Source organism: Perna viridis, chromosome 5 (genome assembly GCF_037379345.1).
Source record: "Perna viridis isolate PV_CMFRI_1.1 ecotype Kerala chromosome 5, ASM3737934v1, whole genome shotgun sequence".
NCBI lineage: Eukaryota > Metazoa > Mollusca > Bivalvia > Mytilida > Mytilidae > Perna > Perna viridis.
Genome location: NC_142449.1, coordinates 42,363,104 through 42,435,192, shown reverse-complemented (window position 1 = coordinate 42,435,192; position 72,089 = coordinate 42,363,104). Strand labels below are relative to the sequence as shown.

Here is a 72,089-nt window from a genome sequence, read left to right as displayed (position 1 = left end):
TTCGTTCTACACATTGAATTACTTCCACCATAGACAGCGTCTGAAGATTTTATGGATTTGTTCAGTGAAATCTGTCTAAACCCTACGCTCAGTAAATCGAAAATCTATCTAAACCATGCTACCTTAACAGTTTTAAGTTTATATGAATTGCATAAACATAAGGTCGTTAGGCGAACAGATCATAATTTAAAACTGTTAAGAATGTTTGGGATTTTTCGCGAAGGTTGTGATGTCGTTAAAACTTAATTTACAAGTTTTTAGCATGTTATCACTCAAACTTGCTAGAGAAATAAAAAAAGTTCACTACCGTATTTACAAATTTTCGGTTTAAAGTTTTCAATTGACAATATTTATTGCTTAAAAGGGTAAAAACATGTTATTTTTTTTATAACAAGAGCTTCAAAATTAGGTTAAGAAGTTTTACCGGAGATCTTTGATTTTCCAACGTTTTCTGTCCTGTGTGGGTCCGAGCGTCAAAAGAATAGGCCCCAGCATCGATAGGCCTGTCGTAAAAGGCGACGAAATAGTGCTCAACACCCTGCTGAGATATTCTATCGGAGAAGGAATCTTTTGGCTCCACCACATAGGGCTAAATTTACCATTTCACCACCTGGGACACGGACCCCAATTGCTCTGTGGGTAGAATACCCTAGCCCCCGTTCGGATTTAGACAAAACACATACCTGTCTAATCCCGTTTAACACTGTGCCTATGGGTATTTATCTACATGTACTATAATAATGCTTTGCATTCAGTGTCAATGCGTCCAGGCTGTGCCTATGGGTATTTATCTACATGTACTGTAACAATGCTTTACATTCAGTGTCAATGCGTCCAGGCTGTGACTATGGGTATTTATCTACTGTAACAATGCTTTGCATTCAGTGTCAATGCGTCCAGGCTGTGCCTATGGGTATTTATCTACTGTAACAATGCTTTGCATTCAGTGTCAATGCATCCAGGCTGTGCCTATGGGTATTTATCTGCTGTAATAATGCTTTGCATTCAGTGTCAATGCGTCCAGGCTGTGCCTATGGGTATTATCTACTGTAATAATGCTTTGCATTCAGTGTCAATGCGTCCAGGCTTACTCCCATTAACCAGCTTTAGATCAAGACCTAACAATGAATTACTTTTTCTCGTAAATTCAATCTGGAGAAATTGATAGTAATATTTTTATCCACAAGCTTTCCCGACACTCTTTGACTTTTTGACCACTTGTTATTATGATCTATGATCGTAACAAAGTTCTGGTCTAAAGCTGGTATAGCACTGTGCTATACATCAATACGCTGTACTACTATAATTCAACTTGACTTTCCTTAACAGTTTTCCACATTTAAATCATTTCTAGTTTTTGATGAAAAACAAACCACCCAGTTCTCGTTCTCATTCAGATTCCTAATAATTTATTCATGTGTGCCTTTTGATAAAGGTAAAATCATTAACTGCGTGATTCAGCTTCAGAATCTATGCTTTGATCTTGAACTTTGTCAGTTTTGGAGTTATTGCCCGTTTTCAACGGTTTTTGCTATTTTTAATGTTATTTCTTTCAATTTTGTTTTCCTCTGACACTACTCTACCAATTGAAATCAAACTTGGTACGAATGTTCCTAGGGATATCCCACATAGAACAGATGTGGGGATTTTTGATTCGTGGAAAAACATGGTCGCCGTTCCTAAACACAGAACATAGAGGTCAGACAGTATATATCTCCAAAACCGTTAGGTTTAGCCAAATTCTTTTAATAGTTGACATGATCCTTATTTTTAGGACTACAAAAGTCTTCAGGCATAAAAGTTGTCAGATGACTCCTTATAAGAGCTATTGAGTTTTTTTTTTTTTTTTTTTTTTTTTTTTTTAGAAAACTATGATAGATAAAAAGGAACTTTCAATTGCTGAAATGATCCTAATGATAAGCATAGTCTTCTTGAGTCAAAATTGTTGGACAACTTCTTGTTAAATTAATTGTCCTTGAAAGGCAGATTTTAACCAGGTGAGCGATTCAGGCTACTGGGAGCCTCTTGTTTTTATTAAAGTTCAAAACTTTATGCGAATATTAAGTTTTTTCCTAATCATCATTCACCGTTTTCATTATCAAAATATTTGGTAAAATTAATTGTTAGTTATTGTTTTGTCATATTAAACATTACTATTGTTATCAATATTAATAACTTAAATTCTGCTAACTATTGAAGACACAAGATGACAATGATATATGACGTCAATTATTCGTCACTAAATGTCATCAACTGAACAAATTTTGTTGTTTTATGAATATTGACATTTCAATCTTTCAAAAATGTTACATTTTTAACTCGGCGGGTGATTCTACAAAAAAGCAGAGGACGTTTACCCTACCGGTGCACCTGGTCCATGCTCCTAGTTTTTGGTGGAGTCCGAGTTGCTCATTTGCTTTTGTTTCTTTGTATGTATGAATTTAGTTACTTTATGTTCTTTGTTGTGTATGTCTGTTCTCCATGTCTGGTTTTTGTCCTTGGATTCCATTCTTTTGATTACCGCTATAACCTTGGTTCCCTTGATTACTCTTAATTATTGGTGCGTTTTGCAACAAATCGTTCTTTCTTCTTGATAGTAACCATGGTAACAGCTGTTTATTATATATGTATCGCTACATATTCCAGAGGACAAACAATAAATTGAAGAACTATAAACAGGTTAGTCTTCACTACTAGTTTCATTTAGCTCACTTGGTCCAAAGGGCCACGTGAGCTATTGCGATCATTTGGCGTCCGTTATCGTTAGTAGTCATTAATAATTCTTTAATTTTCCTCTGACACTACTTTTAAGTAGTAGTCTTTGTAAGAATCATGTAAATTTGTAATTTGTTATACACCCTTAAAAAGACTACACATTTTTTATTTTGGTTAGTAATTTGCTCTATAGGTCTATATTATGAAATGTATATTTATTCACTCCAATCTGTCTGCTCTTAGGAGATAATAAACATTGAAAATCAAGCAGTTTCTATAGTATTTTAGCATCATTTACAGTTATTACCATTACTTTTGAATTATACAGTCCATTCTATATAATCTTTATCTCCTATGGACAAGGGTTCCACGAAAAGCCACATAATATTTTCTGTTTACTTAAGCATTTTAAACAAAATATCAAAAATAAAAATATGTAGGCTTTCTGGCCATGAATCACATTTTGCATGATTCTAAGCTGGAGTGCTTCTTAGCTAATTAAAACCAAACTTGGTATGAATGTTCCTTAAGGCGTTCTGCATGGAACTGATTTGGAGATTTTTTATCCATTGAAAAAAAAATATGGCCATCGTTACAAAGAGTATTCAAGGGAACCAAGATTCGAGCGGAATCTGTCAAATAATAAGATAAAGGGAACAGACAGAATGTTTTCGCATATGTTTTCTAAAACTGTCAGGTTTAGCTTAATTCTGACTGTATTAAAATATTTAGCATGATGAAATCTATCAGTGGTCAAATTGTCGTGTAAATCTATTAAGTCATGTTGGAGTTGTTGCCCTTTTCGACGATTATTTGGCTATTTTTAATGTTATTTCTTTCAAAAATATGTTCGTCTGACACAACCAGATCAATTAAAACAAAATTTCGTATGCATGTTATGCATAAAACTGATGTGAGAAATTTTGAAGAATAAAAAAATATAGCATCCGTTACTAAAAATAGAACATATGGGCAAAACAGAAGTTTTTCGCATATATCTCGATAACTGTTGACCAATGTTTGAGGTATTTCCCTTCTTCGACTTTTTTTCACTATTTTTAACTTTTAACTTTTAGAAAATTTCTCCTCAGAAACTACTTGACAGAATTTAATGAAAATTGATATGATTGTTCCTTAGGTATAAGTGTTAGGATTTTTATCCAAGAAAACCCGTGGCCGCTTTAATAAAAATGTTGCTTACCGAGCCAGATAAATGTTCAGGGTCTTTAGCGTCTATAGCCTTGTTTTTGCTTATCTAAACATGTATTGTCACATTACCATTAGAAATAGTTTGAGGAAGTTCACGTATCATGGCTCAGACAAAATGTCCATTGATATTGAGCAAACTTCCAAATAGGAGAGAAAAAATAAAATTCAAAACATATAACGATATGATTGATTTGATGATAAAGAATAGATTACGCTTGTTTGGAGGATATTTATAGGTTTCATGATAAGTAAAAATTGATAAAGTTGCAAAATATCAAATCAAGTTATTTAATTTCGATATCATAACCAACGAGACTCGGCAAGTTGATATTTTCGATATTTTCACTAGTTAAAAAACCTTTTTTCTCTAGGATTCCTTTGGAATATTTTGGCTGCTTGACATTCGGTATCTTATCGTGGCGGAAATTCTTGCAATCGTCTGTCTATGAAGTCACCAATGGAATCCGGAGAACAACGTTAGAAAAGGCACACCGTCGCTTTCGACCAATCAAGAAAACGTAGAAAGTGATATATAATCACACAACAATCAATCGCAATGGCGAATTTTTCATATCACTAGTATGTATCACATCGTCCAGTGTGTGTGCTATATCGCAACAATCTAGCCGTCCAAGAAGTAGATAAAATGACCAAATCAGAGTTTGTCATTTGCTCTTTTTTATTTATTCGTGTAATTTTGGTTAGTTTACGTTTTTGTAGTATTTGAGTGTATTCCCCTGTCTGGTCTTTATGGTTGGATTTCTGCTCGAATTTTACGTTCCCTCGATAATTCTTTGAACAAATAAAAGGTGGCTTGCGATACTTGGGCCACTGTGGCCCTTTTCACAAAAAATCGTGAGAGTAAAATTAGTCGTAAGTTATGACGTCACAATAATTTGATTTACTATGACATCATAACTTACGACTTATTTTACACTTACGATTTTTTGTGAAAAGGGCCACTGAATTGGACTAATGTTCTTTTCTATGGTTATGAATTGTAAGTATAGCTGAGACATTGGAACTCTAGCGGCACCCCCTATCAAAGAAGTATTGGAGTCAAACACCACCCCCCCCCCCGAGCATTGTCATAAAAATTCCGAGTATATACCTAGTATATTTGACGATTTGGAACAGAAAAAAGCTTATTTTTTTTAAGTTGAAGGTTTTGTGAGGTTTGTAAGATCTTAAGTTTGTCCAGAGTTAAAGATAACATTCCCACAACCCGCCTTTTCTAGACAATCCCCCTATTTTCAAAGTATCTCGATCTGCATCTGCTGAGTATTTACAAATGTATAAACATGTATGAAATACGTCAATGATTGGATGACTGTTGGTGTTTAATGCCCATGCAGCAATATTTAAGGTATATACAAGCAATGAACATGAAATGGATGATAAAATGAACACGAAATGCTGATGAAATGAAATATGGGACGGGACACAAGGATAATAGGGTCGACAAATTTTGATTGCCACTGAAAAAAGGTATAGGGTCGGGCAATTTAGCCTCCTGTGGCGGAGCGCAAAGGTTCCTACGCTGCATGGTTCTTTAACGTTCGAGGAATGTGGCATCTTTCCTAACACGGTGCAACACTATGGTTTGCGATTCGGTTTTCCTTATTATGGCCTGACGACCCCAGCATGTAACATGCCAGGGGTACCCTATTCTACCGCCTGGGACACACAACCCAGTGGCTCTGTGGGCAGAGCGCCCTAGTCCCCGGCCAGGTTACGATAAGCTTAGTGCTGCTGCAGGTCTATTCTTTGACACCCGTACCCGGGTCGAAGGTGTCTCGATTAATTAATTTGTCATGTGTATTTCAACACTACCTGAATACTATACATGTATTTGAAAATAGACTAATTACCGCTGAAAATAAATGAAACTTTGGACGAAATCCATATAATGTAATGAACAAGAACCTGACAGTCGTCAAATTTTCAAAACACGATCCATCCTGAAGAGAATGACATTGTCTGGATCAAGTTCCACCCATTCTTTTAATACAAAAATGCCAATGATTCAAGTATTGCGAATTTTTGTATGCTGTGCAAGTGTTTCAATGAGTAGCGGGAATGCATGTGGATGGAGGGTTACATTATCTTAACTGCACAGGAAGGGTGTTTAAAACATTTCATTATAACCGTTAAGTTGATAAAAAGTAACATTCTTTTTGTTGCCGTTTTATATTTTGGTACGATTCTCCTATGAGATAATTTAATCTTCTCACTCTTCTTCTTCCTCACTCATCCCTCATTGTCCTATGCATATTTCGTATTTATGTTTGTTCTATACACCTAAATTACACAATATATAGTTACAGAATGGGTTGATCAACAGTCTTTATTTCATATGGAAAGCCTCAGTGATTTAATTGAAAATTACTAAACATGAGTGTTGGATACCTTGGATTCGATTCCCAGTCGAGTCCCATCAAATACTTTGTTGACTTAGTCAGAGAAAAAAGGGTTCGAATGGGATGATAAGCATATCTGAAGTCTTCTGGATATCCCAAAAAATGTAACGGATCATTGTCTCGTTCTGGAATCCATGAAATATCTACTGTTGGAAGTAAACCTAGTAAAATCGAACAACCATTAAGTGGAGTCGGGTTACTCTTTTTTTTCTTTGTACATGTTATTTTGGTTATTTCATGTTCTTTGTTGTGTGTGTCAATTTTCCTTGTCTGGTCTTTATCCTTTGAATATTGTATTCTTTAGCTTACCGCTCCACTGTTGGTTCCTTTAATTACTCTTTTGTATTCACTCGCTCTAAATGTATTTCGTATTGTACGTGGGGAAAGAGAGAAATACTCGTTAGAAAAAAAACAACAAAACTCAACATAAAGCAAAAATGAATAAACTTAAAACTTATATGAATAAAATGTCACCAATGCATTACTATTGTGTACATGTACTTTTTAAAATAAAATCGCAAATATTATACACACTTTGAAAAGGAGGGGGTGCAAGCCGGGGTTCCAGAGAAAAAGGGGGTGCTAGGACATTGTCATTTTTTGTCAATTTTACACATGAAAATGACAAATTTTCCAATAAGAAAGGGGTGCCAACCTCCTGCACCCCAACCCCTCTTGATCCGCTTTTGTCCACTCATAGTTAACACCTCTCGCACTGAACATATCGCCTGCTAAAAAATATGTTTAAGAAAAGTAATTTTGTCATGCTGTCTTTAGCGCCAAATATTTACTAAGAAAAAGAAAAATCCTGACATACATGTTTTTTTATTTATTTGTAGAAGTCTTATAAAATTTACGATGATTTTTTTTAGTCTTAAATAAGAAGTTTAATTCACAAAGTTCACAATTAAAAATGAAAATATGAAATAAAAAAAAACCAAACATGTAAAATCGTCAAAATCTGTCAATATAAAGTGATCCAGGATATTTATTAACTTTAAATCAAGTAACAAAAACATTTTAACCCAACAAAGCTGCACTACGAAGAGGGATGATCCAGACACTTTGAAAAAGAGGGGTGCTGGCCGGGTTTTTTCGAAAAAAAGGGGTTGCTAGGACTTTATTTGCTTTTTTTGGTCAATTTTACACATGGAAATGTGCAAACCCCTACATCCCCCCTCCGCCAGTCGACGAGAGAAAACTGCTCCTATTGGTGGATATATATTTATATATTGTTTTTTTTTAACTTTTTTTGAACCTCTTTTGTTTTTGTTTTTGTTTTGTTTTGTTTTTTGTTGTTGTTGTTGTTGTTGTTGTTGTTGTTGTTAGCAAAATGAAGGTAAAGCCTTGCCACTCAAATTCAAAATGTCTTTATTACTCGTTAACTATAAGTAGTGATAAAATATAAATCTAAGTGTTCACGATACTTACAATTAGGGTGCGCTATAGAGTTACATAAAGGCGCACTGTTTCGTACACCAAATTGACCCGGTCTTGTTTCGTAAATATGAAAATTTTCAAAAAAAAATAAAATTTGATGAATATATTGATTAAATGTAGTTGAGCATGTCTATATAGACAGATGTAATATTTGTGAAATTTATATGAAGAAAGGTATCTGGAATATTTCAGTTCCTGTCGTATTAGATTCTCTTCTCAGCATCAGCTGGATGGTTTTCATAATACCTGATTTCGCACGAATTTTAGGAACTGAAATTGCGAGAAACTATCGAAAAGGGTATTATTATTTTTTACCTATTTTCAACCGCCTTCACGCATGCTTTCATCCTGTGTTTGTTTCTAAGTGCCGGCTCTTTTATTTAACTGAGTGTTTGGCTTTTAGTTTTGATTTGTACTAAAACTCAGTAATATAATTTTCAATATGTTACCATGGCTACTGATTTTTATGACAATAATTTCTAATGAACTTACAGATTTTTTAACATCATCACACAAATAAGTATAATAATGTTATTTTTCATATACAAACAATTGAAATTTCTGTTTTCACTAACTCAAAATGAGACCAATTTTTTTTTTTTAATTGACCTAACCATAAAGTATACCTAATCTTTAACGTAACGAAAATATTGCTATTCTTAAAAAAGAAAAAAACAAATTAACACCCTCTTTATTTATAATTCTCAAGACAAAAGTGCTTTCGAAAGAGTAATCAAGGGTACCAAGGTTATGGCGGTAATCAAAAGAAAGTAATCTAGGGACAAAATCCAAATATTGCTTACAAGTATGTACCTTGTCAGATTCGTCTTGTTAATGAATTGTGGCACGTTTAATTCTCTGGATGAATTAGAACAATGGGGTTTGTAAGTGTCGTTCTAGTTCCAGTTTCCCTTCCGGAATTTCCGGTGTAGAACGTATTGAAATCCGAAGACCGATATGCATTTTAGTGTGTACTTCCGGGAAATTCAAACGCTGCTTCACAATGCAAAATCTTCTGTTTTATGCTATTCTAAACATTTTTATCTCTTAGAACTTGATAACTGTCATTTTTAATCAGTATTTTTACCCCAAAATGATACTTTGCTTTTAATATTGAACTCAATGCTATGTTAATGACGAATCTCCATACATTGTGATTTACCGTCTATGTACTGGATTCCTAAACTCCACAAGAATCCATACAAACAACGTTTCATAGCTAGATCTGCAAAATGTACCATCAAACCTCTTTCAAAACTTTTAACTTCTATACTCACAACTGTCAAAGAGGGTCTGCAGTCCTACAACAACGCTTGTTACTCCCGTAGTGGTATCAATTCAATGTGAATCCTGAAAAATTCGAAAGATCTTTTGGAGACTATCAGTTCAAGACTATTATCAGAATATAATAACATTAAAACCTATGATTTTTCAACACTGTATACTTCTATTCCCCATATTCAGTTATAATTCCGACTTAAAAACATTATACATTGTTGTTTTTTTTTTTCAAAAAAGATGGTACACCTAGATACAAATATATAGTTCTTGGTAGTGATTCCTCATACTTTGTAAGAAATAATTCAAGAAAACATATTTGTCCAGTGTGGTGGACGTGTTTTTCAACAAACGGTCGGCATTCCAATTGGAACAAATTGTGCTCCTTTACTTGCTGACCTATTCCTTCACTCTTATGAGGCTGACTTTATAGCTGATCTGATCAGAAAGAAAGAATATCGTTTGGCTAGATCCTTTAATCTCAGTTTCCGCTATATAGATGACGTATTATCTTTAAACAATCCTAATTTCGGGGTTTGATACATCGCATCTACCCAAAAGAACTTGAGATAAAGGATACTACAGATACTGTGAAGCCAGCCTCATATCTTGACCTACACTTAGAAATCGATGCTAAAGGAAAACTATTGACCAAACTTTACGACAAACGTGATGACTTTTCATTCAGAATTGTCAACTTTCCTTTCATCTGTGGCAACATCCCTTCGGCACCAGCGTATGGAGTGTTCATATCACAACTCATACGTTATGCCAGAGCTTGCCGAAACTACGCAGACTTTTTGTATCGCGCTAAAACTCTAACAAATAGGCTTCTGGAACAGGGTTATGTTGCTACAAGATTGAAGTCATCACTACAGAAGTTTTATGGTCGTCATCATGAACTCGTGGATCGTTATGGTGTATCCATCTGCACCATGAAAACTGATTTATTCAACGGGTCATTGTTTTCCTTTCCTCGTTTGTCTTTTAGTCCGAGTTGCGCATTTGCTTTTGTTACTTTGTATGTATGATTTTAGTTACTTTATGTTCTTTGTTGTGTATGTCTATTTTCCATGTCTGGTCTTTGTCCCTGGATTACATTCTTTTGATTACCGCTATAACCTTGGTTCCCTTGATTACTCTTTGTATGGTAGCTTAGGACCCATTCTTACGAAACCATGGAGCCACGTGACGAGACTTACATATCCTATGCTTTAGTACTTTGGAAACAATTATTGAATCTCATACTTTTCTCTTCACAATAAAATTGCAGCATATGTTTTTCATACGTTTTGAAAACCTTCGAAGAAACGAATTTCTCATGTGGTTGTCGCATGTTTAGGACTAAAAAATTAATTCCCCCAAAGGAATTAAAATCATATGGTTATTATATGCCTTCCGTAGAACTAAATATATGAAAAGAGGATAACTATCATATAATTTTGGAACTAATTTTTATTTATATGGTTATATGGGCACAAAAATAAATATTTTCATATCGGTCTTAAACATATGTTTCCATATGTTTTAAAATATATAAAACATATGTTGCCATTTTCCCTGTGTAAGTTTATTATGTTGAACTCAGAAAATATTAATAAGATGATTAATGGAAAGGGTGACTAACAGACATATGATCATGAGTGCTGAAGAACATCGATATTTACCTAGTGTACAGAAATTGTTCCGTAAACGAGTTAAATCTTCAAGCGTTCTCGACACGAGTGATTATATTTTGGTTACTTGCGACAACTTATTGATTAACCTATTTACTTTACATGCCTAAGTCTTCCCAATAATTAACTGTTTTTTTTTTTTTCAAATAATTTAATTAGATGTGTAACCAGCTTTCTAACGTCGATTGGTCCGAACTCGGCGTTGTTTTACGCATCAATTATTAATATTTTGACTAATTCATTAGAAATTAAATTGTAAGAAATGTTTCTTATCTTTGAACAGGTTAAACTCAATAAGTGTTAACTGCCGGGTAATTTCGTATTTATAAACTGATAAAAAAATAACAAACTTTCCTAAAATAATTTAATTTTATTTGTAACACGCTTTCTTATTGGTTTGTTCTCTTTCAGCAAACCAGATTATTTTGTAAAACTTGGATTAGTGCCATGACGTCATTAACGTCGATTGTTCCGCTTTCCGCGACTCAAATAATCTCACTAAAAATAAAAACGTTTGTATTACGAATCACTTATTGATATTTGGACGATCACCCACCAGAAATGAAATTATAAAAAGATTTTTTTTCTAATTTTTAACCGGTCATTCTGAATAACCTTGTTTTTGCTAGACAGGTTTACATTTTTTATAAAGCGCTTCAAACCAGGTTACAACATGTTCAGAAATTAAGGTTGGCACAAGAATGTACGGCAAACGGATCGAGCGGCAATTTTTTTCTAGTGCATGTGCATTGTGCAATTCGTTAAGTATGAGATCCCCTTAAGGAGGTAGTCCTGTGGTAAGATAAATAGCTATTGAAATCAGTGATATGCTTGTATCATATACAATTTCAACACAGCCTTTCAAGTTTTCCTTTGAAACAGAATGAAATCCGTCTGAATTACTTTGATGCTTACATTAGACTGATGTCAAATGCTGAATACAAACTTTCCAATGATTTGTAAGAGTTATGTCCCTTACCATAGATTTACCTCCTTAAGTTGCTATTTCAATGCATTTCGTTTCTTATACATGTGTAAGTGCATTTTATAATGTTTAAATATAGTTGTTTTCTTTTAAATTTGTGTAAACTGTTAAGTGTTGACAGTTTTAAACTTCTTCAATAGAATTTACGATAAAATATCTCTTGTAATATAAAATTAGTTTTTACTCTTTAAAATATACTGTGTAATTGCTATACGATCAACTCTAGTAGAGTAGGACCAATTTTTGTTATTTCATATGTTTGTAGTTGATATAGAGCATAGAACTTTTTTTTTTCATTTTTCTTGATATCATAAATTTGAATCTATCTATACAAAACATTTGTCTTTTTTGACAGGACCCATTCCCGTGAAATCACGTGGTCACATGACGAGACTTACATACCCTATAGTTATCACGAACTGAACAAGCCATGTACTTAGCCCAAAAAAAAATAATTTAACAGAATACACCTGATTCGTAACACCTACATTGTAAAAAAATACACCTTCGGGTACAAATATAAAAGGAAAATGCTTTCAGAAGACTTGATAAAATTTAGGTATTAATATCTGCAAGCAAAAGCTATTTACTTAATAATATTACTGTATTTTCAAGAAGAAAATGTGTAGGAAAATGTGCCCCTAGCTTTCATTCTATTATTCATAAATATTGAAATTAGATACTACAGACGTACGCATATGGCATTTGGTTAAATAATTGTTTTTCGTTGTATTTGCATTTATTTAACAGTAAATTGTTTCATTATCTTCTCCGTATATTTATTTATAAGTTATGATAGATCATGCATGAGACATTTTTAGAACCAATGAAGCTTGGGTGTGAAGCCAATATATCAGTACAAACTGACCGACATTTTAGCATATGTACTTTTACTGTTTAAGTGACGAGTTTCACTGTTAACGAGTAAGAGTAGTTTCGAGCGGAAATCAAAAACAGGTAATCCAGGAAGACCATGCATAGAAAACAGACACTAACAACAAAGAACATGAAATGACCAAAATAATACAAAAAGTAAATGAGACACTAAAAACCCGTGTGCATCGATAGGATAGGCATCAACGAATACAATGTATCTAAACTCATATTTATTGGTTGTGGTTGTTTGGTTCTTTTTTTATTTGCATATTTTTTGTGTTGTTTCTGTTGTTTTTTTTTTATTATTTGTTGTTGTTTATATGTACTGTTTTTTTTTTCTTTAAGTAAAAATTTCACAGACGGTGTATTTTGAAAAAAAATTAATAAATTAATCGAAAGATTATTAACTAAATTTAATGTTAGTAAAGCCTTCTAATTTGTTGGGTTTTTTTTATATTTTGTATAAAACAAATTGGTGACATCATTCTAATAACCTGCAATCTGAGGTTTAAATCATCGTAAACTGAAATTTTATATCATTAAGGATTTTGCTTGAAATGGAACCGATTAGAAATTAAAACAATGGTTTTATAATTGTTATAGTAATCAATGCTTTTTTATAGCTAACACTGTATCAACGCAGTGAACATTAATCCATAAAACGATTCGCGGTTCATTAAGCACAAACTGCCCCAAAAATGGTATAAGTGTATCGCGTGGTCACAACATACTTAAATCACAATATTTAAATGGAGGTTTGTTATAACAAATTGTTAAAATGTTCTTTCAAACTTTTAAATCAAGTTGTTAAATTGTTTTAATTAATTCACCTTAAGATCCTTTCTATTAAACAATATGACGATAAATCAACTAATTCAACTTATCGCAGAAAAAGCAATTCAAATGTTTACCGGAATGCTATACTTTTTGACTACTTTTCAGTCCTTATTTCAAAAATGGTTGGGACCATAATCAAAGACAATCTTTCTTTTGTAGTTTGGGACCTTGTTATAACGAGCGCCGCGAAGCGGTGTGAGCTCTATCGTTATTACGTGTACTATCTAAATTTCCCTTAAGGTTTCCCAATATATATACTAACGAAAAAAAAATCATGTCCCGGAAGTAACAAAAAGTGACTGTCCTTACGGAGAAAATTCATCATTTCCTTCAGTCAAACAAATAAAAAAATATAGGTTAAAATAAATTCATCTTTACTGATAGTTTTCAAGTCTTTTTTTAATTTGTTTTACTTATTTAAAGAAGTGAATGTTATGTTTATAAAAACGGGAAACACGTGGATGCACGTACGTGTATCTCCGCTGTTCCACTACTGCTGTTGTCAAAAACCTAACCCGCCTCGGAAAAAAAACATAACTTCAATTATAATATCAAAATCGAAGCATAGTTTTTCTAAGATAGGACATTTTCTAGTTTGGAATTTGCTTGACATTTTCTAGTTTGGAATTTGCAGCTGTCGTGTGAATTTTGTTTACGTCACATGATATGTGAAAAATATTCCCACTATCCTTGAAGAACTGTAATATTTCCGGTATCCGTAGATTGATCTGTCAGGCCAAAACTGAAATGGATGTTGCTAGAAATGCCTTAAGGATTAAAATGCTAAGTATTGCATAGTGCTATAAATTAATTGACTATTTTGAGAACGAGGAGAAAGTGGGGTATGGGGTTGGGATTTTGGAGGAAAAATGTTCCAAGTTATTAATTTATTGAAAAAAAACTCACCCATTAATTAACAAGACAGATTTTCAAATGGAAATACTGATCTTGCTTGCTGGTTAAATATAAATAAAAATATTGCACTTCGAAGCAAACAATTTTCATCCGGGTCGACCCCCTCTTTGTAATGTCCATTATTATTTTTACGAGTCTCGCACAGATGGTACACGGTGCTCCTGTTTTAGGCAATGCCTACCCCATATTAAAATTCAATTTGATAAAAAGCAACCAACCAGTATTGATGTTATCGCACGAAAACCAAGTTTATACAGAAATGCTAGTTTTTTTTTGCATTTAATTCTAAAACGGTCGGGACCATAACCAACAAAATCGATACCAACTTCTTTTTGTAGGTTTGGAATTTTGTTATAAAATTCTGTACAGATCAATCAAATAATATTCAAGATAGCGCATGATAGTCTACGGACGATCACGACGACCACGGCTCCATACAAATATACAACACATTTTTTTTTTGCGATCGTGTAATGATTCAAATATTACATTTGGCTTATGTTTGCCATTGGGAAATAAGAGTTCAATTTGTTAAGGCGGATTTTAAAAAAGGTCAGTTGATCAATATTAAAATGATTGCCCCTGGTTTTTCGGCATGTTTTGTGTGTCTCAGTTTTGTCGCTGAAACCACTTGGTAGAATTAAAAGAAAGTTGAATATTGCAAAATATAAACTTTTTTTATTTAGAGGCTAGTTTGTTATGATATTGAAATCAAATAACAAATTGCAATATTCAACTTCCCCTCATTACGAAAACTATAATTATTAATTCGAAATAACAAATAATTTGATATTTATTTTGAAAAAAGAAAAATATGTCCCTTGTACGCTTCCGTAGTAGAGCTACAGACAACAAAAATAGACTTAGTATGTATTTCGGTTGTTGCAATTAGAGATAAAAAAATATCAACATAAACTGTATATGACATTTGCACCTTGTGAGACTTCTGACGATTTTGTTGATTCCAGGGGAGATCAATGTATAGTTTCTCAATAAAAAAAAAAAACAAAAAAAAACAAAAAAAAACAGGAAGGACTGTAGTTTTGAAATACAGAATGTTAATTGAAAACGTTTAGTTGGAAGGTTAGATTTCTAGAAAATGGTTATGTTGCTACGTAAGATTGAAGTCATCACTATGGAAGTTGTATAGTCGTCATCATGAACTCGTGGATTATTACGGTGTGTCCATATGCACAATTAAAAAACCGACTTGTTCAACGTCTCATTGTTGTCATTTTCTCTTTTGTCAAACCTGGACTTGATTTTCAAGAATAACTCGGCGGGTGTTTCTAGAAAAAGCAGAGGACGCCTACCCTACCAATGCACCTGATCCATGATCCCAGGTTCTGGTGAATTCCAAGTTACTCGTTTGCTTTTCTTTCTTTGTAAGTATTTATTACGGTTATTTTATGTTCTTTGTTGTGTGTATCTGTTTTCCATGTCTGGTCTTTGTCCAGGTACTGCTTTCTTTTGATTTCCGCTAGAACCCTGGTTCCCTTGATTACCCTTTATCTGCACCTTAAATCTAAAATATCAGAAATATATAAGGATTCGTACTTAAATACATGTTAAGTTTACATGTCAAAATCGTTTCAAACTTTGTGCAAAGTATTAGAAAGTAACTGACTACAGTTTAGAGTATCATGAAATGCTTTGCTTCTATGAACGATAGCTATGAACACATGTAGAAAAATTAATTAACGCAAACACCTGTTGTTTATCCTAGAGTGTTTTCAAAAGATTTGTCAAAACTTCATGATTGAAATCATGACAATCAAAATTCAAAATCACTGATCGCTTCGTTGGTCAAAACAGCAATTTCAAACATCACAGAGTTCGTTGAGTATAAAAATTTAAAACGATCTGATGATGCGCAGCGAGTTATAAACATCATTACTGCTTGAAGCAGTAATGAAAATTTAGAAGAAAAGTAAAACTATACCGTTAACCAAATATATCGGAACAAAACCGTCAAGACTAAGAGTTGGACAAAGAATACGAACTGCTATTTCAAAATAATAAACATCCTGTTGTAATCATGCATGTGAAGTGACAGACTGAAGAAAACGAAAGAACCGTTCTTTTGTCTACTTCTGGCTGTCACCTGATATTACTTGAGTTACTAGAAACACAAATAATTTATAAAGGCAACGAACAGGCCAACATTTTGTTAGCCATTCAAATCTTAAAAAATCGGCGAAAGTTATGTCAATTGGGAAAGATACAAGTACGTCTCTATAAATTCAAAAGGCGGTAAAACTAGATGAAAGTTACAATTGGTGGAAAAAAACCTCAACAGGGTGTCATATTTTCCTAATCTTGTCGAACAATTTCCATCTCACCTTCGAACAATTTTCATCTCACCAGTTCAGAGCAAAATGGCAGAATAGACAAAATGAAAATATATTTTACAGAGTACGCTTGTTAACGGAAAACTTCAATCGTCATACTTCTGAAGCCTTGAAATTTCAATTTTTGTTAGAATACCAGTACTTCACCCTGCTCTTTTAGAATATGACCAATGACAGGAGTCTGGTACTATAACCGAACAATTTATTGTTATCTATGATGTAAAATATGTACAACACTTTTGGCACATGTTTGTAACCTTAAAATTGGAATACTTTAATTCAATATCGCTATAAGTTGACACCATTTGAATTTATTTACGGATGGCTGTAGTTGTCAATATAGGAGTAAAAACTGTATGGGGAAGTTAAGTTCGCTTTGTCAGAAATGAAAATATAAAACTCTTTCAAGAAATTATTATAAACTCAAACAAGCAAATACAACATTTTTTCCTGTAAAAAGTATACATTTGTCAAATCCTAACATTATGGAGATCCATGAAAATATTTGATACTCTCTTATATTTTGTCATAAAAATCTGTAGCTATAGTAGCATACTGGGAAAAACTTGTGTGTCAACAAAAATATTTGGGTACCTTCTCAAAATTAACTGTTAAAAGACAGGTTTTCTAAATTATCATTGCACTTTAAAACTGCAAGGAAAAATATGTGTACCTTTTACTGCTCATTTGTTCATGAACTTGATTCTTAAGGGAAAACGGTAGTATTTATTTCCTATAGCCGCCAGTTCTAACCTTTTCAAGTTTTTCAGTAATTTCTAATTAAAACTAGGACTCAAAGACCATTTTTTTGTTGTAATACTTTCATCTAGAGATTAAAAAATCACCGTGGGAATAGAGGTTGACCATCTTTTTTTTCAACCACCATCAAAAGTTTGAAGGTACCGGAAGTTTTGCATTTTTTGGGTTCCGCACTCATCTGTAATATGCAGTCTTTTTAAAATTTCATAAACTATGCATTTTGAAGGATAAAAAGATAAACTTAATTTTTTTTTTTTAACTTTTAATCCTTTAAGAATCTGAGAGAGAAAAATCATCATTACAAACTTTGTCAGTACTTCAATCTGTTCTATCAAAGTTCTACTTCCTTTCATCTGAATAGGGTACACGATTAGCCACTACTCTTTCCCTTAAAGTTCATGCGAGATTTCGCATTTTTGAAAAACAGTAAGCACAGAGAAGAGAACCCACTGCGGCAAGGGTCTGAATATTTCCGGATAGCTTTAAACATGCATTTTACAACTCGTTATGTTCACAAGTACTGCATTCAATAATGTACGAATGCTCTACTATCCACAATCAATATTTCCACAGAGTTTCACCTTTTATTTTTAAGTTTTGCTAAATTAGACTGGGATAGTTTTGTGTACGAAACAGTGCAACTCGATCGCAACTGTATAGTGTAACCTTAAGATGTCGTGGTCAAGTAAGAATGTTTATAATCAAACGGCAATCAAAGTATACAGTGGAAAATGAGAGCGAGTCCGAAAATAAATGTAGCTAATTTGATTTTGATTGAAAATGTGGTTATCCGATTATTTTACAACGTTTTATTTGAAAAGTGTCCGAGAATTTTGAAAGGCCTATCTGCAGCGATTAGTAAGAGACGGAACAAAGGTCTGCCGCTGCGTGGATTCGTTGTCAAGGGTGAATATTATGAGCAAAAAGGAAGGTCTCCCTTCAAAATATCAATTAAATTGACAAGAAATAAAATTGCTATAGTTTATTTTGTTGATGTAAGGTATATTTGTGATTAAGAGGAAATGTGCAAATATACTTAATAGAAAATTTACATGAGGATTTTATAGAAAGTCTTAATTGTTTAAATTTTGAGATATTGTATTACTTCTATTCATGACAAGATTACCATCGCTCAGCTTTCAACAATGCACCCTCTCTTTTTAAAGTATGCTTTAACATATACAAAAGGAAAACCTGTGCGTCCACCAGTGAGCACTTTGCTGGGTTTAAACATGTTTAAAACCATTATATGAAATTAATCTATTATTCAACAGTTTAACTTGATGAACTGAATAATGCCTCATTGAGAATATTTAAAGTGCATGTACTAAAAACAAATGCGTCTAATTCTTGATCGAGTAAATTACCAAACCAGCTACATGAATGTAAAACGGTGTAAATGGATTAGTGCCCGACTATTTACTGTTGCATTTATAATCTATGATGTCATATTTCTACCTACACCTAACACAAATTTCATAAAAGATCTTTCCATTTCTCTGTTTTCAAAATTTGGGATAAACTACCAGCAGCCATAAAATATTGCTAATCATTACATTTTTTAAGAAAATTTGTTTTCAACATTTTTTTTTATTGGCGCAATATGTTAAAGAGAACACTGTCCAATCATATAAATGTATACAACCTATACTATTGTATTATTTACGATAACGTAGCCCTTATCGTAACCCTCCATCCAGACGTTATCATCAACTACCATTGTATTAATATGATGTATCGTAGACTGGTTCCCGATCGCAATATTCAGTATTTTACACATATACAAATATATATGCGAGAGTGTATTGCTAGTAGCTAATATCTGGAACGTAGTCCCGGGAACAAGGATAGATGTATCGTTGTACATATATTAATTGTGTTTATGAGAGTCACAAATGAAAATTAAAGTTATCCTAATCGGGTTACCCTTTTTAAAATAATGAAAAAACTTACTATATACGAAAAATCACTTTAGTTTATTTTCATGTGCGGTAGTGTATGCAAAAACGTACATAGCGTCTTAGTATGTGCAGAGCTAGCTAGGTCCAAAGACTCAGACTGCAAAGCTTCCAATTTATTGCAAGGTCAAACTACATGTACCATCATGTATGGGTGTAGTCCGAAATTGCTCTTAAGCCAAACGGCGAGGGCCGTGGGACGTCAGAGCTCGTTTCCCATAAAAAACACGGGATTTGGCTAGAAAGTCGAAATTCTATAAATTCAAGAAAGGGCAGTTTTTTTGTTACATGTTCATTAGACAACACTATCGGCATGTTATTCACCCTGTACGATAGTTTCACAGTGCTTACTTTTCGAAAATTTCACAATATTAGACTCCGTGAACTTCAGAAGTTCAAGATCACAATATTTGTTAATTGTATTAAATGTCTATTATCATAACAGGAACTACAGCAGTAAAGCATATACATAGTATTTTCTAACATTATAAACTTTCAAAATATACCAAGTTTGACTGTTCAAGAGCAAATAAAGTCGTGAATTTAGTCTCGAAGCGCCCATCAAAGTTGGCGCGTCAAATCCGGTGTTTTTGATATGGAACGAGCTCTGACGTCCCACGGCCCCGCTTGTCTGGAAAATGAGCTGTTGGACATCGGAGCAATATCGGACTAGTAATGGCGTTAAAATTAGACAAATGTACATTCATTTCTTTTTAAAATCTAGATGTTGAGTCAGTTAATTTCCGTATGTTATATTAACAAATACAAATATTTCTATTTGCCAGTTCGGCGTCCTTCTGGGTAGTGTAGATCGGAAGACACGAAAATATAATTCGCAATTAACATGTAATTATCAAGTTCAAGATCAGCCATACAGCGGTCAAAGTTTGATTTATTCTAATTAAGGTCAGGGGCGTATATAAGGATGTGCATGCTGGGCGAATCCCTCCTTAAATTGGAGATGTGGTATGATTGTAAATGTGACAGTCATCCACCAAAAGCCAAGCAACGAACAATTCAATTTCTACAGGTAACCACAATAAAAGACGAAAATCGACCTTATCCACGGAAAACAACGTACAACAAATAAAAATGAGCATAAAAACAACGAAATCGACTTTGGGAGGGTTTTCATGGTAGGATAATTTAGAAAATGTACTACTAGTTAATAAATTGATTGATTGATTGATTGTTGGGGTTTAACGTCCGAGCAGCAATATTTCAGCTATATTCAGACCGTGAACATGAAATGGATGATAAAATGAACATGAAATGATGATGAAATGAAGAAAAAAGATGGGACACAAGGATAATAAGGTCGACAAACAGGAGGGATGGGTAAGATCGGGCAATTTAGTCTCCTGTGGCGGAGTGCAATGGTTCCTACTCCCATCGAATACCACAGCAGGGTTCTTTGACGTGCGAGGAACGTGGCATCTTTTCCAACACGGTAGACCACTATGGTTTGCGGTCAGGTTTTCCGTATTATAGCCTGACAACCCCAACATGTAACACGCCAGGGGTATCCTATCCACCACCTGGGGCACACATTCCAGTTGCTCAGTGGGTAGAGCGCCTAGCCTCCGGCTAGGTTTCTGAGCACTATTTAGTCACCTTTTACGACAAGCTTAGCGCTGCTGCAGGTCTACTCTTTTAACACCCGGACCAGACTAGTTAGGTAAAACCCCATGGGTACTCTCAAGTAGAAAATAATACAGGTTGTTTCATATAATTACAAATTTTGATTGGTTTGTACAGTGAAAAACAATACTTACAATAATTCCACGCAAAGATGATTTCTCTATTTGAAAAGACCATTATGGGATCTCTACATCACTGGATTTTGTCAGAAATTCAGGAAAATGAGATATTTGACAGAGTTGTTTCCACTTGAAATGTTTATTTTTAAGTGCATTTCACTCAGTTTATCTAAATGATGACAAACTTGTCCTTTTTCCTTGATTCTGAGAGTACTAATAGTCAAGTTACACTTTCAAAATGGTGTTTTTTTTTTCATTGCTATACTTTAAAACCTTGTGTTCGACCTGCTAACCAAGGGTAACGGAGTACTATTTTTTTCGGCGGTTTTAGATAGAAGTCAAATGTATTTGCTGAGTTGATTTATTTGAAGCACACACACAATTTAATATAATTATTAAATATTTGAAAACACATCTAATTTTCTTGTCCTCTTTTTACGTATGATGTGCCCGGTTAGTTGTACGTGTACATCGCATGTAAATCCCGGTAAGTGTCTCCTGTGCAAGCATTACAATTAAACGACCGTAAAAACTGTGGATGTGATATAGGGTATTAATTTAATTGTCGAATGCCAGTTTTTAGTCTATCAATTTGACTCCTTTAGAGTTGTAACTGATACTTTTCAAAAAGAATATGTGTGAATGGGCATAATTATCTGGACCGAAGTTTCCCATCCCCTGGAGGGTGTTGCTATCTCAACAGTCAATTTCACGAATGGACAGTTTCGTATTACATCCGACCACCCGAATATGGGTTAACTGGTTCGGGTCATGAATGATTCCAACTTAATAACAAAACGAAACAGATAAGTGGGTTAATTTATTGGTTTTTAAACCTATTTATCTTTTTAATCGATAAGAAGCTATTACAAGTTATCATTGCATCGAGATAGTTCGCATTTCTTGTGTGTAATAATTAACATATTACAAACCATTTTGGCGGTTATATGAATGCGACATGTCAACGCCTTTAGTCGTGAGAATATTTATCTCTTTAGAGAAGAGTTAGACAATGGTTTAATGTAAACCAATCCACTCCGGGATGCATTTAGACACGCGACAAGAACTGATATGAATGAAACGTATAATTTCTGCAGATAATTGAACAAGTCAACACTTTGTAGATTTTAAATATGGTTTAGTTAAAACATTGTAACTGCCCAAGCGACCGGATAATACGAGTTTTGACACAATTCTGGCATTAACTTTTTTAACGTCATTTCATTTTCAAAACTACCACGTAGCTTTCCTTCGCAGCGGTTAATCTTGACAAAAAAATGACATACCCAACATTGAACATTAACATTTTTAAGAATTAACAGATTACTATATTTTCTCAATGGTGTTCCAATGGGAGTTATGTGGATGTGAAATCTTGCTAGTTTTGTTCAAAATTGAGGCAAACAATGAGTAAATGATAGCCTGAGGACCGTTTTTTGGGCCCGATTTTCTAAATTACTGGATCCGCGTGTCTCTTATCTCCGTAGAGGGAGGTATATTAACTTATAACTGTCTTCTTTAAAAACAATTTAAAATGATCCAGCTCAATCACCTTTTATATAAATGTTAATATTATTGTTCTCCATGATTTATCAATAATGCCAACAACATTTGTGTGTGTGTGTCCTGTCTTTAAAAATGAAGCAAAAACAAGACCAAAAACATGCCTGGGCCTACGTCACTATCATTTGTCAGCATATGTCTTCTATATGTACTGTATATAAATACAACAGCGTGGGGTACATTTTACCTAAGTATGTACTTTCATATTTGGTAGAAAGATATATTGCTTTAATAGTTAATATGAGAAAGGTGGAACTTTAAACGCTCCCGAAGAAACATATTAATTAAAACACACAAGTCCTGTCATGATTTTTGTAATTGATAAAATGTGTAATTATATTCGGTTTTTATTGTCCGTATGCATTCTCCTATAGTAGTGGTCTGAAATATATATGGGCCAAAATGTCCAGATTTGATTATGAACTGTGGGTTGTCATGGTCCGAAAAGTATATGGGTCGCATTGTCCGGTATTGATTACGTAATTTTTGCAAACATTCTGGTGCCATGTTTTGACCATCCCTGTCTTTAAAAAAGCTAAGATTCGATTTGTATTTAATCATCGGAGTTAGTTTATGTTTCCTAGACTGGTGTGGTCTTCCATCGCATTTACCAAGTATACGAAAATGAAGCTACCATTATACAGTTTTTAAGCTCCCTAATTTACATGCACAAAATTAAACCTGATATTGATGCTTTTTCTCCCATAAGTATGGAGACCCCAATTAATGATACAGCCATTTATGCTCCCTTTGAGAGCGTATGAAGTCACAGATTACAGATGACTTATGTAAGGTTGACGAACATACAGGCGGACGGACGGACGAACGGAGTCATGCGGCTACTAGACCTGATTTCACCGTTGGTACCGCAGGTCAAAAAGAAAATATACAGATGTGATAATGTTAAGTATCCAGTACTTTGTATAAATCCTATCAACAACAAACTCGACATTTCCGGTTTTTTTAAAGTTTAAAACTTTTAAAGTTAAAAGTTTAAACTACAAAGGAAACATACAAAAGCTTTTTATATGTCTTTCATGCAGATGCGATCACTTCTAACCTCTCTTCGATCCTGTCAGTGTTTGCTGTCATAGAACAGTTCTAATCTCTCAGGAACTATCCAGACCCATGACACACCTTGTCAGACTGTCAGGACTTGCGACAGTCTCTGTCATAAACTGTCCTGGGTCCTGACACCGCTCTGTCAGGAACAGTTCTACGTAGAACAGTTTCTATTACTGAAGAGTTTCTAACGAGAACAGATCCTGACAGATTATAATTCTACTCTTCTAAATTACTTTATTTAGAACTGTTTTGGTTCACAAGAAGACATGTATCGTAATGCCAGTCCTAAAGGTTCACCGAATTTCAGTTTATCTTAGACAGAGGTTCGATAATTTACGAGAAGGTGGAACATTATATGTGGAAATTGCCAAGATTTTAGTAGATTCTGAGAGAGTATCTATTTCAAGAGAGGCTATTGGGCAATTTTATCACCCAATACGTTCTCATGTCCATGGCCATTCCAGATTCGTTACTTCGAAAATTGCGAGGTACTTGTTCGTGTGATGGTGTGACGATTTTTTGCTACTTCGTCGAGCGCTCTCTTTCCTAATTTCCGCCATCGTTTATACGTACTATGAAAGTCGCAAAGCGAAGACGGTATAACTTCCGCGTTTACAGAGTACATGTACGTGACTGCGCTTATATATATATTTGAAATAAAACGACAATTTTAATCTGAATTGCTATTTTTAAATCACGACACACAGACACGATCTTCTATTTTGATTGGTTTTCATTTTTTAACCAAACTTCCTGTTCTAAATGACGTCACGCAGAATATAGATTTAGTGTCAGGAACTGTCCAGGGGTCTGACAGTTTAGAACAGCTTTTCGTGTTTCTTTGTCTCGACCCAGGACAGTTTCTGTCAGGGAATAGGACAAAGTGTGTCATGACCCAGGACAGCCTCTGTCAGACCCTGTCAGGATATGTCAGGATTTCTGTTCTAACAGCTGTCGTAGAACAGTTTTCCTTACAGATTCTGACAGATTTTAAGAGAGGTTAGAAGTGATCGCATCTGTATGTAAGGGTATATTCCTTACATGTTACTGTGAATATGTTCTAAAAATATATCTGTGTTCCTATATGTTAGATATGCATACATCATTTATTTTTATTTTTGAATTACATTTTTCATATCAGTTATAAATATCGGCAAAGTACGAAAGCCCATTGAGCTTATTTTCGTAGACTGAAATTTTGAAAATACGCATTATGGAGATCGATATTGCATATATCAATTATTTGAAATACACGTAGCAGTGAGTTTCCTCGCTGTCATTGTGGTTATAAATAAACTTCTTATTGAAAGTAAAAGAATTTTGAATCGATGACAAGCAAGAACCAATTCATCGGCCGCCATTTTTTTATATCCAATCTTCATAGTGATCGCTGTATAATCATGGGGGAGGACAGCTAGTTTATTTGTATCCCCTGCTTAAAAATATTTGGCAGCTAGCACTTATCAGTATTAATAGAACGAATGAAATACTTTTCTGTTGCCGTTAGTATTTTAGGGGTCATGACTTTTTACACCAGAGATGATTGTTTTTCCTATAGTCTGATTCTGTTGTTTTTATTTATTATTATTATTTTTTTTTTTTTTTTTTTTTTTGCTGTTTTATATTTTTGGTTCCTTTTCATCCAATTTTCTTTCTTGATATAAAAGTTTCATAAGTGACTACATTTGACCAAACAAAATATATCAAGAACAGAATAGTTTTAAATTTCTCCATTTCGACCTCCAACACAAAAGGGGCAATTGAAAATTTTTAAGAAGAAAAATTAGAAAGTCCAAGTGTAAAAATACAGGCGGATAAATCATACATTTTCGTCTTCGTTTATTTATACAAACAAGACAAATTATTCGCATGTTTCGCGTTTTTTTCGTGAAAGTACCGCGTTATTACGCGTTAGTCTGGCGTTATTAAAACGCGAACATTTTTTTCCGTCTACGGAAATGAGCTCGATGGGATTTCGTAGGAAAAATAAACCAGAGCATCAAAATAAAAGAAATTTAGATAACAAAATATTTTGCCAAAAAAATGAAAACAGAAGAAGAGACGAGTCGTTCTATGTAGAAATATAGATAGCAGAATAAAACACAATTACATTTAAAAAAGCCGCAGATAAGGTGACCAGACCAACGCACACACATCCCCTTAAAATAGTTGCAGTATGAACTCCTACAAGTTACCTATAATGACAATGTGTCCTTTTGAAGGGTATTGTTTGTTAGTAAAACCCGGAAAGCGTCAAGTTCGGTGGATAATCAATCCGGTAAGACGAGTAAATCAACTGAAAAAATCTTATGATTGTGATCCGTAAGTCAGAAACTTTATATCGGTCAGATTGTAATGACGACCATAATACCTTTGTAGTGATGATATGAACAAATCCTGGACATGCCTTCAATAGAAGTGTATTTGACAATACAATCACTCTACTAAGAAAGTCTGTATAACTCACATCCACAGCAGTACCTATCAAACTTCGAAATGTATACACTGTATGTAAGTAAAATATTTTGCCACTAATAATAGGGAGGTTCACGATTGGAATTCAAAATCATCACGTTTCTCATACGATCCGATTTCGAACTTCCTGTGTCATCAATGTGTAATTTAAGGGCTATGAAGAAAACAATTGCGTAGAACTTACTATAGCTTGTCATGTGTAAGTGTGGTGTACTGGGTACAAAATCAAATGCTTTTCTCAAATTATTACAAAAGGTATGACTAAAAGAAGAGATGTACTTCTGTAAGTCTTTTGAAATCATGTACAAAAGCACGATGTTGTCGGGAGATTTGTCTGTTAGTACGACGACAAATGGTCATGTAGATCTGATAAAATCCATAACCTGGAGATCGTCAAAATTATACCCGATTTAAAAACTCATTGACGCTTTAAGGCGACGAATTCGAATGAATAATAACAAAACAATTGACGGTTTCTGATTAGAGAGCGTCTATTTCTTTTTTCAAACGGACTACAATCGATTGTAATTTATATATTTTCCTGGTCAATGATAATGCACTTAATCCCTCTTAAAGACAACAACTTTATTTCTTTTCTTTCTGCTAAGTATTTGTAAACGTCAAAATCCGTTCACAGTAAAAACATAGTACTAAGTTCAAAGAAAGACAAATGAAATCGTGGGCATTTAAACAATATCAATCAATCTTATGAGTTATTTTCGAAAAACGTACCTAACTCCGTCTGTAGATGATCTCTATCAATTTTTCAGAGAGTTGCTATCTCACAAATATAAATAATTCAAAAATATACATTGAAATCAATCAAGAAAGTGGAAGCTTCTCGTGCTACAGAGATAAGTGCATGAACCCTTTATCTCAACAAAGCTGTTTATATTGGAATATTAGTTAACAGCTATTTTCGACAGTTTGAATTAACTTTTGATTATTTTTTATTTACTAAAATAAATTTTTAGTTCAATAGGTGTCATGCACCGAAGAGACGAAACAGTTGCGTCAAAAAGCTCAGTATTTGATTTTTTCTTTAACAAATCTGTTCGTAAGACTTGAAATTTTCAGTACCATTCTTTATAAGAATCATGCAATGGGTGACACATCAATTTTGTCACTTTCGTCTTTTTTTCCTCATATATATTCAATGCATCCAGAGAACAGCTGAAAAGCTATTTAAATTTATCATAAAGCATCTATGACATAGATATTTTTGACTGCCTACATCGGGAAAAAGTACTCAAAAACTGTCCTGTCATTTTCAGCTAAATTTGCCATATCCATCAAAGTCCTTAAAAACACAAACGTTACAAACACTTTGATGGTTATTTCTGGATGTTATGAGGTAAACAATACTTGGATATTGCAGTAAAATCACTTGGCGTCCGTCGTCGTCGTCGTTAACAATTTTTCTAAACTCTTCTCCTCTGACACAACTTGACCACTTGGAACCAAACTTGGTATGAATGTTCCTTGGGGTATCCTACATAGAAATAATGTGCTGATTTTTGATCTGCCGAAAAACATGGCTGAAAATATAACATAGGGGTATGACAGTATCTTTTCGCTTATAACTCCAAAATCGTCAGGTTTAGCCAAAGTTTGACGGAGTAAAAATGTTCAGTATGATGAGATCTATCTGTGGTCAAATTTTTATTTTAATATGATAAGCCATGTTGGAGATATTGCCATTTTCGACGATTTTTTTTTATTTTTATTATTTTTTTTTTTGCTATTTTGAATATTATTTCTTTCAAAAATCTTCTCCTCTGACACCACCTGACCAATTGAAACCAAACCTGGTATGAATGTTCCTTGGGGTCTCGTGCATAGAACTGGTGTGGGGATTTTTGATCCGTCCGAAAACATGGCTGCTGTTACTAAAAATAGAACAAAGGGGCCAGATAATAGTTTTTCACAAGTATCTCCAAAACCGTTAGGTTTAGCGAAATTATTTCTACAGCTGAAATGACCCTTATTATAAGGCCTTGAAAAGTCGTCAGGGATCAAAGTTGTCAGGTGACTCCTGTAAGGGTTATTGCCATTGAAAGATGAAAAATGACAGGTTTTTTTTACAGTTTTCAGCAAATATCTTTAAAACTATAAAAGAAAAAACTTTCTATCGCTGAAATGATCCTTATGATAGTTCTACCAAAGTCTTCTTGAGTCAAAATTGTTGGACAACTCCATGTTAAATTTATTGCCCTTGAAAGACAAACTTTAACCAAGTGAGCGATTAAGGCTCCTGGGAGCCTCTTGTTTTTTCTTCATGTGCCACACCTTATACAAATTTTGCCTGATTTTTAGACAAGTACTTAAGTTAATCAAGTACGTTAAACATTTGATGAACGACTGCGTTCGCTTCTAGGATATATGTACAGTAGATTTGCATTGTTCGGTATGTGCGTATTCTGGATCAATACAAAGAGGTTTGATTTTGTTTGCTTAGTTACATGCTTTTGGTGATGTTTTGAAATTATGTGCCAATATCATATATCAGTGTAAGGGATATTGGTGACTATTTTATGAAATACTGATTTTACGCAAACCAATATCAAGTGAAAGCATCCTAAAAAGGGATGTGCTTACTGGTAACATTACGAGGTCATACTTCTGAAAAAAGGCCAAAACAGAAGAGAGTGATGATCAAACTTTCCAGCCATTCCTTACTGATTTGAATTTTCAACTAAAAATGTTAACTTCAGAAGCCGCGTTTGCGCAATGAAAAGTGCCATTAAAATACATCTAACAACACCCTCTCCGAAAAGAAAATGACTATCTATTTAGAAATGTTGATACTTGTAAAATATCAAGATGCCAAACTCGTGTCATCCTGGTTACTAACACAACAATATCAACTAAGAGACCAGTCTTGTCTCCTGGTCTTCCTAATTCAACATATCTGTTTACTTGGGGTTCGGTTTAGACTTGTTTTCAGATTGTTGCAGATTTGGTTTAGACACTGTAATATCATATTTTGTTTTCGTATAAAATTAAGATTGGAACCGAATGTTTTGGTTTCAGACTAATTATTCGAAATGCCCCTATAATAGTTCAATGTAAGTGGAAATTTAACATTTTTGTACGAAGGATTTTTTTCAAGAAAATGGCATGTGTTGGTGACCGAAGCGTGGATCTAAAATTTTATTCACTAACCATTTCATTAGCGAGAAGAGATCTGATATTGTTTTGAAAAGAATAAAACTATTCCATCTATGGACAGAACAAAAATTAATATTTCCCCCATTACTTAAAACTGTAGAATAGAAAAATTAAAAGCTGGAAGCTGCTGCATAAAAATAATAATGTTTCGCTCTTGCTCCCTGAAAATCTACTTGCACAAAATAACAAAATTTTCCAAGAAAAAAAGGTACATGTAACCAAACCTCCGAATACTGCCATCGACACAGTTTGAGCATGCGTAGGATATTAACGGATACTGTAAACGTTTTAATTTTCTCGGATCCTGTTAAATGAACATATTCGTGGGTATCGATTTTCGCGGTAGCTAAAAATTTTTAGCGATATATAGTGTTAACAAATCCATTTCGTGGGTACTATTTTTCGCGGTCTTCTGTCCAAAGCCAAAATTAATACGTTAACAGTACTTATTTTTAATGATGTTATCTAATACCATGCTTGCAATACTATTGTCGTGTTTACAAATTGATGCAAAGACCTGTGACACTGTTTAATATCAAGATCGTAAGAGATACTAATTAAATAGAACGACGTTAATTAATTTGTAATCAAAACAACAGTGTGTTCGAATAACACACATTTGATTTGAAAATAACATAATGCTTGTACTTATATGCACTGTTCAAGTCAAATATTACAAGTCTAAAGGATTTTTCTCATGCGTACAACAAGTTGAACCAGGTCAAGGTTATTATGAATAGCATTTACCTTATTTCTATCTGTATTATTTAGATCAATTAATCACATTATAAGATTTAAGTACACGTCTTTGAACAATTACGTCCTTGATTTGTTGCTTGTATTTCAATTCAATTATATCTAATCCCCCCATAGTTTGATAGATCTCCATCATTCCCCACACCTGTCGTTTAGTCACAACGTCTCTGTGACTTTGCAATACCCTTATTTTTAATCAAGGATTATACAAGAATGTGTAACTACGTCAAATATGGGTCGTCTGAACGCCCATTTACGAAGTAGCCTTCAGTTCCGATGGTGTTATAGAATTTTTACATCTTTCCTTTATTCACCCGCTGCCTAAATATTTCAAAGAATGATACGTATAAGAGGGAAGGTAAACTTAGATACTGAAGATAAGATAAAATGATATCGAAATGCATCTTAACGGTGAAAGAGAATTTTACAGATAAAATTAACAATATATTGGGATATTATAACTTAAAATAACAACGGCTATACTTTAAAAATTTAAATACTAAGAAAATAATAGAAATACTTGTTTAATATTAATTTATATCGGATGGATACATGCGCGAGCAGAGATCAAGTTTAATATCATGCACAATGAAACCTTTCTAATTGCTTTTTACCATGCTTCAAAAATCTTCCTCGCATTTTTCATACGTTATATCTTTCCGGTCCTTTACAAGTATCTTTTCCTTATATATGCTGCTACTACCATTTTCTATACCCCTCCTCTATTTCCCAAAATCTGTTTTTTTTTCCTTTCGTACTCTTGATCATTTCCCGTACAGTTACCCGTCCCCGGTAAACCCACTGTACAATTCTTCGTTCATTTTCCTATTTCTTGTCCACCCCTCAGATTACATAGCCCTAATATTTCATTTTCCGACTATTCTTTTCTCCAATCCCTAAATATTAGTCATTCATTCCCTATTGAGTCTTCCCATGTTTTCCCCTCACTTCTACACATCTTTTTCACCACCATACAATTTACATACAAATATTCATCCACCTTGCATAATAAATCGTTCTCTCTTATACATTTCGCCCCGTGCCGGCCCGGGAGTCAAAAGAATAGACCCACAGGAGCGCTAATCTTGTCGTAAAAGACGACACCCTGGCCGGGGGCTATAGAGAACTCTGCCCAGAGAGCATCTGGATTGTGTGCCCCAGGTGGTGAAATGGGGTACCCTGGCATGCTACATGCTGGGATCATTAGGCTATTTATACGGAAAACCTGACCGTAAACCATAGTGGTGTATCGTGTTGGGAAAGATGCCACGTTCCTCGCACGTCAAAGAATCTTGCTGTGTATTCTATCGGATTAGAAACCTTTGTGCTCCGCAACAGGAGGCTAAATTTCCCGACCCTACCCACCTCTCCCTTTTTCAGGTGGCAATCAAAATGTGTCGACCTCATTATCCTTATGCCCCATCCCATTTTTCATATCATCGCAATTTCACGTTCAGTATATCATCATCTTTCATGTTCATCGCGTGGATATTCCCTACTCATTCCCTGTCTGTCAATGCACTCATTAACATTCTTTATAACACTTTATGTCATTCATCATACCCCTATACATGCCATATATATATCCTTTTAACCATTTCTCATATCCATACTAAATCTAAGTATTCCCTTCCAGCCATTCCTCATATCCGTTCTCAATCTATGTACACCTTTCCAATCATTCCTCATACCCATACTCAATCTATATACGCCCTTCCTATCATTCTTCATACCTGTATTCAATCTATGTACTCACATCAAACCATTCCTCACAAATGTACTCAATCTATGTACATCTTTCCAACCATTCCTTATACCTGTACTCAATATATGTATTCACTTCCTACCATTCCTCATATCTGTACTCAATCTATGTACATCTGTCCAACCATTCCTTATACCCTTACTAAATCTATTTACAATTCCTTATACGGTATTCAACCTTGAAACACCCTTCTAAGCATTCCTCATACCTGTACTCAATCTGTGTACAACCTTTCTACCATTCCTCAAATCTGTATTAAATATATGTATTTCCATTCAACCAATCCTCATACCTGAAATCAATCTATGTACACCCTTCCAATCATTCCTCATACCTGTACTCAGTCTTTGTGCATCCGTCCAACCATTCCTCATACCTGTAATCAATCTATGTACACCATTTTAAGCATTCCTCACACCCGAACTCAATCTATGTACACCATTTCTACTATTACTCACATCTATACTCAATCTATGTTTTCCGTTCTAACTCAATCTTTGTACTCACTTCAAACCATTCCTCATACCCGTACTCAATCTATGTACACCCTGACTACCATTCCTCATAACCGTACTCAATCTATGTACATCCGTCCAACCATTCCACATAACTGTACTCAATATATGTATTCCCTTCCAACCATTCCTGACACCAGTACTCAATCATGTATACGTACCCTTCCAATTATTCCTCATACCCGCACCAAATCTATTTAATCACTCCTTATACGGTACTCAAACTTGTTACACCATTCTAAGCATTCCTCATACCTTTACTCAATCTATGTAAACCCTTTCTACCATTTCTCATATCTGTACTCAATATATATATATATATTCCCTTCCAACCATTCCTCATACCTGTACTCAATCTATGTACACCCTTCTAATCGTTCCTCATACCTGTAATCAATAGATGTACGCCCTTCTAAGCATTCCTCATACCCGAACTCCATCTATGTACACTCTTCCTACTATTCTTCACATTTATACTCAATCTATGTACACCCTTCCAACCATTCCTTAAACCTGTACTCAAACAATATTCATCCTTCGTACGATTCCTCATACCCGAACTCAATCTATGTACTCCCTTCTAACCATTCCTAACACCAGTACTCAAATAATGTTCACCCTTTCAACCATTCCTCAAACCCGTACTCAGTCTATGTATTCCCTTCCAACCATTCCTTATATCATTACTCAATTTATGTACACCATTCCTACCATTCCTCATATCTGCATTCAATCTATGTACACCCTCCAACCATTCCTTACACCAATACTCAATTATAGTTCACCCTTTCAACCATTCCTTATACTCATACTCAATCTATGTATATTTTCCTTACCATTCTTCAAACCATTTTCTTTAATAAAATTCTTAAAACCGGACGAATTAACGCCGTATGCAAATGTTTACGTTTCTTTTTGTGCCTAAATGGGTTAAACGGTCTTTCTTACTTAATGAAATTTATTTTATAGCTCATTGCACTCTATTTACAAACTAGGAATTCGGGAGATACCACATGAGAAATCATGGTTAATCGGGCCTTCCTTCTGAGTAAACTAAAGTGAATATATCTAAAAACCAAGTGCTATAACTACCAGCCGAGGGACATTTCTACTTCAATTTCAATGTACTTTGCGATTCCTTACAAATTAACGTAAACAAAAATGTACTTTCGCGCTCTGACATTTTTTTTTTCAATTTTCTATACTGCTGTCAGTTTTCACCAAATGACTCATAGTTAGGTTTCGCATTACCTTTTAAAAATAATCATCATATTTTTTGCAAAGGTTTTAGAAGAAGAGTGTTAATAACAAAAGTCATGTATACCGGTACAGTGTATGAAAAAGCAACACAAAAATACCAAAGTGCCAAGCAATTGGGACAATCAGCAAGTAGGGGATATTCAAAGGCAATTTGTTTGTTTGTGAGGGTTTAACACCCGAGAAGCAATATCTCAGCCATATTCAGACGATGAACATGAAATTGATGATAAAATGAACATGAAATGATGATGAAATGAAAGAGGGATGGGACACAAGGACAATGGGAATAGGGAGAGGTGGGTAGGGTCGGCCAATTTAGCCTCCTGTGGCGGAGCCCTATGGTTCCTACTCCGGGAGAATACCACAGTAGGGTTCTTTAACGTGCGAGGAACGTGGCATCTTTCCCAACACGGTGCACCACTATGGTTTGCGGTCAGGTTTTCCGTATTATAGCCTGACAACCCCAGCATGTAACACGCCAGGGGTACCCCATTCAACCACCTGGGGCACACATCCCAGTTGCTCTGTGGACAGAGCGCCCTAGCCCCCGGCTAGGGTTCTGAGCAGTATTTAGTCGCCTTTTACGACAAGCGTATCGCTGCTGAAGGCCTATTCTTTTGACACCCGGACCTGCGAGGGGCTATTCAAAGGCAAGGACATGTTCAAGAACACGAACCCAACTTAAAACCCTTAGGTGTTCTGGAAATGTGAGCAGTTCCTTAAAGTGATACATTTATTGTATATAACATAAGTACTTTGCAAGAGTTATCGCTTATGATCTGGCTAGTACAGTTGGAATAAGATTCTTTTTTTCTATATTGTCGAGATGGTTGACAAAACCTGAAGAACAAGTGCTGTAGCTACCACCCAAGGGACATTTCTAGTTCGTTTATCATGTACTTTGCGATTTCTGACAAATTAACACTTACAAAAATGTCATTCCGATTCTGACTTTTATATTTTTAAATGTTTCATACCTCTGTCATTTTCTTACCAAATGACGCATGATTTGGCTTTTTGTCATCTTTACAAAATCCTACATCTTTTGAGAAGGTTTTAGAGGAAGAGTGTTAATACCAAAAGTCATACCGTTACAATGTGTGAAAAAGAAAAAAACATCTATATTGTCGAGATGGTTGACAAAACCTGAAGAACAAGTGCTGTAGCTACCACCCAAGGGACATTTCTAGTTCGTTTATCATGTACTTTGCGATTTCTGACAAATTAACACTTACAAAAATGTCATTCCGATTCTGACTTTTATATTTTTAAATGTTTCATACCTCTGTCATTTTCTTACCAAATGACGCATGATTTGGCTTTTTGTCATCTTTACAAAATCCTACATCTTTTGAGAAGGTTTTAGAAGAAGAGTGTTAATACCAAAAGTCATACCGTTACAATGTGTGAAAAAGAAAAAACCATCTATATTGTCGAGATGGTTGACAAAACCTGAAGAACAAGTGCTGTAGCTACCACCCAAGGGACATTTCTAGTTCGTTTATCATGTACTTTGCGATTTCTGACAAATTAACACTTACAAAAATGTCATTCCGATTCTGACTTTTATATTTTTAAATGTTTCATACCTCTGTCATTTTCTTACCAAATGACGCATGATTTGGCTTTTTGTCATCTTTACAAAATCCTACATCTTTTGAGAAGGTTTTAGAAGAAGAGTGTTAATACCAAAAGTCATACCGTTACAATGTGTAAAAAAGAAAAAAACGAATATCAATTTCCCATAAATTGGGGCAGATGACATGAAGGTGATATTCATAGGGAAAAGATATATTCAATAACATGTACATCTCGGGGTTTTCGTTGGGTTCGTGCATCTCATATCTGTGTGTTTTTATTTCTTTTCTTCTTGTTGTTTGTTATTGTCGGTTGATGTGAAGAGTGAGCAGTTCCTGATTCAAACGAGATGCACGAACCCAACTTAAAACCCCAAGGTGTTCTGGAAGGGTGAGCAGTTCCTGCTCCAGATGAGATGTACGAACCCAACTATGAACATCGAAATATTCTGGAAGGGTGAGCAGTTCCTGCTTTAGACGTGATACACAAACCCAATTAAAGACCGTGAGGTATTTCGGAAGAAGCGGGCAGTTTCTGCTTCTGACAAGAAACCCGTGGTGTTAGAGAATAAAAAAAGAAAGTCTACAACAAATGCAATATGAAATAAATAAAATTTAAGTGGAACTGGTTTACCAAAATGAGTGAGATTTTTATAGATATATACACAGGTCTAGAATATGACATTACCATTAGTATGCCTATAATGAATAATGGTCAATTGTGATGTCATACAAGAAAGCAAAACTTTTTCGCCATTGATACTTAAATGTTGGTCAGATCGTATTAACCAACTGGCATTGGATTCGTGACCGATAAGCGGTTTATGGTAAGGTTAGACAATTAAATATTTCTGGTTATTATATGTTTCCAGTTTGACAAGTAAATTAAATGTTAAGTTCATCTTCATTAGTAATTTAACATATGCTGAATAACGAACTATTAACTAATTTGTGTCGCGCCAGCACAACGTGTTTATTATCTTTACAAGTAAGTTTCCATACGGCACTTTTAATTTCGTTTTCATCAAAATTCTGCTTTCTTAAATAACCTGTTATGTGTGATTTTCTAGGGATACATGACACAAATAAACTATTCTAATATACCCTAAAAATGACCTAAAATTAAAAACTTGACCTTAGTTTACCTCACAAAATCACAACTTAAATGTCAAATTTCTTATTTCAACAGATCTATTGTCCCGTGCGGGTCCGTGTGTCAAAAGTATAGTCCCGCAGTAAAAGGCAACTAAATATTGCTCAGAACCCTAGCCGGGGGTCGGGCGTTATACCCCAACAATCAATCAATCAACACATCTATGAAAATAATTTCATTATTACTCTTCCATTTAAGCTCAAAAAGTATGAAAAATTCTGAAGTGTTTCTAAAATAATTTGAAAAAATCCCCTATTATTATAGGAACTTTATTCGAAAAGCTAAGGGCAGATAATTGTGGTCTCGTACCTTTTCGACGTTGAAATTTAAGTTGTAGTATTTTGTTAAAAAAGAAACATTTGTTATTTCATCATATTTCCAATCATTTTGCAAAGTTTTAATCAAATCGGTCCATTATTATGTCCACAAAACTAGCTTCAAAGACAGCTACCCAAAACCAAAAAAAATCAAAAAGTTAGGCATGACCACTTTTATTAATAATGCAATAACTTTTGAAATATTTTATTATTATTATTATTATTATTATTTTATTTTTTTTTAATTTATTTTATTTATTTATTTATTTTTGTTATCTTGGATGATTATTGTATTAGAATTACAAATTTTCTTTTATCAAAATAGTTTCAAAGTTTAAAATGTAAAATTAAATCAAACGAAGCTAAAATTAAAAATACTTCTTCATAAAAAAAATAGAAAAAAATATATTAAATTACTTTAATGATTCAAAAAACATGCCCAATTTACAGATTCTTGTTGAGTTGAAAAGTATTTGTGTAAATTTTTTTCTACAGGTGCTGATATGATCAATAACCTAAAGGCTCAGGGTTGCATACTCATACATAAAGTTCTTGTGATAAGAAAATGTTTTAATAATTATACAGATATTTTAAGAAATTTTCATCGCAGCAAGTTTTTTTTCTTCACATTTAAAAGAAAACAAAATTAATGTATCACAGTTGGGTCTAAAAAAAGAAAATTATAATATAGTGGTGCAAAAATGGTCAATTTCAATTTTTTTAAAGGCAGTTTTTTACTAGTATCTTCTTAAAACCACAAGAACATTTTCATCAATGTTAGGGAATTAAACCACCAGACTGGCTTTACTTTGATGATTCTTTGAAACCCCCATCACTCGGGGGTGATCTGATCTAGTATCCTTTTAGAATCAAAGTGTTATTATCTGATGAGTAAAAGACTGCACCCTGAGCCTTATTATGACTAAATAACATTGTCAACATCTAGAAATTCTCATCTACACTATTAAAAGAACCAAGCAGTATATAAAGTAACCATTTTGAGACTAAAATCATACCAAATTTTGTTGCAAAATCATACAAGAAGAAGATTCAAATATGTAAATTGATGGTAATACTCCACACAACATGCAAAACTGGTCTAGCAGGAAGACCCAAGATTAGTAATGGTGGACGGTTCAAGAAAGGTCATACTCCATGGTCGAAAGGTCTCGTTCTCACTAGATGAAAAAGAGTCAAAAACTTACATCCGAATGAATCTGCAAGATCGCCAACAAGACGACATCAAAGCTGATTCCGTATCCAGGACCAACAGCTCACATGTGGTAAAAGAAGATCGAAGTGGTGTGAATAAATTCAGCATGATGTAGCCACGGTTCCTGAAAGCAGACATGTACCGTATCCTACGTGGGAAGGGCAGAGACAGGCTGACCCACTACATGTGAGCCAACATCAATTCCGAGCGGGAATGAGAGCAGAGTTTAGTGAGACCATGTTTCTTTGAAAAACTAAAGAAGAGAACAAAGACTTGACGAACATGTTTGGCCTGGACTTGAAGTGTCGCAGTTCCATGATACTGAACCAGTTAATAAATGAATACAACAAAGACACGGATAAAGTTTGTAAAAGACTACCTACCATCCTTTCAGCTACAGTCCAGTGTTATGGTGGATACTGTTTATCTTACTTTAAGGAGTCTGTGGTATGTGGTAAGAGGATATTGATGCAATTGTACTGCTAGAACTACTGAAAATGATACTTAGCGAGGAAGCAGTCAACAACAAATAAAAATGAAGGAGTTCATTGTGCATTGAGTGTGAGTTTACCAAAAAATTTAACTCATGGAAAAAACATTGAAGGCATACTTCATTCTGCAATACACAGGACCAAAAACAGACCTAGTACATCAGCCAAGATGAAGAGCAAACAGTTGAATATTAAATGTCTGAATAATGTGAGACCTTCTTTGATAAAATGGACAGATAGTATGCTTACAAAGGGACTAATGATCAGAAACCTGAAGTAGAGACACGGAGGTTACATCAGGCAGCTGTCAGACTGGAGAAACACAGGATTGATAAAGAGCTCCACAAAAAGAGACCAGACTATGTAAAAGGATAATTAGATCCTGTACCAGATCAGTTGATGCATGATGCATACTGCAAGAAGGAGAAGCCGAAGTAAAAAATAGACAGCGTATAAAATTTAAAGGTCCTTTTAAGGACCAACCAAATCTTCAAAAAAGATTTCTTATATTGATACAAGCAAAAAGAATTTTAATGAATAAATCAACCATTTCCCTTGCCCATTTTCTTTTTAATCCGTTAAAATACCTAAGTTATTGTCTGGTATCTTAAGGTGCACCAAACAGGGTGGAAAAGGAGCAATGTGACCTGCACTTTCCCCTTTTGACACACATGTTTGCCTACTGTTGTTGAAACCATGTGGTTCCAACGCAAGATGGGCTACATTTATGCATTTGGTATTGTGGCAAAGGTGCGATACACCAACAGCTGGTGACGGTGCAGCCCTTTGCTGTATCATGTACGCAAGCCTGTGCACATAATAATTCCACCAAATGGCACCAGGAAATCTACAATTTATGACCCCATATTTGCCCTTTGGTGTACATGACCCTGTCCAAATAAAACAATAGCCCAAGGGCATAAGTTTTCTCTAGCTTTTGCTGATATTTTTGCGAAGTTGAGTAGGAATATTTCTCTAAAAGAGGATTTGATTCCCCTTAAAACCAAAACAAAGTCCAAATTTTAGATATCCAACCCCTATCTTTTGAAAACTAAATTAAGCAAAATGTTCGCAAAATATAGTTAATTTGGTATATTTCAATAGTATTGTACCTCTACTACACATATGAAACACAAAAACACTCACCAATACAAAAATGTAGCAATATCAGCTGTTTGTGTATGCAAACAAACCTGTCTACTTAGGCACGAAATCACAATCTTCTTTATAGCATTTCTGTAATTTAGAAAAAAAAAATTATCGGCGCAATTCAATTCAGATTTCAGGGGTGTTTAATATCAACCTTCCAACAGCATATATAAAAATTTTTTTTTTTTAAAAATTACCTTATTTTGTCAATTTAAATGCACAGAGAAAATTACCCAAAATGGCTTCCGGATGTTAACATCTTGAACTTATTTACCTCTCCAAATCACACCCTAAATGTCTTTTTTTTTTCATTTTAACACATCTATTAAAATAATTTCATTATTCTTCTTCCATTGGAGGACAAAAAGTATGAGAAATTCTGAAAGAAAGTGGTTCTAAAAATATATGAAAAATCCTCTATTATTAAAGGAACTATATTGGTATACAACTACAAGCTAAGGGCAGATAATTGTGGTCTCGTACCCGAATAAAGAAAGAAAGTCTACTACAAATGCAATTTGAATTAAAAAAAAACGTTAGTGCTATTTGGTTTACCACAATGAGTAAGATAATTACACAGGTATAGAATATAGAATTATGCTTATAATGAAAAATGATCAATTCTGATGATTTACAATAAAGCAAAAACTTTTCGAGGTTGATCCTTAAATGTTGGTCAAATCTAATCAAACAATTGGCATTGAATGTGTGACCAATAGCGGTTTATACTCAGGTTAATAGAAATTTCTGTTTATCATATGTTTCAAATTGGACAAGTAAATTGAATGTGAATTTTATCTTCATTAGTAATTTTCCCATATACTGTAAAACGATCTAACAAATGTAATTTGTGTCTCGACAGGCCAATGTGATTACTATCCTTACATGTATGTTCCCCCGAAAAGTTAAACAAAGTTCATGCATCAAGATGTAATTAAATTACATTCACAATAGTTCTTGATGATATATCTTTAAATGTTGAATACAATTTACATTTTCTAGTTATCTTTGGAAATTTATTAGCTACATAACGGTATTGATTTTTCGTGTCAATATTCAAACGATAATTATTTACGTTGTTTCAAAAGCTGAGTTTCTGTTTTAATACTAAATCTTAGCATACTAATGTCAGCATTTAATAATGATGACATATATGCTGAATTGGGGTAGACCAATACTTATTGAAGTAAAGGATTTTATAATGGTTTATAATTACTCGCGTCCAATCTATTTAAGTAAGTATTTGCCCCCTTGGTAACGAAAAATGAGTGTAAAAGCATTATAATAATCAAGTTTTGATGTTTTGAAAACAAACAAAAACATCTCTGACTTGCGTTATAGTAGTATTCGTGGCTGCATTGATCATTAATTTTATATTCCACACACAACAGTCACCTATATAACGCATTGTATCGTTTAAAAAATGGCAAATGTCATAATGTACTAACACGCCAGTATTTCACTTCAAATGGAAGTTGAAAAAAATGAATCGAAACCTAAGTGGTTGATAAACTCATCCTGGTGATGTAAGACATGATATCAATTATTTGTTTTTTGGGTTTTTTTGTTTTTTTTGTTTTTTTTTTGTTTTTTTTGTTTTATTTTTGTTTTCTTTGTTTTTGTTTGTTTGTTTTGTTTTGTTTTGTTTTTTTTTTTTGTAATCAAGGGAACCAAAGTTATAGCAGTAATCAAAAGGTTGTAATCAAGGGACAAAGACCAGACATGGAAAACATACATACACAACAAAGAACATAAAGTAACTAAAATCATGCATACAAAGTAACAAAAGTCAATTAGCAACTCGGACTCCACTAAAAACTGGGAGCATGGACCAGGTGCACCAGTAGGGTAAGCGTCTTCTGCTTAAAGTAACTAAAATCATACATACAAAGTGACAAAACAAATGAATTGTTACATCAGCTAAGGAAATTTAAGACGACGATAAAAAAAATAGTTGTCTTTAGTTTTTAAAATGATTCGACGATGATTAACTACTACTATTATTTGAGACCTGGTCAAAGGGAATTCATTCATGTACGTTTTGAGTACATTTTTTTTTCATTTACAACAGCGAAACAAAGTGACGCGTTTCTTTTTCTGAAATCTTTTGGAAACGACGTTGGAAGAGTATTATACTAACATATCAGCAGCGAATCCACGGTTCATGAAAAAATAAGAATTCAAATAAAAAACATGTTTCCTTGTTTAATTGTAAACTGAAACCAGATGAAAAAGATAAAATTGGTTAATTCATGCAATATCAAGTATTCTTTGATAAGAAATTTAAAGAAAAACATATAAAGACATAATTTACTAACATATATTGAGTGTTTTCCTTTGCATGTTTGTGTTTTTGTTTTTGGACGAGACATAACACACTTTTTCCGAATATTAAACATTATTTTGGTCACAGAAAATGATACAAAATATTGTTTCACCTAACTTTAAACTCACAAGTTTTCATATGATACTAAACAAACTAAAAAACTTGGGTAGAAACAGAGGCATGTCAGATGAATCATTACTGAACATAAACGTGGATATTTTTTAAGACCCAAATTCATTTCCCAGTTAAATTGAACATATCATGAACGACACCTTTTGTAAAGTACTCACTTTATGTACAATAAATATACCTCTCAAAAGTGCAACAACCATACGAAAAACAAAAGACTATGTATGGAATATATTAACTATCCTCCGGTTGAAGATTTTTACACCTCTGACACAATGACGACGACGATCAAAGGATAACAAAGTGATTTGTCACAAAAAGGATTGACTAATTAGTGTTGGCATTCTCACTAAAGGATTGGCCGCTAAACATATTTTTCTTAGAAAATCACACATGACAAAATATATATATAAAGTATAGGATAACATATTTTAAATGAGAAAGAAATTTAAAATGTTGTACTGAATATGCTTTTATATTAACATTCCAACGGATAAAGATGATAATATTATCCATAAGGTTGATTATTACTTTATTTTGGTCAAACGTGGCTGTAGTGTGGACAAATAGTCTGAGCACGAAATACTTTTATATTTTAGAACTTAGATCTTCCTATTGCTGCTGATGAGAGGTAATTCATAAAGACACGTGTACAGTATAGCAGAATTTGCAATATATATGATTGGTATTTTTTGTATATATATAATTATATATATGTGTGTGTGTGTGTGTGTGTGTGTGTGTGTGTGTGTGTGCATTTAATTTTAATAAATCAATTATCAAATATATGCAAATTATAGATCATTATTGTAAATATTCAAACAAATTGTATCAATCAAATTGCATTTTGATCATATGAATAGAACACAACAGATAAGCAGTTAAATGTTATATCAACAGTTAAGTAGCTGTCTTTTTAAGGATCATGCAAAATCTGAAAAATATGATATACCCCAAAAAAGGTTACATATTTTTAGTTTTTGTTTTTAAGTTGTTTTATGGGTCTATACTATAAAATGTGTAATTATTCATTCAAATCTGCTTGCTCTAAGGAGATAATTTGAGCGCCATTTACAGTTTTCTCCCTTCATCTTGCAATCAATCTACATATACGAGGACACAATTAATTTTCACACAGAGTTTATTATAGCATTTTTCAACTTAAAAAATCTACCGCCTCAAATCAAATGAAATTTTGGTAGCTGAATAAACCATCTTACTTTAAACTTCCATAAAAAAATAGAAATTAACTACCTCAACACAGAGACCCCCTCAAATTTGACCCAAAATGGCTCCCAAAGGCCAAAAAGTTGACCTTTACTGACCTCACCAAATCACACCCTATATGTATTTTTTTTACTAATTCAAGACATCTATTAAATTATTTCTATTATTCTTCTTTCAATTGAACCAAAAAAGAATAATAAATTCTAAAGGTAAGGTTGTCTAAATATTTTTTTTTAAAAATACCCTATTACAATTATATTCGTATACAACGAATAGCTAAAGGCAGATAATTATGATCTCGTACCTACAATGCATTCTATATAATTTTTTATCTCCTAAGAGCAAGGGTTCTAAGAAAAACCACATGTTAATTTCTGCTTACTATGACATTTCAAACAAAATATCAAAAATAAAAATATGTAGGCTTTTTACCCATGAATCACATTTTGCATGATCCTTAGCTGGAGTGCTACTTAACAATAATAATTTTTACATACACATTAAAATCAGCGACATCAAGTAATCTTTATATAAATAGATCAAATTCAAATTTGGAAAAAAACATTTCAATACACTGGAACAATCTTGTGTAACTCCCTTCCATTAGAAGTAAAACAGTCAAAAAGTATTGAAAATTTTAAGTAAAAATGTAATGCCTACCTACTAAATCAACAAGAAAATGAAGATGCTTAGTAACAAATTGTATTGCATAATATCTTATTCATATATATACTTCAGAATAATAATCATAGGTATGCTTATAGACTTGTGTATTGTGTTAATTATATTTTTATTATCATTATTTTGTTTGTATTTGTGAACGTCACAGGGGAGATTAACATATTCTATTGTTAACTGAGTTACCTTCTTTAAATAAAGAATTTGGTTAGTTAGTAGTAATAGTACACGCAAAGTTGGTTATAAATACTCACTTATAACTCAGCATCAAATCAATTAAACTGATATTTAATGATATTCAAAATAAATATAATAAAAAGTGGAAAATAAAACTTTGAAATACAAAAAGCTTTTACTTGCCAGTACGAAAAATGAGCGAATTGAGTAGAACGATGTTAGATATGGCAATAGTCGTTTGTATTAATAAGGTCACAGTGTTCACACGTGGACAGGTACAATGTGATTGTTTGGTTTTATACATAATGGCGCACGTGGCACGTGGCGAATGATACCAAGTATGTGTGTTTTTTTTACGGAATATAATATATTTTTTTTAAAACATGAGGTTTAATATTTTTATTAAATATGAATTTGTTATTTATTCACGCTATTGGAATGAATGAAAGCAGCTGATACACATCGGAATGTTACGTGTGTTTGTTTACGTGTCTAAGGTGGAAAGAAATTTACACACAGAGAAGCCACGTCCACTAAGTCGCGTGCTGCTCATGTAAAAATCGAAAATAGACCTCAGTTGTCTCAAAGCCTGTCAAGGATGTCATATTAGAATTAAGATCATCCAACCCCTAAGTATATTTTAACCAAGAATAGTCAGTGAGTAGATTTTGAGCACAATGTGAATGAAATAAAAAATGCAATGAATACAGATCAAATTTAAAGAAATGAAAAAATCATGAAAAACATTATGATAAAAATCAGCTTGTCCACATAAGTATCAGCAATTTTGGAATATTTGGAAAACTTATGACGTCACAATTTTTCAATATGTGTAAGTCTATTTTGTGACGTCATATTTTTCTTCTGTTCTGATTTTTTTTTATTTTTAAAACGTTCAATCTAAAAACGGAAACATCACAAACAAATAAAAATTGAAATGACTACCTTTCTTAATCAAGCTTTTTGTTTCTCAGATCTTGGATAGAAGTTAATAGGAAAATAAATCAGAGGCTGCTTTTCAATGTCAATAACTCACACAAGGAAACGTTCTACAATTTCGACCTTATAAAGCCTTATGGTAAAAATCATTTCATCAATAGAAAGTTTTTTCGATAACAAAATACTGGGAAATTTTTCCTCACTATCAAGGGCAAACATTTTAAGTACTTTTCTATCTAAGAATCAGGAAAAGAGTATAAGGTACGGTACATAAAGAAATAGAACACAATGATTTTATTGTATTGTTAAAGTATTTTTATCTCATAAATCCCAGAAATAACAATGTATTTATGTATAATTATGTATAATTTATGTATTAAAATCAAATGAATATTTACTTCCGTTGAATTCAGAAGATGGGACACTGACTTTGCATATGTCAGATAGAATTTTACCTAAAAAACCGAGAATACAATAAACGTTATATTATAAATATGTTTATTATCATACTTTTACCGACAAAAACAACAAACAAGAGGCTCCCAGTAGCCTGAATCCCTCACTTGCTTAAACTTTTGCCTTTCAAGGGCAATAACTCTAACAAGGAGTTGTCTGACAATTTTGACTCAACGAAAAATTTGACAGTATTTATAATAAGGATCATTTCATCAATTGAAAGCACTTTTTATCTATTATTGTAAATTTATATTAGGCATAAAAATGTCTGCATCAAATATTGCGGCAAGAGCCGAACCAGGTTGTCTACCTATTGACGATTCTATTCTGTCTCAATCTCTTGTATATTTGGCAAGATTCAACACTGAAAACATTAATCCTCCTCTGAAAGAAGCCTTTCTATTGACAAAATCCCTAGACAGTTCGGGAACTTATTCCTGGTATACATATATAGAAAACATATCTAAAGAAGATAATATCTTGCAAGAAATTGAAAACAGTAAAAACCTTAAAATTAAGCCTTGATAAAGAATTGTATTTAAACTTTCATGACATTTACATAAGAAAATGTTTTACAAAATTACGATTAAGCAACCACAATCTTGAAAAAGAGAGGGGAGATATTTTAAAATTCCTTGGGCAAAACCGGCTATGTAAGCATTACAATGTTATTGAAACTGAAGAACACTTCCTTATACACTGTAATTTATATGAAAACTTAAGACTGAAGATTGAAAGATTTAAATTGGAAATTTGAAGACATGACTGTATCTAAACTACTTAATCCGTTCTCTAAGGAACATGTAAAATTTATCGGCTCCTTTTTGAAACAGTCATTAGAACTGGGGTGTAGAAGAAGCATAACTTTTTTCATGTTCTACTTTAAATAGTCTCATAATTGCATTTGTCATTATTGTATGATTCGTGATTTGTTCTTGGCTTTTTTTTGTTATTTATGTTTACACGACAATAAAATATTTGAATTGGAATAATCATTTTGAAGATATTGACTGAAAACAGTGAAAAACATTTTTCACATTTCAAGGGCAATCACTCTAACAAGGAGTCATCTGACAACTTTGATCCCCACATACTTTTGTAGACCTTTTCATAAGGATCATTTCACCAATTGAAAGTTTCTTTCTATCTATCATAGTTTTCAAAATATTGGCTGTAAACATCTTTCAAGGGCAATAACTCTAACTAGGAGTCATCTGACAACTTTGACTCATGCTGCCTTGTGTAAGCCTTATAATGAGGTTCATTTCAGCAATTGATAGAATTCGGCTAAACATAACGGTTTTTTAGATACATGTATATGCAAAAAAACTTATGTCTGACCCTACATTCTATTTTTCAGTAACGGTGTCCATATTTTTCGTCGGATAAAAAGTCTCCACATCACAGTTGCGATCACTTCTAACCTTCATCGATCCTGTCAGGATTCGCTGTCATAGAACAGTTCTAAACTGTCAGAAACTGTTCTCACCCGCGGCACACCTCGTCAGGGTATGTCAGAACTTCGGACAAGCTCTTTCATAAGTTGTCATGGGTCCTGACACCCACCTGTCAGGAACTGTTCTAAGCAGAACAGATATGACATTTTTGAAGAATTTTGACTCAAATTTTTATGTCACAGCCACTATATGATAGCTATATTGACAAATTTAGCATTTTAGTCAATAATTGTATACCCTCAAGCAAATTAAAAGTGTGCGTGCTCATATATTTTGCAAGAATATGACATTTTTGAAGAATTTTGACTCAAACTAATGTGTCGCATCCATCATATGATAGTTATATTGAAACATTTAGCATTTCAGTCATTATTTTTAGACCCTCATGGAAATTAAACGTACTTGCACTCATACATTTTGCAAGAATATGACATTTTTTAAGAATTTTGACTCAAATTAATATGTCACAGCCACTATATGATAGTTCTTTTGAAAAATTTAGCATTTTTGTCAATAATTTTATACCCTCAAGCAAATTAAAAGTGTGCGTGCTCATATATTTTACAAGAATATGACATTTTTAAAGAATTTTGACTAAAAAATATGTCACAGCCCAACACATGATATTTATATTGAAACAATTAGCATTTTAGTCAATAATTTAGACACTCGCGGAAATAAAAAATTTGGGCACTCATACATATGCTGGAATATGATATTTTTGTAGAATTTTGACAGAAATATATGAGTCACAGTCACCCGCATGATAGTCATTTTAGTCAATAGTTTCATAGCCTCATGAAAAATAAAACTGCCTGCACTCATACATTTTGCAGAATTTTTACTGAAATAATGGTGTCGCAGTCACTAATATGAAACCAACATTTTTAGTTTCTACATTTTCTACATATAAGACTATGTAGGGAAATTGGAAGCGTTATCACTCATATTCGTTGCTAAAAGTGGCATTTTGAAGGATTTTGACCGAAACATTTAATGCAAAATTGTCAATTTTAAAAATTTTAGAATGATTTGTGACCCTTATGTTATTAAAGTAGCTTTCACTTAAAAGTACTTTGTCAATTTTGAACTTCGTGAGAATTACCAAACATCTGAAAGTTATCTGTTACGACTTTCACACTTAGAAAAGGAACACAGACCTTTAATTTTATATTAAATAATTTGATTTAATTAATATCACAGGTGTATGACAGAATGTAAAAAAATATACATGTAAACAATGATATTTTTTGAACGATGGGTGACTGGACCGTGATCGACGAAAATTGGAACATGAACAACGATCGAGTGATTGAGGGATGATGCTCATGACGAGCTATCTATATAATTGAAAATTCAATGTGAATTTTGAAATCAAGATTTGTTTCCTAATCGGGTTAGCTAATTTACATTAGTCACTGAGTTTTATTTATCAATCGCGGAATATCACACAGAATAGAAAGATTTGTGTCAGGATCTGTCCAGGGGTATGACCGTTTAGAACAGCTTTCCGTATTTTCTTTGTCATGACCCAGGACAGTTTCTGTCAGGATCTGTCAGGGAATAGGACAAAATGTGTCCTGACCCAGGACAGCCTCTGTCAGACCCTGTCAGGATCTGTCAGGATTTATGTTCTATCTGCTGTCGTAGAACAATTTTCCTCACAGATTCTGACAGAATATAAGAGAGGTTAGAAGTGATTGCAACTGATTAGTTCTATACAGAACATCCTAAAAACATTCATACCAAGTTTGATTCTGTCTGGTTTCATAGCAGGAGATTTTTATAAAAGAAATAACATTAAAAACAGGGGAAAACATCGAAAAAGGACAATAACTCCATGGCTAAACAGATCAAAGGAAAGATCTGTCAAGAAATAGATCTCATTATGCTGAACACTTTTATTCATGTCAGAATTTGGCTAAACCTCACGGTTTTAGAGATATTTGCCAAAAAAAATCTGTCTGACCCCTATGTTCTATTTTTGGTAACGGTGGCCATATTTTTCAACGGATCAAAAATTTCCACATAAGGTCTATGCAGAATATCCGAAGGAACATTCATACCAAGTTTGGTTTTGTTTAGTCTAGTGGTTTCAGGGGGGAAGAGTTATGAAAATTGTTAACGACGACGACGACGGACGTCAAGTGATGGTAATAGTTCACGTGGCCTATGGCTATCTAAAAGTATTGCTTAAAGTTATACAGTAAAACCTGTCTATACCGAACCAATTTTAAAGTCTAAAAGAGGTTCAGTTTAGACAGGTTTCAGTTTATTTTATATTCAACTGTTCACTTACATTTATTTATAAATACTTAACATTTTAAAAGCTTACGTTTATATTTTATATTGTCTGGATGGAAATGGCATTTATTTATCTTGAATAATTTTTTTTGTTAAAATAGGGAAGTGAATGGAAAATTTCATAGTATTAACCAAACTGTTAATACTGTACCGGTATGTCAATGATGAATCATATATCTTTCAAAATAATGGTAGCTAATGCGACGGAAACCTTCACCAAAAAAATCCACTGTTGGTGCAAATATTCGCTTATTACTAGTCATAATTGAAAATGTATTTCTCCTTTGGAGTCCTCATGCAATGTTTTGGCCCGGCTGTCGGTGGAAATATTCGTTTATAACTAGTCACAATTGAAAATGTATTTCTCCTTTGGAATCCTCAATGTTCTAGTCCACTGTTAATAGAAATCTTCGTGTGCTAGTAGTCACGTTTGAAATGCATCTCTCATTTGGAATCCTTAATGTTTTAAGCCGGCTATTCGTGTATTACAAGTGATAATAGAATTTGTTCTCATATTCATTTTTTAAAAATGTTTGAGCATAAAGAAGTTACTCTCCGACCTGACAGACTGGTTTACTGTCCGATTTGAGCAATTGACTGCAGTAAACTTCAAATCAAATGTCAGACATCGTCAACCTTATTCAACTGTGGCCATTTAATCCACTTCATATTTTGTTAGTTGTTGAGTCTTAAATTAATATCTGCAGTATTCGTTAAAGTTTGCTTGTCTTGTTTTGAATGTTGTGTTGTTTTGTTTTGTTTGTTTAGTTTTGTATGTGTATGGGTTTTTTTTTTTTTTTTGTCTAGTCTCTATCCTCGAATTATGAATATCCATGTTCTGATCATATCATTGCTATTACTCTTAAAGACTTATTAGAGACATTAGTCAAAACTTACTCAATGCGAGTTATGATGATCCTTCAATTGTGGCTGCAACAATAGTGTGAACGAAGTCAGCAAACTGGTGAGTTATTTTTTCAATTTCCAACAGAATTTCAAACTTCGGTTGAAACACCGATCAATAAGCCTCTGTAAATATGTTTACCCCGGACTTGACTTTTTATGAGAAACTCGGCGGGTGTTTCTAGAAAAAACAGAGGATGCTTACCCTACCGCTGCACCTGGTCCATGCTCCCAGTTTTTAGTGGAGTCCGAGTTGCTCATTTACTTTTGTTACTTTATATGTATGATTTTAGTTACTTTATGGTCTTTGTTGTGTGTCTGTTTTCCATGTCTGGTCTTTGTCTCTGGATTACATTCTTTTGATTGCCGCTATAACCTTGGTTCCCTTGATTACTCTTTCAGCACAAAATTTGTCATATGGTAATAATTTCATCAATATAAATTTGTCATTTTGATTGAAATTATTTTTCATAACATCAGATTTTCGCCGTGTATGATACGGATACATGTATACTTCAACCTGTCTTAACCAAATCCTGAATATATCGATGGTCTGTTCTGATCAGATTTCTTCAAATATTCCTTTATATCAATTTTGATCAATTTTGAACCTGAATCAAAGAGGGGTTCGGTTTAGATATTTGTAAATCATGTTTACATTCTATCTATGCAGAGAATTATGCCGAGGTTAATATTCAAGCGAATCTGTGCCAAGCTTGATAGGGACATAATTGATACTTTTCATTCGTTGTCTAACCAAAATAAGGTTGTTTTTATCCTCTGCAGTAATGGTTTTGATATCAAGCAGATTTGTGTTAAAGATATACTCTGAGAACAAGTCGTATTAAGAATGCCAATACTGAGTAAAGTACACAACAAAAACGAGTCCCGCAGAGAAACGACCAAAAATTTGCATCGCAAATTTGACAGTTCTAACATCGTTGGGAATTTTTCAGACCCTTCTATAAGTTTACATTATATTCCCTGTATCAGTTTGATCCAATGGAGCAGTGTAGCGAATAGAGTCGTCACATTCTGAGACGTTGTATAATATTGATTTGTGGTGACATGCATCATTAATTTGATCCTCTATCCTAGATAATGACACATAAATGAACTGTCCCGTACTACCATACATCGTGTACTAAGTTACAGCACTAGATTAATCCTACGAGGAGGGATGACCCGGCCAGCGAAAGCTATATTTTTTATATAGCCTAGCTGGCCGAGTGGTCTAGTGCAGGCGGTGTTGCCATAGATGTCACAGCGGTACGAGTTCGAGTCCCGCGGAGGGAACGACCGGAAATTTTCATCGCAAATTTGAGAGTTCTAATATCGTTGGGAATTTTTCAGACCCTTATATATATATATATACTTTTTTGTATGCGCATTATAAGTGTTTGTTTCAACTCTATATCGCATACCCTGTATCACAACCCTTAGTTCTATATCGGATACCCTATATCGCACCCCTTCACAGAACATACTTGAAGTATGGTTAAAATATATGATATAATATACATGACATGTTAAAATGTGCATCACTTGCTGTATCGATCACTCGATCTTTATCACACCGCGGACCGACGGCCCTTGGGATGATATAGGAGTCTCGGGTTGATACAGAATGTGATACAGATTTTGACATATAATATTCAGTATATTTCAGGCTTCACTTTAAAATAAAATTCTGTCTATCTATACCTTTATAAACCTGTTTATTGTATGATGTATAACGTTTATATTGCTCTGATGACAATCCGTTGGTTGATCTTGTATTGATAAATAATTTGAATTTGAACTTTATGTAGTAGATGTCGACTTTGGTATACATTATGCAGAGAAAAAACAATATGCCTAAAGAATGGACGGAAATGACAGGGAACCATTGTCTGTCATGTTACATGTATAAATACATGACAACTCGGCACAGCGCAAACTTTGTAAAATTCGATTTTTTGTAAGAATACAAACTCTTCGTTAGTCTCAAGCCTATTTTGTATTGCCAGAAAAATGGTTGGTATATGTTATTTAGATTTCTATAATTTTAAGTTATATCTCATTTTTCTGTTACATATACATAGAAACCTTTCTAAATTGATTCTATTTGGAATTAATGGAACTGTTCGGTTCCTTCAGGTTCAAAATGAATTAAGTGTAAGTATTTGTAAGTATCAGGCAAAGTGGGAAAAATCAGAAACATGTCAAAACCCCACCGATCTGACAATATAATTTCATTCAAGGATGAATTCTATACTTGAAAAGACCATTATTTGATCTCTGCATCATTGGATTAGCTCGTAAATTTTTCAATAGAATGTTAAAAAAATGTTAGAGAAATGATCTTTTTAACAGAGTTATCTGCCCTTTAAATGTTAATTTACAGTACATTTCAATGAAATTATAAACCAATGCACCAACATGATATGGAAAACGATGATTCTGATCGTGCCAATAGTCAAATTACACTATCAAAATGATGTTTTTTTTTTCATACCATGTTTCACCCACTGCCTGATTCTTACTAAGACTGACACTTTAAATTTGATATGAAGGGACTTCCTTAGAAGCCTGGTTCGAACAACAAATATTCAGTTATACATGTATATCTACAAACTATACCCGTATCGATAAAATTAAACAATATAACAAAAAAGCATATAATCATGTACTTCTTTTTTAAATGAGTTTTGATTTTGGACTGATAAGACATCAACTTCCGATTGAAATGATTTAATATTTTGACAAAATGGTTATTGCGTGGGATACGGACCATGGATAGCCATTAGTGAATTTGCATTGCATATTATTTCCTGAGGCTTCTTTCCATGCACCATGTGGTAAAATTCTGGTTTCTGCAGGAACCCATATTAGTGAAATTTACATTACTGTAACATTGTTTGCATAATTTTGATTAATTCAGCTGTTAGTTGTGGGTATACTTAGCTTTTAAATTTTTCATTTTAATTTGATGTTGAATTCGTATTTTTTAAGGCTTTACATTTACGATTCGGGTGCTCTTTTCAAAGTATCTAAGTAACATGTTACAGTATCATAGAAAATAAATAGAACTCAAATCTGTTGAAAGTAAAGGCTGCTTCACATTCTAAAATACAACGAGAATATGTGTGGTGTATATTTCAGAGACAGAAACTCCACCGGGGTGAAAATGTCAGCCCAAGGTCACTCATTTGTCTTCATTGAAATAAAGAAACTGAATATAAATTACACAAATGTGCAAAGTAAGGAGTACAAGCACTTAACTGCATGACATGCCAGCTCTAAACAGTTAAAGAGCAACCAAGGGAACCAAGGCCACAGCGGAAATCAAAAGAATGTAATCCAGGGACAAAGACCAGACAAGGAAAACAGACATACACAACAAAGAACACAAAGTAACTAAAATCATACATACAAAGTAACAAAAGCAAATGAGCAACTCGGACTCCACTAAAAACTGGGAGCATGGACCAGGTGCACCGGTAGGGTAAGCGTCCTCTGCTTTCCTAAAAAACCTACAAAAAAGTTATGTCCCCATCGTATGTAAAATCAATCCCAATTCTTCCAGTGCGGAGTTGAGAACCACGATACATCGCAAGTCGTATGGTACATCATAAGTCATGTCATACAATAAGGATACAACCTATGTTGTGCCAAAAACTGCTTTGAAATAAAGTGTTTTAATAACCATGTAAAGACCCTATGGAGGAATTAATGTCCATACAAAAAAATGCTATCTTAAACGATTTGACATTATCATATCTACATCCCTTACGAGTGAGCCTATTCAACGGTTTAATTTACTTATTGGGTGAGTATCGAGATTTCCGTGATTTGTGTAGAATATTACCTTAAAACAAAGGGTGAGAAATACCCGTGCGTATTTAAAGTATAAAATGCTATTTTTTAGATATAGAATTGACACAAATAACGATATATTTCGAATTTAACAGAAATTCAAATCTTCTTTTATAAACACGCTGGTTTGAGACTTTACAAAAAAAATATGCAATACAGATCAGGGGCGGATCCAGGATTTTAGATTAGGGGACGCACAGTTAAAATTTCACCGAGCGGAGCTAGGCGACAATTTTTTTTAGGTTAAATTTTTGAAATATTCTTCTAGAGTGGGTGCAATGTAGATACCTTTTGTGGTAAGATTAGATAGATTTGTGAAATGCTATTTTTTAGATATAGAATTGACACAAGTAACGATATATTTCGAATTTAACAGAAATTCAAATCTTCTTTTATAAACACGCTGGTTTGAGACTTTACAAAAAAAATATGCAATACAGATCAGGGGCGGATCCAGGATTTTAGATTAGGGGACGCACAGTTAAAATTTCACCGAGCGGAGCTAGGCGACAATTTTTTTAGGTTAAATTTTTGAAATATTCTTCTAGAGTGGGTGCAATGTAGATATCTTTTGTGGTAAGATTAGCGAGAAATTAAAGTTTCAACTTAAAACCGCCTAAACCTACCCCTGAAAACTCATGATTTCCAAATTTTAGGGGGGGGGGGCGTACGCCCGCCACGCCCTGCCCGAATCCGCCCCTCTGCACATTGAAATAAGCATGAACCATTACACTAATATATTGTTTATCAAAGGATATTAAAAATCGGGTGAATTAATCAGAAGCTTTACGAAAAAAAGTGAACTTGGAACTGTCTAAGAAGAATAAAGAATACTTGGGGAAACTACACAAAGATTTTGAGAGTGGACCTTGACTTATAAACAAAGAGCGTTCCAGGTTATTATTTGTTAAATTTTACCTACATTTTGTACAAATTTATCCAAATTTTCTCACTAAAGGGGGATAAAATCCCTGAAGCAACCCCAAGGCCCTCTAGAATGTTTTAAACTTTAAACCAGGAAGGTAACAGGTAAACTCTATTCAATTAAATACCCATTCCAAAATTCTATTTTTAAATTTCAAATTCCAATCCTTTCGTATCAGGAAGCATTTAAACACTCTCTCCTTCAAATTCTATCATATGATCACCATCGTGACCAGATACACTTAAATGATAAATGTTTTGCGGAAGTTATAACACTTAGGAAATCAAGTTTTAAACGTATATGTTTAAGTGAGGAAGATTTTCATCTTACAATTTACGTCGCCCCAGAGAGTTTCCTGATTCGGTCAAGTTGATATTTAGGACGTAGTACTTGGGCCGAGAGAAGAGAGGTAAAGTACTATTTATAAGTTGATTAATTTTTAAACAAATACTTACCCGTGCAGGTCCGGGTGTTAAAAGAATAGGCCTGCAGCAGCGCTAAGCTTGTCGTAAAAGGCGACTAAATAGTGCTCAGAACCCTAGCCGGGACTAGGGCGCTCTGCCTACAGAGCAACTGGGATGTGTGCCCCAGGTGGTGGAATGGGGTACCCCTGGCGTTTTACATGCTGGGGTTGTCAGGCTATAATACGGAAAACCTGACCGCAAACCATAGTGGTGCACCGTGTTGGCAAAGATGCCACGTTCCTCGCACGTTAAAGAACCCTACGGTGGTATTCTCCCGGAGTAGGAACCATAGGGCTCCGCCACAGGAGGCTAAATTGCCCGAACCTACCCACCTCTCCCTATTTTCAGTGGCAATCAAAATTTGTCGACCCCATTGTCCTTGTGTTCCATCCCTTTTTCATTTCATCATTTCATGTTCATTTTATCATCAATTTCATGTTCATCGTCTGAATTTAGCTGAAATATTGCTGCTCGGACGTTAAACCCCAACAAACAAACAAACAATTAAACTTATACTGCCAATATATAATAATACATTCAGGAGCATTCACTTACATTTTTTTCTCTAAAAATATGCGTCAAAACATGATTGTGTAAAGTTCTATCAAAGTTCAATCCACAGCAGTACTATAATGCAATAAGTGGGAACCATGAATTTTATCTTCGATTGATCAATTTGAAATACGTGTAGGACTACCCCACATTAACCTGATCACATTGTCATAATTGGTGGATCCAGTAAGTTATAGAAGTGGAGGGGACCGATCCAAACATTCATGATATAATTTGCCATTTTTCACAACTTTTGCACAAAATTATCAAAAGTTTCCAATGAAAGGGGACTTCCAATCACCGGAATCCTCCTCCTGGGACATCTATTTATATACCAGGGGGATCCCTTATTGACTTCTCATGTGTTGCGTTTTTATTTGGCTGATATACAGATTCAAATATTTAACATAAAAATCTTAATCATGATGTATCGTAAAAACTTAAATTATCGAGTACATCACAAACCACCCCCAGTTCCCCTGACCCCTAAGAAACACCATATTCTAGACAGTCATATATCCATCCCTCATAAAAACCTCATCTCATTTTTATCATTAAGTCTACAGAAATACACATTCGCAACGATAAACGTCTGTATTTTACAAGCTTTTGTGGAGTGTTTGTATTGCAGTAGTTTCTTTTTTCTTTTATAATTTCCTTTCTATGCTTTTTGATTGTGGTCAAGTATCTTTTTGTTCTTGTTATTAACCTCTTTTACGATGAATTCTAGTTTTACATTTTTGGTAAATTGGCCTATCTCGACCACAGGGGCTTATGAAGATCGCCAGACCAACCCCCTCTCTCCCCTGTGGGTCTGGCGATCTTGAATCCTAACTATCCACAAGCCCCTGTGATCTCAACCGCAGCGAAAGCCGAAATTACTCATTTCATTTATTTGTTTTTAATTTGTTCAAATGTTTGTGAATAGAACGTTGCCAAAGCTGTAGGGGGTGACCGTTTTTTTCATTTTCATATGCCAGGCTACGGGATTGGGCTGATAAAGGGTTTTATACCAAAATTAACGAACTGATGGGCAAAACAATCCAGGCAGTAGTCAAATAGCTAAAATAACCAAAAAAGGAGGAAAGTTGTATAACGAATAGCAATATCAAGTCTAAAAAAAAATCCTGTTGGTTTGCCCGAATTACGTATGCCACGCAGGTTGTTTTTTTTTCTAGAGAAACGTATTCATTCTTAATTTGTGATAAACTCTTCAGATTTAAAGAATTAATAAGGAGCTGTGGAAACTCATTCGAATAAAAATCAAATTAACTATATACTATGTTATATTAGGAACAACATATTTTGTGTAAACTAACACTCATTGATAAACACCAATCATTTCTTTTTCAGTATTATTATAATTTATAAAACTACCCATAATATTTGAACACTTTAGGAAACTATAATCCGTTCTCATTCTACCATGTTAAGATGGAATTACGTTCTTATATAGTTTTACATTTTTGGTAAATTGGCCTATCTCGACCACAGGGGCTTATGAAGATCGCCAGACCAACCCCCTCTCTTGAATCCTAACTTTCCACAAGCCCCTGTGATCTCAACCGCAGCGAAAGCCGAAATTACTCATTTCATTTATTTGTTTTTAATTTGTTCAAATGTTTGTGAATTGAACGTTGCCAAAGCTGTAGGGGGTGACCTTTTTTTTTTCATTTTCATATGCCAGGCTACGGGGTTTGGTGCTGATAAAGGGTTTTATACCAAAATTAACGAACTGATGGGCAAAACAATCCAGGCAGTAGTCAAATAGCTAAAATAACCAAAAAAGGAGGAAAGTTGTATAACGAATAGCAATATCAAGGTAAAAAAAAAACACAAAGTTGAAACAACTATTATGGTCCTGACTTCGTACAGGCGTTTTCAATGGAAATATTGGGTTAAACCAGGCTACATGTATATATCGTTTAGCCTCCTGCTTATTTACCGGTTAATTGTTTCCGGTATATTGTAATGTTGCATAAATTTGCCATCGGGCAAAGTTAGTAAAATTAGTAATTAAAAAGGTCTAGAAGATATACTTGATGATACCTTGAAATAATATACCCGTTTTAGATAAATATCTTGGCTTTTGAAAATCTGAAAAAAAATCTAAAGTGACTACGATAACAAAACATTCTAATAATTCAATCGTGTTTAAATGTAGAAAAATAAATGAAAATCTGTCTTTTATCTACCTTAGATTAATTGCATTTGTCTGTGAAGTTAACGGTGAGAAAATAATCTATTCAAATAAGCTTGGAAAACTTTGCTTTGTTTGACAGATGAAGACTGTCATTTTTATAATTGGATTGTGCGCAGCCACTGCAACGGTAAATGGTCATTTCAAGCTCTTTAAAATGGAAAGAAAAGAAAGGCTTGAAATTAAAGAATATGAAATGAATAAAGAACCAAATCGACAACTCATTATGAAGAGGCCGTTTGGTGCGACACGTGGAAATCTTACAAACTGTGGTATGTAACAATTCTAAAAAAAAATCCTGTTGGTTTGCCCGAATTACGTATGCCACGCAGGTTGTTTTTTTTTTTTTTTCTAGAGAAACGTATTCATTCTTAATTTGTGATAAACTCTTCAGATTTAAAGAATTAATAAGGAGCTGTGGAAACTCATTCGAATAAAAATCAAATTAACTATATACTATGTTATATTAGGAACAACATATTTTGTGTAAACTAACGCTCATTGATAAACACCAATCATTTCTTTTTCAGTATTATTATAATTTATAAAACTACCCATAATATTTGAACACTTTAGAAAACTATAATCCGTTCTCATTCTACCATGTTAAGATGGAATTACGTTCTTATATACTGACCGTGGCACCAAGTCAAAACCATCTTGCTGAAGTGATAAAAGCAAATGTTATGACTAAGAACACACGAACGGTTAAAGCCCAACCCTCTACATCAGGGTATAACATGTTCTTATTCATGCAACAACAAATGAAGCTTGTTTACATAACCATGACATTTGGAAATATCTCTTGGAATAGCCCAGACTAAAAAGAATTAGCCTCTCAAAACGTTGAAAATTGTTTGGACTTCAATGTTATCTGACTATCTGAATTTATTTTTAGTCAGTAGCCCTCCAGATAAGAACCATGCAAAATGTGATTCACAGTCGGAAAGCATTTTTATCTTTGATATTTTGTTTAAAATGTTATAGCAACTGAAAGCGAATTTAACATGTGGCTTTTCATTATACCCTTGTTCTTGTAGGTGATAAAATTATATAGAATGTACTGAATAAGTCAAAACTAAGTGAGATAACTGTAAATGACACTAAAATATAAAAGAAACTGTTTGATTTTCAGTGTGGATTATCGCTTAAGAGCAGACAGATTGGAATAGACAATCATACATTTCATCTTATAGACCCATAAAGCAACTTAATAACAAAAATAAAAAGGTGTAGCCTTTTTGGGGGGGTATATCACATTTTACAGGATTTGCATGATTCTTACAAATATACTACTTCACGCATTTATCTTTAACATGATTAGTTTTGACACGCTAACTATTTTTTTCAGGTGATCCTAAGTACAATTTTTCAGTACAATGGGAACCAGCTGTGCTCAACACACAAGGTGTCGCTACTGTGTACTGGGATCTTCAAGCGCGTAAGATATCTATTTTTTTCTTTTCATATTTAAATGTAATATTTGAAATTTAATGTAATATAGTGTTGGATGCAAGCGTTGAATTTTTACGGCCGATTCATGAATGTATCCGCCATGCGCGACGTTTTCTGGGCTTATTGCGATTTGTACAATCGTGGTTTTCTGCGTTGATTCTTGTTTAATTTTACGAGAACTATATAATTTTTTTTTAATTTTAGCCTGTGATTTGGACAGTGGAAACGCCCATATTGATGTGTACCTACCAGAAATCCCAAACCAGCCAATATTTTCACTGGACCAAAAGGGAACATGCGCAGACATACAGAAAAATGTCCCATCACTTCATTGCCCAATCAAGAAAAATGGTAAGATGCCTACCCATATATGACCGCATGGTATACAAATAATTTGAGTTTAATCATATAAATCATTAACTTATTATTGCGCGAGCGAATTAAATGATCAAGCGTTTTTGGTACGTTTAATTAAATTTTCACCCACGATAACCAATTGATTATCCTATTTTCATAATGCATAGATATTTTCAACATCAATTTTGAATTTTAGAATCTGTGTTGTGATGTTTTGGTACGAGAGTGAAATCTATTCACATTTAGAACTACTAACAACCATTACACAGGGAAAATTCGATAAGTCAATTCTGTCTATATTATAAATGTACTTAGGCATTGTACATCGTTATCTTTTAATTTCAGATCACATCAAAGGAACTCTAACAGCAAGTGACCTAACACGATTGCCAACTGTAAGGTTTTTTTAATATACAGGTTTCATACAAAAATAAGTAATAATAGTATACCAAATAGGTGAAAGGCCAACTTATAATATGTAGATAAATTAATAAACGACTGAAATACCCATTTACAAATCAAGAATAAGTTCACACCAACTGATGATTGAAAAGAAGAACGCATCTTGTCATTCCTTAATCAAAAAAAATATTTTCACCATGTGAAAATTCTGTAGAAGACAAAGTACATTTTCTGCTTAATTGTTATGGTACATGTAATTGAACTGTATTTGAAGGAAGGTATCTACCAATTGCAAACAATTTAATAGAATGATCAATACATAAAAACTTATATTATAGTGTTATTAATTGGGCATTTTCATTTTAATCCTGTAAAATGTGCAAGTACAGTCGTATCGGGTTGAGGTCCCCAGTATTTACCCGAGGCGCAGCTGAGGGTCAATATTGGTGACGGAAAGCCAATACGCCTGTTAAATGACTTTATATAAGCTTTACATGAAAAACAAATTTCATGGCACCTTTATTAACTAACGTGTTTAAATACTGTATAGAGATAGGTTTAAGGTCTGCCATATTGGTCGAGGCGGTCTTATAGATTTCGAGGCATCTCCGACGGCCAGTACGGCTGTCGAGGCCAATATGATTGACCGAAACCTATTACAAGGCAAATATGAAATTACTTATTTATTGGCAATTTTATTAACCAACTCATCTAGATGATTTGTAGAACCGTTTTTCTTCGTGTTTTACCAAGAACATGTAGGTTTATTTGCATTATTCAGTCTTAAATATCCTTTTTTCTATATGGAAGATTTGTTTGTGTTTCTACAGCTTTTAGTTCTGATGGTCAAAGTTCATTAAATTCATTAAAATGCTGAATACAAACGTTCCAATGATTTTTTAAGGGTTGTTTCCTTTACCCTAGGTCTACCCCCTTAAGTTATATGCAAGTTTATACAATTAATGTAAGAGTTGGATCTTATAAAAGTACTCGCTTTCGTACGAAATATGGGTGAGCGTGCGCTTTTTTATTTCGGGACATTGCAATGGAATGGTTCGGTTCTGGCTTGAAAAGTTTTAATTGCATTAATCTTTATTATATGGGATATATTACGTCTACATGAACATATCGATAATACCAAAATGTCTTCTGTTTTTCAGGGAAATTACACCTTGGCTGTAAAAGTCACCAACGACAAAGCAGAAGTATTTGCATGCGGAAAAGCAAATGTAGAGCTTACACCTTAAGCTGAAGCTAGACTAAAAAGTTTTCAATTTACAGTCATTCGTCGTTATTTTACCCTGTAAAAATATCCTTTCTCATATGCGAAAAAAAAAAATGCAATTTGCAGGCATAGTATTTTAATGTTTAATTAAATTGAAATATACAAGAAGCACGATCTAACATATGGTCTGTTGAGAAACACTTCCTATTCTACAATCTGTATAAATGTTTCACGTGTTTTTTAGTGTATGGGCATGGATAGTAAAATGTAAAAAATAGTTTAAACAGCATTTTAGCACAAATTTTTCCCATTTATTGGATCTAACTCATCACTCTGCTTATTTTAATGCTTTAGTAATAACGAGATAACCATGTTTTGTAAATAATTAAATTTTATTTCTACTGAAATTTCTATTTTTCAAATAGATATATTCAAGATATTTCAAAATGCACATGTAGTCGGCGAACAGTAAAAAACTATTGTCAACAGTAGAGTCCTTTAAAATATGTAGGCAATACTTAAGTAGTATGTATATGTACCTAAATAGTGGACAGGATAGAAGAGAAACAGGGTTAATTTGAATCTTTGTATCATATTATTTAACTTCTATTTTGTTATTTTTATTTGCCTATTAATATGTAATATCAAACACCTCGTTATTTGCATATGCTAATAACTAAGAACTTATTTTTTTTTTAATATTATGTACAGTATCTCTTGAAAAAAATGGTAATGTACTCATAAAAACCAAATGAGACAGTATTTTTGGTCGAAACTTAAGTACCATTTTGTGTAAGAATCAGGCAATGGGTGGGACATTGTAGTTCTCAATTTGGTCTTTTGGTTTTTTTTTGCCTTAAATATATTTAATACGTTATCTAGAAAGTAGCTGAAAAACTAAATTTTACCTATCAATATCTTAAAATGGCAAATTTTACAAACACTTTGATGATTATTTCTGGAGAATATCAGGTATAAATATTGGTTAATGCAATACAAATGTGTGTGGTATTAAATCAATTAATGTAAGAGTAAGAAGTTCAAAATAATGAACCTTTTTTTCGGAAAAAAGAGGTAGGTGAAAATTTACTGTTTCGATGTAAATGGATAAGCAAGCCTCTATCATTATCAGTTCGTTTTGTGTGCTCATGAATGGAAAGAATCTATAAATTGTTACAGAAATGATTTTTAAATAACCAAGTTGATTTACGCACGATCTGCGAGGGTCGAATCTTTTTTTTTACTTTAAAAAGAGGGTATCCAGAGCAAACTCACGTAAACCCAACAGGTTTCCCACCACTACTGTTGGAATGTCAATTTAAATTTAAGATGTATTGGGTTTAGAAATGTTTCTCTGTACTTAACGAGTATGGTCGATGCGGCAGTGTTACGCTTTCTGTCGAGGGATTAGTACTTATAAAGTTATATTTTACTGTAAAAATAATGATTTGTTTACCTTGATTTACAATCGTCAGTATCATATTGCTGTAATCTAGACCTGTGTGATTTATCATATTTTTGTGGTGTAAACAATTACGTACTTGCTACATTTACGAGAACTAGTTTTATTCAATTGTCTTCACCCACTTGTCCAACTAGAACTTGTATATCAGCTATGAAAGCCCAGAAATTATATCTTTCCTTCCCTTTTCTCTTTTCTATCCTTAATTTTTTTACGATTATGTACAACTCATAAATTAAAAGATATCACTCGCTCTAAAAAGTAAGAAATCTTGAAATCCAAAACACATTTAAGATTATTACAGAATGTTATGCTAGCGCTTATTTCTAGAGTCGTACCAGTTTTGTATTTTACATATGCTTTTATGTAAAATAACTTTTCAATTATGAATATCACTACGGCAAACTAGTATTCAAAATAGAGCAATAAATTATGGTAGAAGTAAGTTTTTGAAGTCTGATTTCCACGTGCATCAACTGCTCGTGATGACGGCAACGCCTTTTTTGTATTGTTTTAATCGTATTGTAATGGAAATAAATATCTCATTTACAAATTGAACATAGTATTTTTTTTTCTATTTCATATAATGTGCACTCTCCTTGTTTTATCAAGAAATAATTCTGACTTCATGAATACATGTACACAACATACCGGCAAAAAAATACCGAAACGCCAAAAATTAAAGGGCACTTTATAAATATCGAATTCAAGTAAGTTGTCTAAACGTCAAAATGAAAAATCGTGATAATTTACAGTCACAATTTAACGAACAGAATAAAATACGATTAGACATAAAAACTGAAGAAAAAAAGACAAGAAATCATGCACACACACACATTTAAAAAAAAATAAAGCATTTGCAAAATGAACTCCAACAAAAAAGACGTGCCAAAGTGACGTCAGGTGCTTATAATGTGGTGAACTTAACATCATTTATAAAATTTGCAGTATTACAAATTTCAAAACTACCTAAAACACTGAGGCTTCATTCCTTATATTGCACATGGTAGATCCTCTCGGTGATGGATTTTGTTTCTTATGTCGATAATTTAGGTTTGAGTACTTCTTGTAAACAATGTCTTTTTTTTTTGGATTGAAATCTTCTCTTTTTTATTCTAATGCTGCTGATGAGAACATGTGTACAGCATATCGAAATTTACAATATATATATGATTGGTAGTTTTTGTATTTCATTTAAATATCAGGTTAGTAGGGCAAATAGGGAATCCAATGATTTATTATTCATATTTCTTTTAATTCTTACACAAATACGTCTGAAGTAACGAGGGTCATTTCATTCTACATGAGCCGCATTACAACCGGTCCGCATTACAACCGGTCTTAGTTTGTCATTCGATTGCATAGCATTTTAGAGATAAAATTATATAGATTGTACATGCAATAGGTACTTTGCAGGATGTATCGTTCTTGATTCAATTGATTTGAATGTAAGAGGGGAATAGATAGAAAAGTATGATTTCCCCAAAATGCAGATTCAGAAAATCAGAAAGGACTATAAAAATATGGCGTATGTAGATAGAAAAATACGTACCATGTTCGGGTGGGGGGAGGTGGGGTGGTCTACCAATGCCAGTGTCTGAACTTTATATGGATTGCTTCTTAACTTTATGTACTCATTACTCATTTGCAAAGAGTTTTTTTGACATTTTGTTAATTAACGTGTTAGATTATTTCTATTGTTGAATTAGTAACATGATTAAACTGGGGAACTATTAGTCGTAGCTTTTTTTAATGTAATACATGACCATTATCTATAAACTCATGATTATTTTTCTCAATTGACAATGTGTCAAGGTCGATTCTATCCTCTGTATGCGTACGTGTGTGTTTGTGTGTGTGTGGTTTAAGATTTTGCCTAAAAGGTAAATATATACCCTCCATCATATAATGCTACAACACAATATGGAGTACATGTCATTGGTATATAATCATCCAGTCAGTAAGAACATCACTTTTTGAGAGTTTGAAAATCACGGAAGTATAAGACTCATAAATTTCCTTCAATTGTTAATAAAAAAAGGTCAAAATCTATTAAATAAAAAATTCAGACAATTACATCCTCATAGCATAATGTCCAATGTATAACTTCCTCAAACTTCGTCAGTGCATCAGTTCAATATTATCCCATAAATACTTCCCTGGTGTTAGTCTTTAACTCTTAGACGAGCTTCTTCGGGACAGTCGCGACCAAAATAAATAAATATCCACCACGCGTCGTGTCCACCAGAACAGCTGTACTCCAACAAGTTTAGACAGTGTTGATAATCCTAAGGAAGGTAGGCGGACATTATATTTCTATATTTTTGTTAAGAGTTCCTCTTTTGTTGGCAAAATTTGGTTAAGGAGGTAGACCTAGGGTAAGGGAAACAACTCTTGAAATCAGTAATATGCTTGTATTATATTCAATTTCACCAAAGCCTATCAAGCTTTCATTTGAAAAAGAATGAAATCAATCCAAGTTATTTAGATGCTTATATGAGATTTATGTAAAATGCTGAATACAAACGTTCCAATTATTTTTGAGTTGTGTCCCTTACCCTAGGTCTACCTCCTTAATTTCGTGTAAAAAATGAGAAAAAAATATATAAACAGCCTGGAACTCTCCTTTGCAAAATCTCAGGATCCAGCCCTGTAATGTTTTAAATACACTACTACGCAGTTATATTCTTTCTTTTGCATTTCCATTTTGCTTGAGTTATTCTCTTGCATTTGCTTATTGTGTTAATGGGTAACACCACATTCTTAGAGGTCTAAACTTCAAAGTGAGTCTGTTCTGACATGATTAAAAGGCCAAAAAAAAAAAAACAGTACAGACGAACATGACAGTATGCTTGTCAAGCATGCGTACTTTTTCATATCTTGACCTACACTTAGAAATCGATGGTAAACTATTGACCAAACTATACGACAAACGTGGTGACTTTTCATTCAAAATTGTCAACTTTCCTTTCATATGTGGCAACATCCCTTCAGCACCTGCATATGGAGTGTTCATATCACAATTCATATGTTATGGCTGCCGAGACTACGCAGACTTATTGTATCGCGCTAGAATTCTAACAAATAGGCCTCTGGAGCAGGGTTATGTTGCTACAAGATTGAAGTCATCACTGCAAAAGTTTTATGGCCGTCATCATGAACTCGTGCATTGTTACGGTGTATCCATCCGCGGCATGAAAACTGATTTGTTCAACGTGTCACAGTTTTTCTTTCCTTTTTCGTCGACCACGGACTTGACTTTTTATGAGCAACTCGGCAGGTGTTTCTAGAATAGCAGAGGACGCTTACCCTACCGGTGCACCTGGTCCATGCTCCCAGTTTTTAGTGGAGTCCGAGTTGTTCATTTGCTTTCGTTACTTTGTATGTATGATTTTTGTTACTTTATGTTCTTTGTTGTGTATGTCTCTTTTGTCTGGTCTTCTTCCCTGGATTACATTCTTTTGATTACCGCTATAACCTCGGTTCCCTTGATTACTCTTCCATGTCTGGTCTTCGTCCCTGGATTACGTTCTTTTAATTACAGCTATAACCTCGATTCCCTTGATTACTCTTTCCATGTCTGGTCTTCGTCCCTGCATTACATTCTTTTGATTACAGCTATAACCTTGGTTCCCTTGATTACTCTTGCAGAGGTAGGCAACTTGATAAATAATAAGTTATTTTTGAATAAATTAATTTGAGATAAATACTGTAATCTGATTGGTTTAAATAATTTTGTTATATCTCAATGAATAAAAAATATTGACACGCCCCTATTCAGTTCAATTCAGAGCTACTTTTTTCATGTTTGAAGATAAAAATATGTTTTGAAATTAATTTATAAACATTGGCCATAATAAATCTTTTGCACATGGAATATTTATGTTAATTTTTATCCTAGCCAATTCTTACTTTAATTTAAAAAAATCGAATAACACATTTTGGGATTCGTTATCAATGTAAGTGTTAATGTTGAATTTTAACCGACATGCAAGGATAATTCTTGTTATTTCCAAACAAGAAAATTTAGTTTTAAAAAAAATTGCACATTTTCGTGCTTATCTCAGTTGGTATTTTGACTAAACACATTAAAATATTTTCTAATTGGAGAAAGAATTTTTCGTCCAACAGATTTAAAGATGATTTAATCGTTACACTTCGGTACTAAAATAGAGAATGGTTCAAAAAATTTTCGCTGCTTCTTTGAAATAACCTCAATTCCCGTGTTGCACACTTGAGAATAATAACCTGCTTCGTAGGTTGTTAGCCTGCATTATTTCATGTTTCCTCAGTCTGGAAAGTATTCAAGCATTTTATGTTCATATTTACAGATGATGAAGATACTGTTACTTGTGGTAATCACCATAACAATATCTACGGTTTACGCACGTTTAAGAAAGTATATAGTAGAGAAGACCGTCGAACTGCACGAAACTGTAGAATTTGACTCTTTCAAAAATGATGAACAGCAGTTGTCATTTTCTTCACCTGCGCAATTTACAGATTGCGGTAAGACAAAAGGATATCAAGAACGTTATTAATTTATAACCCTTTCTTTTCCTGTGTTTGAAATGGTTTTCTATGAGCGATTAAAGAGATAAATAGGAAATTCGACAAAATAGACAAGTAAAATAAATAATAAATAAAATCAAAGAATGAAGTCTTCAAAGTCGCTAATCGTCAAATACAAATGTATTCTGTGCCACTGGTTTTGGCTTGCTTTCGACATCCGAAATGGCTCTAAAGAGCCCCTGTGTCTGAACCGGAAACTGGGTAATGGTCAATGCTAATCGATCATTTCATCTTTTAATGTAAATTTCCCGTTCTTAAACAAGCAAAAAAAAAAACAAATGTTTCATGCTGTATGATATTTAAGAGGTACATTTTGATCTCGCATGAAGGTAAACACGGCACCGATCAACAGCTTAATGTAGCGTAATAATATATAATTAGGCAAATTATATGCGAATGTTAAGTACTGAAATTACGAGTGCAAGAAGTCGTTAACAATATTAGCGACTTAAAAAGGTATGTAACGCTCCGAGATTATACTCGAGCTATGAATACTAATGTATAAAAATTGCTGCTTTGGTGTTCTTTTATGCAAGGGGTTTAATGTATAAGCAGGATAATCATAGAAAAATCTAGAGTTGTGACTCTATGATCAAAATAGAATATCATTTCACACCAATTTGATAAAACAATATCTCGCAAAAGTACATTGCACCGGGTTCAATACTCAGCTCGGTATTTTAGTAGCAAGTAGGTTGTTTTTATAGTGAGGAAGTGTCCAACTAATAGCAGTTCAGTGTTACACTCCGTAGTTTTCAACATAACTATCTTATCGTGGTTTTTCAGGTTTTTATCTTTCGTTTTAGGTAAAACGGGCTCCAAACTCTCAGTTCAGATGGACCCATCAGTCTTGAGGTCTGACGAACCTATGACATTGACTTGGGATATTGTTTCACGTAAGTAAACTTACGCCTGTGATAAAGTTATACATGTATTTCTAATTATCAGACTAGTCACAGTGAAATACAAATGGTTATTAGTCACAACATTTTAGAACAAGCAATTGTACTTGGTAGAGGTGATGAACTGTGAGCCGGGAATAAAGGATGCATGAAGTGGGAGTAAAATGAGAGGGATTGAAAATTAAGGGGAAGGGGTCTTTCATCTGAATTAAACGGGTGTGAAGTCAGGAAAAATCGGGAAACCCAACACGCGGGTTTTTGTTTAACAATAGAATATTCAATTATTATTGTTTTTCTTCCTCAAATTTCATGGACACTCGTCTCCGTCTCATACCCAACTCAAGATTAAGTATTGCAGCTTCGCGATCTTCAAAGATATTGATTTTTTTTAATTTCAGACACTGCAATTTATTCACACTAGGTATATATTACCCGATCCTAGTGTGGCAGGACGGCCTACCTGCGTTGTAGTAGGTAGTGACAGTTAAATACTTTGTTGAAGCATTAATTCTTTAGCCGAATCGGTTTGTCGATGGCTCGTCACCGAGCGGTCTAGGGTTCAATCCTCGGTGGCGGAGAGGTAGAATCAAGCTCTCCCGTTACATTTTGTACCCCTCTGTATAGCATGGTCGTCGAGCGGTTAGACCCCAATCCAACATGACAGAAATCGACGTTCGACTTGCCGTTGTACGGTTTTTTAAGACATACTAGTACCATGTCAAGAAATTCGAAGATTAACCGTATGAACTCTTAAAGGTGCTTTCCCGTAACCAAAGATAGAGTGCATGGGATCAGATCGGAAAGTTGGTATATTTGTGGCATACGAAACTATTCGTTGAATGCGTTTGGACAAAACTAAGAAATTTCATTATTTGAATAAAAGACTAGTCATACTGGGAATAACTCACTGCATAAAACGTTTATCTATTAATAGTTTCACTTTCAGCATGTGATTTGAATATGGGAAATGCCAACATCAAGCTTTTCTACCAAAATGATCCAGCACATGCCCTGTATGACGTGGACAGACAAGCCTCGTGTAACCAGGTTCATATGTTCATGCCCGAGATTAATTGCCCCATTAAGAAAGGTGGTAAGTTTCAAACTAATGCCAGTATTTTCTCGTGGATTTTTTTTCTGTTAAAAATGGTATTTTTTTTTAGCTCTTTTAGTTATGAGATTAATTGTTTTTATTACCCTTTTATTGAAAAAATCTTTTATTTGACTTCATATGCTATGCTGACGAAAGAAATACGATTTTCATATAATTGTTCAAATTCATGACTTCTTCCATTTTGAAATTATTGGGGATTTGTTTCTTTTCTATTTCAGCCGAACTGAAGGGAAAATACGGCGCCCCTGTAAGCCTGGGACCTATGATTAAGGTATGTTTACAAGGAAGAAATACATTTCCTTTTCAGCTCACCGGGGCCGAAGGTTCTTGTCAGCTTATACAATCACATTGTGTCGGTCTTCTTCGAACATCTTTAATTTCTGAATCCACTATACATATTTACTCAAGTTTGCATAAATGTTCTTAGGGTGCCCTGCACTTATATTATCTGCAACAAACTTGACCGCCATTTCTATTTATATAACATAGACGTAAAGCCACTTATTTCAAGGGATATCTCACTATGAAAATAGCATGCATTCGATGAATTATGAAAAGGTCTACAAAACTTTTGGTTTATATATGAAGCGTTACAGACAGAGAAAATGTAGGAGTATTTTTATTCTTGACATCTACTATTTAGAGGATTAAATTGTATTTGTGCAAAATTAATTTGTACCAAAATATGCAATTGACAGCAAAGGAACTTCCGCTCCATTCTAAATTTCTGGAATTGCCTCTGGACTCGATTACAGTTAAAGGGTGGGTTAAAGCTGTTATCATTTTTTCATCATGTTGTACCTGTGAAGACAAACAAAATGCAATTCAAATGTTAATTCCATTTTTTATGAGATTTGATTGAATTTCACATGTACCGGATTAATACACGGGCACTATTAAGATAAACTAACTGACCAGAGGATGGCGATATTGCCTGAAACGTTGATATTGCCTCGAACAGCAGAAAGGTGATAGCATTATCTATGTTGAAGGCACTTTCAAATTGCAGTAAATATCGATAATATCCTCCTTTATAAGCAATCATTTTGTTATAACAGTTTAAGAATATCTAAAGGCGGGCATTAGAGCTTGTGAAAGTGCCCTCTTGACATTTTAACGCACATTCATGAATATAGTACCACATGACCATGTTTTAACCAATGAAAATAGCTCACTCTTCTCTTATAATAAATAACTCCATTTATTTTCATTAAAATTCTATATCATTTCAGGGCAAATTTATATTAGCAGTGAACATCACAAATGAGAGCAAGGAAGTGTTCGCTTGTGGAAAGGTAAACTTTGAAATCGCATAACAATATTGATAACGGAACAGAAACAACTCAGTACAATTTATTTTTTGTATAAAAATCTCATGTTCGAAAAAGCAGTGATATGTTTTGTAATAAACATGTTTGAAAAAAGTGATATTTTTGTAATAAAATAGACAAATCGACTGTGGTTTACCACAAACAATAAGCATAGTTAAAATCAATTTTGTTTGGGAATATGAATTTTGTATTTAAGTTGAATCCAAGATCTTGAATAGAAATGTGGTGTTATTGCCAATGAGACAGTCATCCTCCAAAAGCCATGCAACTTCTACAGGTCACTACATGGGCTTCAATGATGGACAATACCCATACCATAAAGTGAGCTGTAAAAGGCCCCAAAATCAATGAAGAGAAACTATTCATTAAAGACAAACATTGACCTTATCTATAGAAAAAACGTAAAACGAATAATAATGAACATAAAACAAACGACGACAACCACTGGATTACAAGTTCCTGGATTGGGACAGACACATACATGTATGTAGTATGTGGCGGGGTTAAATATGTTTGTGAGCGCACAATCCCCCGCCCAACTTAGGACTTTGGAGAGAAAATACAACAATAAATCGAACTTTAATTATCTGTTGAATTCGGGGTTAACTCTGGAGATCAATACAGAATGCAAACACTTAAACAAATAGGACCAAAGACAACAATCTGTATCTACCTCGAAAGAACATTTCCAATTAAAACAGTAATCGATTTTACCCACTGCATTATACTCGATCATATCTTTCAGTGTAACAAAAAAAAAAAAAAAAAAAAGAACGAATATGGTTTCGTGGCTTTCAAAGATCGCCAATAGATCCCCAGCAAGAGGAAACATACCTTTAAATAAGCTATGAAAGGCCCGATAAAAAGGGTAATAAAATCCACGGTAACAAAAAAAGACAACTATTCTACAAAAACAAATTATTAAGTATTATACAAGTAACGACACACAGACACATTAATGATCATATTAATATCACAATTAGGGAGAGGTGCATGAAATCTGCTGTGGGATCTAACTGGTTTTA

The 72,089-nt window shown here is 33.7% G+C and overlaps 2 protein-coding genes across 6 annotated transcripts; both read left to right on the top strand.

Moving 5' to 3' along the window:
* The first annotated feature begins 55,368 nt into the window (after positions 1-55,368).
* On the top strand, positions 55,369-63,703 carry LOC148617794 (uncharacterized). Of its 2 annotated transcripts, none has more exons than XM_088585355.1 (6): positions 55,369-55,437; positions 58,327-58,516; positions 59,596-59,685; positions 59,904-60,050; positions 60,402-60,451; positions 61,619-63,703. In XM_088585355.1, exons 2-6 carry the CDS (start codon positions 58,327-58,329, stop codon positions 61,703-61,705), a joined length of 564 nt encoding a protein of 187 aa, XP_088441481.1. In that variant the 5' UTR covers positions 55,369-55,437; the 3' UTR covers positions 61,706-63,703. The 2 variants fall into 2 exon arrangements, with proteins under 2 accessions (XP_088441481.1, XP_088441482.1); XM_088585356.1 differs by having other exon boundaries at positions 55,369-57,866.
* A 1,562-nt stretch (positions 63,704-65,265) lies between these two features.
* LOC148617793 (uncharacterized) lies at positions 65,266-71,161 on the top strand. 4 transcript variants are annotated; one of them, XM_088585351.1, is made up of 6 exons: positions 65,271-65,442; positions 67,477-67,654; positions 68,524-68,613; positions 69,554-69,712; positions 69,952-70,004; positions 70,966-71,161. In XM_088585351.1, exons 2-6 carry the CDS (start codon positions 67,477-67,479, stop codon positions 71,047-71,049), a joined length of 564 nt encoding a protein of 187 aa, XP_088441477.1. In that variant the 5' UTR covers positions 65,271-65,442; the 3' UTR covers positions 71,050-71,161. The 4 variants fall into 4 exon arrangements, with proteins under 4 accessions (XP_088441479.1, XP_088441477.1, XP_088441480.1 ...); XM_088585352.1 differs by having other exon boundaries at positions 65,277-65,442; positions 69,566-69,712; XM_088585353.1 differs by lacking the exon at positions 67,477-67,654 and having other exon boundaries at positions 65,266-65,442.
* Positions 71,162-72,089: the final 928 nt, after the last annotated feature.

What these genes read in the sequence shown, in the direction of transcription:
- LOC148617794 (XM_088585355.1), top strand. Translation starts at nt 58,327, where the DNA reads ATGAAGACTGTCATTTTTATAATTGGATTGTGCGCAGCCACTGCAACG. An exon ending in TGGAAATCTTACAAACTGTG is followed by an intron (nt 58,517 to 59,595) that starts GTATGTAACAAT and finishes TATTTTTTTCAG; the next exon opens with GTGATCCTAAGTACAATTTT. An exon ending in GTACTGGGATCTTCAAGCGC is followed by an intron (nt 59,686 to 59,903) that starts GTAAGATATCTA and finishes TTTTAATTTTAG; the next exon opens with CCTGTGATTTGGACAGTGGA.
- LOC148617793 (XM_088585351.1), top strand. Translation starts at nt 67,477, where the DNA reads ATGATGAAGATACTGTTACTTGTGGTAATCACCATAACAATATCTACG. An exon ending in TTGCCCCATTAAGAAAGGTG is followed by an intron (nt 69,713 to 69,951) that starts GTAAGTTTCAAA and finishes TTTCTATTTCAG; the next exon opens with CCGAACTGAAGGGAAAATAC. An exon ending in GCCTGGGACCTATGATTAAG is followed by an intron (nt 70,005 to 70,965) that starts GTATGTTTACAA and finishes ATATCATTTCAG; the next exon opens with GGCAAATTTATATTAGCAGT.